General features: G+C 35.7%; 2 protein-coding genes and 1 pseudogene across 3 annotated transcripts; all 3 read right to left on the minus strand.

The window, feature by feature from the left end:
• Window positions 1-2,942: 2,942 nt before the first annotated feature.
• On the minus strand, window positions 2,943-4,909 carry LOC127097716 (purple acid phosphatase-like; annotated as a pseudogene).
• Window positions 4,910-5,346: 437 nt separating this feature from the next.
• On the minus strand, window positions 5,347-7,924 carry LOC127097717 (uncharacterized). Its single transcript, XM_051036212.1, has 6 exons — window positions 7,747-7,924; window positions 7,487-7,619; window positions 6,723-6,934; window positions 6,397-6,637; window positions 5,847-5,983; window positions 5,347-5,752 (listed from the first exon to the last, which is right to left on the minus strand). The coding sequence occupies exons 2-6, from the start codon at window positions 7,608-7,610 to the stop codon at window positions 5,525-5,527; spliced, it is 942 nt and encodes a 313-aa protein (XP_050892169.1). The 5' UTR covers window positions 7,611-7,619; window positions 7,747-7,924; the 3' UTR covers window positions 5,347-5,524.
• An 8,500-nt stretch (window positions 7,925-16,424) lies between these two features.
• LOC127097718 (uncharacterized) lies at window positions 16,425-19,312 on the minus strand. Of its 2 annotated transcripts, none has more exons than XM_051036214.1 (5): window positions 19,144-19,312; window positions 18,782-18,970; window positions 17,837-17,980; window positions 17,541-17,734; window positions 16,425-17,373 (listed from the first exon to the last, which is right to left on the minus strand). In XM_051036214.1, the coding sequence occupies exons 2-5, from the start codon at window positions 18,909-18,911 to the stop codon at window positions 16,573-16,575; spliced, it is 1,269 nt and encodes a 422-aa protein (XP_050892171.1). In that variant the 5' UTR covers window positions 18,912-18,970; window positions 19,144-19,312; the 3' UTR covers window positions 16,425-16,572. The 2 variants fall into 2 exon arrangements, with proteins under 2 accessions (XP_050892171.1, XP_050892170.1); XM_051036213.1 differs by lacking the exon at window positions 19,144-19,312 and adding an exon at window positions 19,071-19,130.
• Between the last annotated feature and the right edge of the window lie 52,777 nt (window positions 19,313-72,089).

A 72,089-nucleotide genomic window follows, 5' to 3' on the forward strand; every position in this document is an offset into this window, starting at 1 on the left:
CTTGTATGTGATCGTGATATTGCTTTTGACTTTTGATAACCGGACATATATATAGAATTTCAAAATCCAACATAATTCTTGGGATATGTTTGTGATTATGAAAACCCAAAAACACTTGAAAATCGTCCCATATTGTATCAGGATAACTTTATAGTGTGGTTAAGTAGTCGTATCAGAGAAGAATACTAATTTTAAAATTTGAATTTATTTTTAACATTTGTATTAGCGTATTTTAGAATTTATTGTGTATTTTATATGTATTCGAATTTTGTTAAGGTATGTGAATAACACATAGGATACATTCGAACAGGAAATCCCTTTAACATTAAGATGGTTTTTCCTAGGGTGGACATAAAGTTTTTTTTAGGCATAAAGCAAAATTTTATGTAAGGTCTTCTATTTTAAATGCCTATTTACTTATAAACTTTTGATCTCTCTTTTTTTTTTAAACCAAATTTTTAATATTCTAGTTTTAATAATTTTTTAGTTTTTTTTTCTTTCACATTAATTTCAAAGTTAATTTTAATGGTGTAAAATATATAGGAGAACAAATTTAAACGGACACATTGATAACACTAAAATACATAATCTATTTTGACTCAATTTATACATGTTTTAGTGTCATTGTACCATATTTTGTAATGTTATACCGGTAGTTTGTGTATATTTCATGTACTTTACATGTGGATGTGTAGCGGTGTTTAGTTTGACGTGTTTCCATGATTGTTAGGGACTTAGGATATTCTTAAGTATAAATATTAAGTGACTTTAAAGCATTTAGATGGCACTGTAAAAGTCGACCAGAGACTCATAACAAAGGTAGTTAAAGGGTAAAGGTGTAAAACACACAAGAAAATAGGGGTTTGAATTGTGTTTTACAAACAAAAGTTTTTTCCAAAACAAAAACATCACTAACAAGTTTAACAATGAAGAGATAAAAACACAAAGATTTTTATCCTGATTCGCTTGAAACTCAACGCTAATCCAGTCCACCCGCCAAGGTGATTTGCCTTATACACAAGAACTTAATCCACTATAATCAACAGATTACAATAAACACAGAATAACTTTCTTTGTCTTCTCAAGGATCCAACTAAACCTTAGTCTCCTCAAGGACTCACAAAGAACAACTTTCTTTATCTTCTCAAGGATAACCTCCTTAAGGAATCAAACAAATAGTTTGAATAATAGTTTGTGTGTTATAGGATACTTCTACACAAACATATTTTTACACAAATGAATAATACACTTAAAAAACTGAATACAAAGAATGATAACTTTTCACAAAGAAAAATAGCTTGTCAAAATACTTATGCAAACTCGGCGTTTTCTTCAAGTATCCAATGCATGCTTATATAGAGAAACATGTGATCGTTTGAGGGCAAAATGGGGAAAGCTTCTTGAGCGGATGTCCACTGATGGATGGAAAAAGAATGATATGTCATTTCACCCACAAATTCAATGGCAGGTGTGATGTATAGTACTGTCATTTCTCACGAAATCAGGTAGTGGAAAGATCGTTCGATCTATACCATGTATCATTTGATCACGTTACCATTTGATCTTATCTTCAGATTCATTGACTTTTGATAAAAGATGATTGAAGTATGAAGTGAAGAAGTAGAGAGTTAGATTCAGAAACTTCAGAACCTTGGGTCAGAACCTTGACAACGTCAGTAGTCTGTCTTGAGTTCTTCAGTATCTTTAGAATCTTCAGAGTCTTCAGAATCCTCAGTCAGAACCTTTATAACTTCAATCATCTGTCTTGATATCTTCACAATCTTCAGCTACATAACACAACTTCAGAAACTTGCCATTCTTTAGAAGTTTGGTGATCAGAGTCACGTCCAGAAGTAAGAACTGAGAGAACATTGCAGCAGCAATATAGAATCTCCTCATAAGCTTTTGACGGGTGAAATAACACAGAAGCAAAAAGAACATTGCAGCAGCAATATAACGTCTTTCAGAACTTCTAATTACAGTGCAGAAGCGAATTTGGAACACAAAGTTCAGAAACTGATGATGTTGCACATCATATGATCAGAATCAGAATTGGTTGTTAAAGCACACAATAACAAACCATTAGGATACCAAAATTATTCTCACACAAATACAATATTGTTATCTTCAAAACTAAAGGTATATATGCAGAACTAAATCTTGTTCTAACAAAGGGTTCAAAGGCAATTATCAGCATGGTGGATGGTTTGCAGCAATTTCAATATTGAAAACGCGTGAAAACAAATTAGAAGGTTGAAGCTCACGTAAGGGAATATGTATCAAATTATGTGGAAATAACAGTTATCAACGATTACCATTGTATTAGTATATATTGTTGTGATCAAAGGTCGCAAATTTTATTTATTCTACATAGAACTAAAGTATCCAAGTCATAGAGAGAAACAATTTGTGAGAAAATGTATGTTTGTGTCCTTTCTTTAAGTCATTTCAATTACCATACAAGTAAACACATATCCAACCTTCTCAAATTTGTTTGGATCAACACATTGGTGAATTATAAAGAGAGCTTTATAATCCTTCTTCTTCAATTCTCTGTACGCGTTCTTTTGATCATCTATTCTCTGTACGCGTTCTTTTGATCATCTTTGGCGCGATCGTCAATTGGCGTAACATCATTCTTCACAAGATCTCACACATCTTGATAGAAAACACCACTTTTATTTACTTACACCAATTATCATAATTCTCTCCATTTAGAATGAGAAGATTTGTCGTGAAATGACCATTTGGATGAGAAGTCATTGTTCAAGATCACCCAAAAACTGAACTAGAAATTCTGGAGACCAGATGTCAGAACAAAACTCAAGCACAAGCACATGGAAGAAGAAAGCACACGGGTTTTGATTCAAAGCTTTGTTCACACACATAGTTTTGCATTTGGAATGAGAATGAAGGGAAGAGATGATGATTCAGGAGAGAGAGAGAGTAATCACACATTCACTTGTTATTCAATTATCACAACACAATAGTTTATATATAGTTGTGACTTGCACTACAAAGCATCAACCACCTCTAACTAACTACATTTCACTATCTGTCATATAACTAACTTGTTAATAATAGAATTTTAAACAGAAACTAACTGTTACTTATATTCCAAGTAACTACAAGTAAGACACATAATTCCTCTCAACACAATGACTATGGTAGTGTCTTACTTCCTGGAATGACATTTTTTACACATAACACAAGATGCTAGCTCCTTTGTATTTATTATTTAACAGTGATACGAAGTACTACAAGGATCACTATTATTAGCAAAAATGAAAGGTAATGATAATGATGATTATTAGATAATCATGAATTTATTTATTAACATCACATTTAATACTTATATTTCTGAAAAAAGCAGCAAATCAATGGGAAACATGAGGTGTGGAATCATCAAGTGGGTGCCAAAATCTGTTAAAAAACCAAAGGGAATCAGCCTCAACAGAATAACCATCTTGATTTCTATGCCAGCTAAAATGAGCATGTGTTCTGTTCTTTATGTCGAAGATGGCATGTCCAAAGCTAGACTCTCTGAATGCCGAGTATTCCGGCTGTGGTTCTGTCATGTTGGTTGCTAACCCCCCAAGATTCCCGCCATCTCCGATGGTTATGTATACCGGAGCTGATAGATCTTTTCACAGGAGTGCATATACCATTTACAACATTATATGCAATATTTGACACACGTCCCGTTCTTTCGTATGCATGCACATGTCCAGCAAACACAACATCAACCTTGTACTCAACAAACCATGGCTCATACATTACTCTCATTGTTTCCCCTTCCATGTAATGATAATTGTAGCTGTTGTACCAAGGTGCATGCATTACAACAATCAACCAAGGAGTTTCTGTTCTGTTAACTTTCGGTAGCTCTTGTTCGAACCATTGGTTCTGCGGTGTGTATTTTCCGTATGCAGAATACGAGGCCAACACAATGATATGTGCTGAAGCTCTTTTGATAGAATACCAAAAAGGGGAAGTACTCTGTGATGCTTTATAAGGAGTGTAGTATCTGTTCGAATAAGGTTTGAATGGTTCAGTTTCGCCGATTTCTGGTGCAAAATCGATTTCATGGTTTCCTACTGTCCATATCCACGGTTGATAAGCCACGCTCCTTTCGACAAACCTTCCCCAAGTATCACGCCTAAGATTGACATCGTACGGGAAGTTTTCTGCATAAGAGAGATCTCCGACAAACAACACTGTTTGCCCGTTTTTCGGATTCATTTCATAGTGAGAAAGTGTCTTGTTTGAATCATAACTCTGACCAAGATCACCTATGAGACCAAATGTGTATGGCACATCGAGACCGATCTCAGGAGGAGTTATAAACCAAAATTGTCTTGTTGTGTTTCCAAGTCCAACTTCATAATAATATTTAGTGTTGTACTCCAAATTGTTTAAAGTGGTGTGATGAATAAAACCAGATGAGTAATTGAAGAATCTATAAGTAACAAGTTCACCTTTAGCAATCTTCTTTTTCTGCTTGCTGTTCTCACTCCAGTAACGCACTGCGTTTGACCCCGGTTCATCTTCGGTTATCCACGACACGATCACTGCTTTCCCAACAAGATCACCTTGTGTTATATGAACCTGTTGAGGAGCATTATAACCAGAAGGAACAGAAAACACATCACTATCAAGTGACATAGTAGTGCCCTTCTGAACATTCCTAACAAAAATACTAGTTGTGCCTCCATGACACAGAAACACACAACTAAAAAACAAAGCTAGTGGTAGTAAAAAACCAGGAAATGATAATCCTTGAAAAAGACTCATTTTGCTATTAAACTCAGAGAGCTTAATGAATGAGTATAGTAATAGTATGAATTAAACTAAAAATAAATGGAGTTGGCATATAATGTGGAATATTCAGATTTGGAGTCAACCAAAAACAGCATGTGCAGAGAAAAGATGGAAGCCATTACTTTCATGACATGACCCCCCTTTGTTTTTTGTGGTGTTAACCTGTCTACCAAGTCAATAGAAGGGATAAGTTGGAAATAATTTTCCACAGCATGTGGATGACTAGTATTTTTCAGTTTGCTTTGTTAGAAAATGGATAAGAATCATGTGAAAGTACAATAGAAGGTTATAGAAATAGAAAGAATCCCTAGATTGATAATTTTGCTTATACAGTCCAAGGAGAGTGCAAATGATATTTTCTTGAGATTAATACGAAATCATGTGATTGGTTCAACATTTACCATTTTATCTAGAAAGATTTTTCATTTGTATATATTTTCGCATGAAAAATGAAAAATGCCTGAAGTTCAATTGAAGACATACTATAATGAATGAAAAGAGTGCTTCGAATGAAGAACCCGTGTCTGAAGCAAGCATTTAGTATTTGAAGTTAAAAATACTACACAATGTTCCATTTGTGCACAGTACAATGTTAGTCTTTAACATTACATCTGATAATAAAAACTCCAGAAAATGCAATCCACCATTCAAAATTACCAGCATCAGAACGAATATATTACAGACCACTGCAAAAGCAAGTGCCTTAGTCGGGCAATGCAGTTCCTCGCTCGAGGTTATTTTTAATCTCCAATGTGTATTTACCAAAGGCACGTTCAATCTTCTTGTTGAAATGCTCATTACGGTCATTGATCGAGTCAACATCTTTCTCTTCGCGAAATGTTCTTCTCCTGCTAAATGCCCTGCGCTTCTCGTCCCTATCCTTTAGCTCTTGAACCATCCTATCAATCTTGTCCTCTGAGATTTTTGGCGCCTATAGTGGAGGAAAGATAACTCATAAAATATCCATTGATGTGCATAAGTTTAAAAAAAAAACAGAGAAGATAAATGATGTTTTGACAGTATACCTTTCCATACTGAAGACTTGATGCGTCGCGATAGAATTCTGGATCAGCTTCTTTCATTCTATTGTATTCTTCTACATCAACTTCAATGTTCTTGGTCCTCTTTTTGTATGCATTGTATAATGTCTTTTGATTAAAAACTGGTAAAAGTAAAACAAATAGTTACATTAGCTTCCTTTCCATCAGAAATTCTAAATGAATGCCCTTATCTCTCATATAAGATGAAACTTAGATTTCAAATAACAAAAAAATGTCCTGTGATCTAGACAAATATTTCAAGGTGTTATTCTGCCTATAAACACTTCTTTTCAATATTTTAGCAACATAACATTGGTGGGATTCTCCAAAATAGCAAATGTAGATGCAAACAAATCTAGGAACCTTCATTTAATAAAGTATAATATGACATTGTGATGTTGTTTAATCCACGTAGTCAAGCTTACAAACTCTACAGGGGTCTGAAAATTTTGATATATAACCAAACCAGCTAGAAAAGAAACATATTGGTTGATTGTGCAATAACATTTCTTTGTCGAATATAGAAAAAACATACCATCCCAACCAGATGGGGCAGGATCCTTCTCCCATTTTTTGTATTTCTCTTCTGCAGCCTCCTGTGTGTCAAGCATATATGCCTTTGTCATATCCAACCCATTTGCATCAAGAAGCTTTCCAATCTTTTTCTTTCTACCATCAAGCCACTTCTGCTTAGAAACACCCCTAGACTCCGTTGGAGCCTCCATCCTCTTTTTTTCATTAGCTATTTCAATTTGATTACGCTTCTTTGCATCTTGCTGCCAGAGAATCAAAGTAAAAATCTTAAGTTTATTCCACTAAATAAATAAAAGTTACAAACATGATATTTTCATTGTTTAATACCATTTTGGCTCTCAACTCCATCCACTTTTTCTGTCTGGCAGAGAGTTTAGGGAAGGAGCCATCCGTGTTTTCAATAGCAGGCTGATCAGGTTCACTGTCAGAATTTTCTTCAGCTTTCGGTCCATCATCGTCATCATGCATTCCCTCGTCAGGATATACTTCATTTGGAATGGCTTGCTCACGGCCACTTCCACCACTAGCTTGAGCGACTTCTGATATAACCCAGAATACACCGCGTAAATAACTTTCCACAGACAAACTCATAAGCATATATAACCAAAAATAATACTAAAATCCGCCGCCTAAATAATATAAATACAACCAATAACAAGATAAATTGTTACAAAAGAAAATTCATCACGTATATATTTGGTTTAGCTTTTGGAAGAGTCAAAAGCAATTCAGAGACGTAGAATTGATTTTGAAATAATTTTGAGATGTTTGGTTCTTCTATAGTATAATTGATTCTGCCTCGAGAATTGATTCTACTTGAAGCTAGAATTTGTAGCTTTTGAATTTAAACATGATTTTTACATTGAAATTTATTCTTCAACTCAAATTTGCATAAAGTTGTCCTAGCATAAACCATTTTCCATTCAACTCACTTTTAACCCGCATCAACTTTACATAATCAATTCACTCAAAATCAATTTTTTTCACCGCACAACCAAACAAGCCCTTCTCAAAATCAGTTATAATTCTAAACACAATGAAACCAATAGAGAAGTATCACCCAAATTATCTTGTGTAATTGAAAAACTAACCAGACTCATGTTGCTGCATCCTGAGTTTAGCTTCAGCGATGACTCTAAAGCAATAATCAGTACATTCATGAAAACGATTACTTGCATTCCGGCAATCGGGATGCACATCTCGTTCGTCAGACATGTTTGGTTGCTGCAAAAAAACAAACATGGCGCATGTTACAAAAACCCTAATTTAACAAAGTGTATATTACAAAAACCCAAATTTGAAAGGAGATAACGCAATACAGAAATTGGAATTGAAAGAAAAGAAAGATTACAGGTGAAATAAAAGTGATGAATGAGGTTGTGATTGATGTTGGGTTCTCTTTGCGTTGCGTTGAGAGAGAAGAGAGTGATTTAGGGTTGAAAGAGGGAATTGGGAATTGGATTCGGATTTGGGTATGCTTGTTCCAATTTCGACTTGGATGAAGATATTTTCTTAAAAATTACTACTATTATTTAAAGTTTCATTAAGATTAGATCAAATTTAAAATTAATCAATTAGATTAATTTTAAAATAACACAGATATTATTACAAATTTTAAGAAAATCACTGGACTTAAATCAAAGATTTTTTTAAAAAATTTAAATAAAGGTTATATATATTAAAAAGTTAAAGAGGATACAAAAAGGAGACTAAAAAATAAGTAAATTTAAAAATTAAAAAAAAAGCAAATTTGACCTATTTTTTATAAAATTATTTTTTATTCTTAAAGAAATGTAATAAAAAATGGTTGAAGGAAGCATGCGATTCAAATTGAGTGGAGGTTAAAATAAATGTAATAAATGATTAAGGGTATTATAGGTAAAAGAAAAATTATTGTTTGAAAAGTAAGAATAATGATTAATTTTCTTGATATATGTAAAAAAATTAAAAAAATGACAATTAAAAAGGAACAGAAGAAGTAGTTGTTTCTTTGGCATCCGAGTAACTTTTGTTAGAGTGATGGTTAAAATTATCATTCTAAACAATTATATGAAGTTGGTGCAATTTTTTCTCTATATTTTCATGAAGATAAATCATGTGATCTAGATCCAAGACTTGGTGAAGAGCCTTTTTAGAACACTCTTAAGAATGGAAACTCAGATTATAAAATAAATTGTCATTAACTTTTCATTCCTTACCTAGAATGGTTTTTATGTCATTTACTTTAACAATTTGAATACTTGTTGTCGTACCTCGAAAAATACGATCATTCGTGAAGCGCATTGCGCGCTCGCGGAAAAATGTGTTTGAACAGAGTCGTCATCAAACTTTACTTATTCCAATGAAGAAATAGGAAAATATCGATAAAACCTTTGAAAGAAGATGGTCGTCGCAACCAAATTTAGGTTTGGGAGTCGATTACGCAATGATGCAATAAATCTAAACCCACAATTTCCATCTGATTCAACATTAGCTATATCTTCAATATATGACCTAATATGATTAGGAGCTTGAAAAATGAATTGATTCTGAGATGGTTGCTTTTTTTTAAGATTGTCCCTTAGAAGATTAAGATTATTTCTTAGAAGTCTGAGATGCTTGATATAGTTGCGTACATGACCTCTTTGAAGATTGAGATGCTTGATCAACATACTCATCATATGAACGGTCCTTATAAACTTTATACCCTACTGGTTTCTTCCTTTTCTTCTTCACTCCTCCTTTGAATTTTAATTTTTCAAATGGTGGGCGCATTGAAGTCGTAGCAGGGTAAGAAATTTCACAAATCCTACTTTTTAATGCTTTTTTCCTAACAATATCAAGTGACATGTACCTTCTCCAGAATTCATCTATTACACTACTCATATCCACCTTTGATCTATCATTTATATCTACCTCCAAGTTAACTTCCCTGTTTAGTCTCATCCAATGGATATGAACATAATCTATTAATATCAAATTACCACCAAATGTGCATCTTCCTAACTCAAAAGCACAAGACAGACCATAAAATATTCTAACATTACACCCACAAATTTGAGTGTTGGTTCCCACATAATCAACCCTCAATAACTCTTCAACAATGTGTCTCAAAGCAGCTCAGGATACTGATCCACGTAGATTCCCATAAAATGGATTAGTGTGCGTGTGCTCAACTTCATAAAAACTTTTATGAAAATGAGTTCTAATGTTTCCCAATCTTAACTTCAAGTTGTTATTCATAGCCTCCCAACATTTGTACATGTCACTTATATTATTCTGCAAGATCTACTTTAATTTTCAATGAGCAGTAACCCTAAAATGAAAAAAAAACATCAACACCAGCACACTAAACATCAAAAGAATACAAACTATAACTATTAATGGTACATACCTATTAATCACGATGTTACCCAAATTAAACACTTGATTAATCCATGCTCTAACAAGTTTATGCCTATGAGGAGATAACCATGTGTTTTTCATATAATCAATAAATTCACTACAATCAACATATGCCTACTCAAGTTGTTGCAACAGTTGATGATACTCGAGCTCATCACTAGTCCATACAAATTTCATCCATAATGTGTTTATCGTCTTTGCATGTCATTATAACATATTGCTCACATTTTGAACCAACATTTTTGTTGATGTGAAATCGACAAAGCAAATTAATCGTCTTTGAAAACACAACTTCAATTGCTCTCATCAAAGCAAATTATTTGTCAATCAAAATCACTTAAGGAAACAACTATTCCTTAACAAACAATTGTTTCACCTTATCTAACACCCAACAAAAGTTCTCTATCTGCTCATATTCCATATAGGCAAATGCAACAACAAATGTCAACTTGGTTAATGTCATGCCAACTATTTCAAACATAGATTGTCTATATTTGTTTGTCTTGTACATGTTATCCATAATCAACATAATAGGATAATCATTCAACAACTTGATTGAATCTAGATGGGCTCAAAAAATATCTCTCACAATATCTGAGTCATCTCCCTTCTTCCATTCCACTAAACATAGCATGCATCATCTATCAACTTAAACAAATGTTGTAACTCAGCTCTAGGACCTCTTATCTCTTTTTGTAACTTACTCTTATATTTATATATTTGTGTAATCCAAGCGACATTCTCCGGATCTCACTCTTGCAAGGTCAACAAGATGTGTCTAGATGGAACATGGCACCTTGTCAAATCAGAAACATATTGTTGCTCATCTGCACTTAGTCGACAAACAAACGAATAACCTTCTAATCTATCAGGTAAACCATGGTTATGAAGTCCATATTTTACATCAATCTTCCATTCAGAATCACCTTTCGACGGTGTTAACCTTATTTTGAATGGACATTCACATTTCTTAGTGGCACTTTGTGTTTCACTATATGTATCTTTGTATTTTCTACCTTTATCACAACCAAATATTACTTTGTTGCTTCTCGCTCTCTTTCTTGTTTCAATATCTGAACGAGTGATGATAAGAGGTACTTCATTACTGATTCCAACCTCCTTAATCCACCTTATCACCTCTTCTCGTGTATCAAATCTTTGTGTAATTGAGAATTCATCAGTGATATCTACACATATTTGATTGTTATCACATATCTATAAAGGGATTTCCATATTTGTGCAACATAAAAAAAGTTTTAAGAAAATCCACGGATAAGTTACCAGATAACATTAGATAAATTATCCGAAGAAAATTACAAACCAAAGAACATACCACCAAGCTCTTTGAGTAGAAAAAATAGACATCAGAGAACATAACAAATTCTCGGTAAAGAAAAAAACGTATCAAATGACTTTTCTCAAAGTACTCCGATAAACATATGTTGGGGTGCAAAATTCTTTAAATTCAAATTTTTTGAGGAAAATAGTAAATATTAAATGGTAAATTAGTTGACATGTTAAAAAGACAAAATTGAAATATAAATGAGAATATTTTAAAAATTATAGGAGTAAGGAGATAAATGTAAGGGTATAGGTAAGGAGTCCATTATTTAGGAAGTAGTTACTTGAAATTTGATATATTGTATGTGATATTCTGAATAGAATAAAGCAAGTATTAATAGAAAATATCTTACATTCATAATAGATTTAAGTAAGTATTGACAAAAAAATTATGTGTTCCTCCCTTCTTTTAGGAGTTAAGTTTCTGATGACTTTTTGGCAAGTGTACTGATAGTGCTGCAATAATAATAAGATATCGAATCCACAGGGATTGCTATTTAACAAAATAATAGTTGTGAAAGTAGTAGAAAGTAACAATTAGAGGTGGGGGGTCGAGTTTGAATGCGAAAGCTAAAAGTTATTCTGAAATAATGTGAAAGCAGACAAATTTTGTATAAAATCCCTTAATTATCCCCTATTGATGTTTAATGCATTACACAAATGATAATGTGGTTATATTTAACAAAATCATTATACCCAATCCCTTGGTGTATAAATCACTAATTCCTACTTGGGTTCTCCTATCCCTATTCAACCAACATAAGTGAAATTAGGCAACACAACAATGCGTTAACTCAAAAACCATTACTCGGGATCTCCTATCACTATTCAACCAGCGTAAGCACAATAATTGCCCTAGTTCCAACGTATAGACTAATGGTCAGTATTCCCTATGCACCCATGATCAAATTAAAAGATTATTTCACAAAAAAAGTACTACACATAAGAAGTCATTAATAGAAATATAACTTCGATTATTCATGCAATGATAAATTAAACATATGTCTCAATGAGTTCAAAATAAGTTCATTAAACAAAACCTAACTTAGAGATGTTTAGCTACTCATAACGATACAATCAAATACCAAACAATAAGATGAAGATTACATCTGAAAATCCTTGAAGATCTGGCCTCCAATGACTTCTAATGCTCTCAAAATCGCTCTCTTGGTGCTCTTTACAATCACTTTCAATTAGAATTTGCAGAACCTCCAAAAAGATACCAAAAACTCCCTTTTATACCTGTCAAATCAATCTAGAACGCGTCAAAGTAGGCTCACAAAAGGAGCTATCGCGCGAGATCCTTTTCATTGGATGCGCAATGCTGACAAAAAAAAAATATCACGCGCGCGATGTTGTGCGTGATTATTCCAATAGTTGCACGTTTTTTTGCTCATTTTCCATCAGATTTTTACTAAGTCCTTATTTCTTCATACTTGGTCATTTTTGCATCTTTCTTTGATCTTTAATCTTCATTTTTTCTCCTCTTTAACTTGTTTTGATCTGTTTATTCGACCAAAAATATACAATGATAGAGTGTCATCACAACCCCAAACTTGAATTGTTGTTTGTCCTCAAATAACTTGTCTGCACTGCAAACTCCAAACAGAAAACAAGTTGTAATATAACAATTGAATATCACCATAAGAAATTTTCTTTACCTGACCATCATTCTAGCTTCCAACTAAAATCCAAAAAATTTAGAAAACCTCCTCAATCTTTGACAAGTACTCAACTTGTCTCTCATCTCACTATGACTCACTCAATTGATAGGGTAATCTCTCAATCAACATGCAAACTAGTTTATACTAAGTTTGATCATGTTCTAATAGAATTTATAAAAGAAATCAAAACACACACATTTGAGAACTTTCTCAATTGTATCTTGGCTTATGTTCGAGTATGACATTTTTGGGAAAGTAAGTTTAAATATTTGGAGTTAGGTTCGTAGTTCTTCTTTTGTTATCATACCATTTTTTTCCTTATTAATGGTACCAGAGATATTGTTATTGTGGTCCTCAATATTCATTTTGCATTCTTTTTTTCTTTTTTTTGAAGAAGTTATTTTTAACTCTTTATTTTTCCAAAATTTTGAATTTTTTACCACTTTTTTCTCTAGTACCCCAAACCCCAAACTTAAACTTTGTTCACTTCCAAGAGCAACCTCAAACTTATTCTTTTTCATACAACTTTAGAACTAAAAATTTATACCTAACTCCAAAGAGGGGGTGGAAAGATGAAATCTTTCAAGTCATATGGCTAATAAATAAGGCTAAGTCACCGAAAGAATGATTAAACTCAAAGTGGTTAGCAAATGATGTAACATATTACTACATGGTGGTTACAGAGGCTCAAAGTTCAAAATAAACAACTACCTCAGTGTGTGTAAATCAAACTAGACAAATTAAAATGGAAATAGTTCAAACTTGATAAAGCAATAATGCATGGATACACTCAATGAAAGAAATAGTAAACAATAAAATTTATTTGGCTCAAACCTTACTGGTTGAGGTATCTGAAGGTTGAGTACAAGTCTCTTGGTTCCTTTTTTATCCCCTGCTTTCAATTTGTAAGTCACTTTCCTGTTGATCAAGTTTCCTCGGATGCTGCTTTTGGCTCATTTGTTCAATGCTAAAGTTGCAATTTTTGTAAATATGAAAGAAACCATAGATGCAAACTCATTCATTAAAGACAAACATAGATAGTTTTTTGAGAAATGTGTGAGAGTGGCTAATTCCTCTTATTGATCTAACTATCAACATAAATTAAATTCTGCAAAAAAAAATCTTGTTAGAAAAGATGATTTGTCTCCCATGAAACGCTTTTTTAAGGTCTTAAGCTTGACCTTACAATTTTTTATTAGGGCGACATATATGACACGAAAAACACATCATCCTTATTCTTCCTCTTGCTTGATAGGAATTCCATTACTTTGAGGAATTGAAGGTTTTTCTTTCATATTCTCTTCATATTGATAATATCGAACAAAACATAAATCTAATCCAATACTTCATATATTTCTCCTCTTTCATCAGCCTTTTTGCTAGAAGTAGGAATATTCTTTTATGAAGATTTTATTGTTGGACATCCATGTCTAAACAAATTATTGAATTTTGAGCTTCATCCAAAACTATATAATCTTCATATTGCATTCTTGTTCTTTTCCCATATATATTTTTTACCCCGCTTTTGCTATTCTTTCTTTTATTTCTTTATCTGTTGTTCACTTTTCTTCTTCTTTCTCTGTTTCAATTCCTCTTTCATCGACTACCTCGCATTCCTGTTTGACTTAAATCTCAATTTCCGCATCTCTAGGACTATCTAATATATTTTCATAGAAATCTCCACTAGATCTTAGTTTTAATACTAATTGGCTAGATACTTGACCAAGTTGCATCTCTAAATTCTCAAAGGATGTTTCCATTTTGCTTCGCGCGATTTCTTGATGCTTGTTGGTTTTCTCGAAATTGAGTTGAGTCATCTTTATAAACCGAGTCAAGGTTTCTTCAAGTTGAGATGACGAATCTTCCTCCCATGAATACTCAATGTTGATGTAAGGTTCTGTCTCTGAATAATTTCTCGCATTTTTTTGAAGTAGAGTTTTTGCTGCAAGTTCCTTTGAATAAGCTTTAAATTTTGTCAAGCTAGCATAAATTTCATCTTACATGTTTGTCTTCACCTCGCCTACAACATAAAAAGAAGAATACCTTAGTAACAATGCATTAGATAAAAAAATTTAAACAAGAATGAAAATAAAAATAAAAAATAAAATAAATAAATAAATAAAACAAAAACAAAATAAACAGAACGTTGCACAAGCGTCGCCTTGTTGAAATTATCAACGGTCCATGACAACGGCGCCAAAAACTTGATGACTTCTCGGCAAGTGTACTAATAGTGTCGCAGTAATAATAAGATATCGAGTCCACATGAACTGCTATTTAACAAAACAATAGTTGTGTAAGTAGTTGGGGGTTTTGAGTTTGAATGCAAAGATAAAAGTTGTTCTGAAATAATGCAAAAGGAGTCAGGTTTTATATAGAATCCCTTAATTATTCCATGTTGATGTTTAATGCATTACATGAATGATAACGTCGTTATATTTTCACGACGAATTAACAAAACCATTATACCCAATCGCTTGGTGTATAGCTCACTAATTCATACTAGGGGTCTCATATCTCTATTCAATCAGCGTAAGTGAGATTAGGCAATGCAACCGGCGTAAGCACAATAATTGCCCTAATTCCAACGCATAGACCAATGATCAGTATTCCCTATGCACCCATGATCAGATTAAAATAGTATCTCACATAAAAAATATTACGCATAAGAAGCAATTGAATAGAAATATAACTTCGATTATTCATGTAATGACAAATTAAATATATGCCCCAACATGTTCAAAATAAGTTCATCAAACAAAACCTAACTTAGAGATGTTTAGCTACCCATAACAATACAATCAAATACCAAGCAATAAGATGAAGATTGCATATGGAAATCCTTGAAGAACTGACCTCCATTGGCTTTCAATGCTTTCAAAATCGCCCTCTTGATACTCTTTATCATCACTTTCAATCAAAATTCGCATAATCCCTGAAAAGATGCTAAAAATTCCCTTTTATAGCTATCAAATATATCCAGAACGCGTTAGAATAAACCCAGAAAAGGACCTATCACGCACATGATCCTTTTCATCGTGCGTGCAATGCTGACAAAATAAACTTTTCACGCGTGCGATGCTGCGCGTGATTATTCGAGAAGTTGCACGTTTTTTCCTCATTTCTCCATCCGATTTTCACTAAATCCTTATTTTTTCATACTTGATCATTATTACGTCTTTCTTTGATCTTTAATCTTCATTTTTACTCCTCTTTAACCTGTTTGATCCGTTTCTTCGACCGAAAATATACAATAACAAAGTGTCGTCAATTCCTCTTCTACTTAGAACAAATAATAACAAATATTCAGACATTTATCATAAGCATCATGGTGCTTAGTTTTGACAGGCTTAACATCTTTTGTTTTTCTTTTCATTAATGAGTAGATTGAACTTGAACAACTTCAACTACTACAATCTGTGCTTGCAGATTCTATTTTCTATGTTACTTGAATGTTTAATTTCTTTGTTTAACAGTAGTTGTCTTATTGAATTTCCAATGGATAAAAAAATGTATCAAACACCTTAAATATCATAATATAAACTAGCAGTACAGAAAAAAAAAAGTATCATTAAACTCAAAGTTGTTGTAATAACTAGCTCTAAATAAAAAAATCAAAGTAAAGCATTGAGAGTGCATGTGTTTAATGTGTATTACTATCATATAACCATAGCTTTACCTAGCTTGAAAATGTAGCATATAGTTCCCATGAGTTTATTATTCATTCACTTGCATTGCATATTCTACTTGTTATGCATATATTACCTATAAAGTTTACATTATTAAAATTAAAGTAGTTCATCTAGCAATGATCTGCTATCCAAATTATCAACCTTGGATTTGATACTTAACATGTTCTTCTCCATTTCAGATGACTCCACCTCAAGCTCGCCGAGACGTCCTCTGATTCCGTCGATCTTCGTTTTAATATCTGCCACCTCTTGCTCTTTCTGAACAAGAATTTCAATTTTTGATTCAAGCTCTTCCTGTAATGATTTCATTTCTTTATCAGAGTTGGCCTTCTCCGTTTCCACGGTCTGGTGCTCGTTGATGAGTTCGATGTTTTCAGCAACGTCGTTGACAATCGTACGCAGCCACTCCACGCGAAGTTGAGCAGACTCTACATCTTTAAGAACGGCCAACAGTTCCTTGACTTTGGACGATGTTAAGTGCATTATTGAGGATGATTGCAGCTCTTGGACCACAAAGCACACGCACTCGATGTAATAGGATCGCATCACAACCGATTCCAAATGGCAGCTTTCCCCGATATCACCGTACTTTTTAATGATGGACAGCAGGATGGAAGCAAAGCTTTCCTTCACATGGTATTTTCCAACCGGCACACGACGCTCGGAAACCACGGAATCACTCTCCTCTTCATCACTGTCCTCGTTGTCGCAGACAATATCAGAATAACTGAAGTGCTTGGATGCACCAGCTGATGAGGTAAAGCCTTCTCCAATGTCGTCGATGCAGGCAATTGGAACAACTTTTGTCGAAGAGTTTTTGTCTCCTGCCTGCTTTGTTGGTATTGTGCCGGCTAGATGATCGAAACCATCCTTTGGTTGGACTTTTCCGTTGCCAGGCTGCCAAAGAAACAACGGCAAGAGAAAAGTCAATTATATGCGACGACTAACCTGACTCTGATACCATATTACTAAAATATATCATCTATTGATTCGCGAGTCCGTGTGAAATGAAGACGATAACAAGGAAGATTAACAAATTCTGAGAAAAGAGAAGTCGTTGTTACCTTGCCATCGAAAGCTGGTACTATCTCATTGCTTATTGGCTCCAACTTTTTCGTTTCATAATATTTTGATATTGGTGAAGCAGCATCTCTGAGATAAATAGCTCCGACTTTCGAGTCCGGAATATTGTCAAGAACCGGGAGTTCAGGCTTAGAACCTATCGTAATTCTCCTATTAAACTTTGACGAAACGACACCTACAGTTCGAGAAGATTGTAGTCAGAAACATATTCATGATTAAACATTCACCGTCGTTGAATTTGATATCGTTAAATAGCAGATAGAAAATGAAAGAAGACCTGAATCAGCTCCCGACATTCTTTTCTGGCAATTTACATCGCACTCATGGTAAGGGTTAGATGCTTTAGGACAGCCTGAGAGCGTGCGTTTTTCTTCGTTCGTCTTTTTGGCTTTACCAACATCGGTAACACTTTTGCGATAAGCTTTGGCAACAAAACAGATTTGATAAGTATCAGTAATATCAATACAGAGAGAAAGTAAATTTGAGAAACAGAAAAGCAATATATAGTGATAAACAGTTATTACAGTTGATAGAACTATAGAAGTGATTTTGTTTACACATAACTAGAGGCCATAGAACAAATACTCATTAATAACTGAAATCCAGAATAAGCCACCAATAATGCAGAAATGGTGTTTTAGGCATAACTCGAGGTATTAGTCTCTGCAGTCGCGCGGAGAGTAAACCCGGTTTATAAAAAAACAGCTTAATAAAGTGCTTCTAGCATAAACGTTTATCAGGGTTGTCGAGGCAATTCAACTTTGGCAAAACTACAGGGTCCTTAAACCGTGGCAAATATGTTAAGAGGTCCTATTTAGCCACAATTTAATCGTTACAAATTTGAGATCTTATGCGGTAGCATGTCTTACACGCCTTTAAAGACGGCCCTGACTATGACAAATGTGTTATGACTCACGAGCCTCTATTTAACCACGGTTAATCGTGAAAATTTTGAGGCCTTCTGCGGTATCCCGCCTTGCACACCCTTAAAGACAACCCGTGACACATATGTAACCCGCCTTGTACACCCTTAAAGACGACACTAACGTTTTCAGTGCTTACATATAAGTGTTTTCTATAAGAAAATATAACAAAACAACAAACTCCTTTGAAGTCAGATATAAGTTATTTTCACAAGCAATCATCAAAATAAATTATTTTCATAATCTCTCCCAAAAGTGCTTCTGGGAGCAAATAGATTAAAATAAGAGATAGAACTAACCAAAAGTCTTTTTACTCTTAGGTGGTTTGGAATTGGATTCCTTGATCTTTTGCAAGCAATTTGAAGTGCATTCATGATAGGGATTAGAAGCATAAACACAGTTTGGCATAACTCTTGGATTCTGAGCCATCTCTATCCAACTCTCACCAACTTCCCCTTTGATACAAACCAACCTAAGGGTAGTAGTAACTGTGAAATCAAATCCAACAATCAAAAATTAAACACAGATTAACATATATCATAGGATGAAAAACAAATGAAACAAAAACCTAAGACATATTATGCATACAGCAAATAGAGACACCCATGAAACAACATAGAAAGAAGAAACAACAAGACTTAAGAATGAAAAATCAAAGTACCTAGGAAGTCAAAGACGATGTTACAAAATTCCAAATGAAACAGTAACAGGTTTGTTGAGATGTGATTAGGTATAAATTAACAACAATTTTCTACGAAACTAGTAATCAACGAAAATTGTGAAACAAGATTGAGAAAGAAGGGTGTGTTTTTTTGACCATGTGGTTGTGTTTGTGGCATTGTTTAGAATATATTAGATCTTTTTGACCAAATTGAATGTAGCATGGAAAAAGGACAAAAGCATATCATAAAACAGTTCACAACTTTTGAATGCATGTTTGAATATTTTTTGCAAAATAAAGAAAACTTTGTCAAACTTCTAGAAACTCACGTGCCAACTGTACGTGCCGATCTTGCTCACAACATCACTTTTATACTATTTTCTTATAAATTAAGAAATATTATAGAAAGTAAAGTTTATAAATTGTTTTATAAAATACCTCTTTTTAATAAATAATATGTGAAAATAAATTTAAAAAGTAGAAAAAGTTTAAATAATAAATAATATAATAAAAAAAGAAATATTAGTAATTTTTTTTACACCACCGACATCCTGTTTACTGGATCGACTAATCCGATTCGAATGTCAGTTCTATCATCAAGTGATTTCAACCTCTTTTGATCAGGATCGAATCGTGGTCTTCCTTATTAAATTTAACTTCAATCACCATTAACTCAACTAACACGATTTGTCCTAACTCTACCTGCTTTATCCTATGTTTTATCTTTTAAAACTATAACACATATTTCATTTGAAAACAAATTATCTTAAGTTATTTGTTATTTTATGTTATAAATAAAATATTATGTATTCTTTTAATAATATATTTATATTTAATGTATTTTATTTCACCTACCCATTTTATTATTTATAATTAAAACAAATATTTTAGTAAATATAATTCATTTTAAAATTGTAAGTTTAGAATTTTTTAAATAAATAATGCATTATTATTTTATTTTATTTCCAAAATAGATATTTATGTAAACAAATTTATTTTAAAATATTCTAACATTATTTATGAACTCCAAAAAATTCAAATATAGTAAATATGGGATGATTAAAAGAAAATAGAAGTGCATTGTATATTGTTTTAAACATTTTTTTATGAAGAAAAAAAACATAATTATTATTTTAGATTTTCAAGATGAAAGTGTATTAAATAATTTTAGTTTATCAGACATAATTTTTAGATTTATTGAAAAGTATGGAGAGTCGATTAAAAAGTTAATATTTTAAAAAATATATACAAAACGATTTGGCGAAATGATGAAATTGAGATAATAGATGATTTGTGAAACAAGAATGTTATAAACATGTTGCACAAATGACTTCAAACATAAGAGAGAGGTGAATTGTGTGGGTTTGAAAAACGGCGTTTGAATAAAAACCTTTGATAAAAATAGAGTTAAAAACAATTTTATAAAACAAACGAGAGATATGCAGCTGAATTGAGAAAATCAAACTGAAGGAGATGCAACAAAAGTAAATAACATAAATGTAAAGAAAAGAGAAGAGAAAGATGTATCAGAGATTTATAGAAGTTTAACCTAATGATTTGGCCTACTCGTCTATCCAAGAATTTCTTCTTGAGAGTTTCTACCATGATGTGAGCTTTTGGCAGCTTTTACCCACGAACCTCCTGACCTACAAAATGATTGGAGTTGTCTAATGGATTTCCTCCCAACTAAAAACGAGAGTTTTAACTACGAAGATCTCTTAACCAAGAGATTTACCACCAGGAAAATCTTGAATCAACTGAGAGCTTTTAACATCAGGATAACCTCACGAACCAAAGAAGAGTTTTAAATACGGAGGTCTCCCAACTAAATAGAGGTTTTAACAGGTTCAACTCAATAACCAAACAAGAGTTTTTTTTAATCGATTAAGCTTACAACCAAAACAAACTTCTCACATTTAAATATTACAATAATGCCCTTACATTAGACCCAAACACCTCACTGATATAATTTTCATGACATAATTAACTTTAAACTTGGTTTTCACTGGGTTTTTCTTGAAACTTAAAAGCATAAAGGTAGGGTTTTTTGGAGTGATTTTTGAAAAGGACCGAGAGTCAATTAAAAAGTTAATATCTCTAAAAAAATACTTAACGATTTGACGAAATGAAGAAATTGAGATAACAAATGACTTCAGAAACAAGAATGTGTGAAACATGTTGCACAAAGTGACTCAAAATACAAGAGGGGGATGAATTGTGTGAGTTTGAAAAATGGCGTATGAATAAAAATCTTTGATAAAAATAAAGTTAAAAACAATTTTATAAAATAAATGAGAGATATGCAGCGGAATTGAGAAAATCAGACAGGAGGAAATGCAGCGAAAGTAAATAACAAAAATGTAAAGAGATAAGGGAAGAAAAATATATACCATAGATTTATAGAGGTTTAGCCTAATGATTTAACCTACTCTTCTATCCAAGAATTTCTTCTTGAGAGTTTCCACTAAGATGTGAGCTTTTGATAGCTTTTACCCATGAACCTCCCTACAAAATGACTGGAATTTTCTAATGAATTTCCTCCTAACTGAACAAGAAAGTTTTAACTACAAAGACCTCATAACCAAGAGATTTTACCACCAGGACAATCTCGAACCAACTGAGAGCTTTTAACACCAGGATAACCTCACGAACCAAAGAAGAGTTTTAAATACGGAGGTCTCCCAACTAAATAGAGGTTTTAACAAGTTCAACTCAATAATCAAACAAGATTATTTCAATTGGTTAAGCTTACAACTAAAATAAACTTCTCACAATTAGATACTCCCTCTGTCTCACAATAGGTGTCCTCTTTCTCTTTTTTTATTTGTCTCAAATTATTTCTTATTATTTCTTTCCACTAACTTATCCTTATTTATTGTATTTTAATTCATGTAACTATTACACGATCTATTATTAATAAGGTTATTTTAGTAAATGACATTTGTTTTATCATTGAAACAACACAATTAATCACTATCTTAAAAAGTGTGAAAATCTCAAAGAGGACACCTATTGTGAGACATAGGGAGTATTACAATAATGCCATTACACTAGACCTAAACACCTCACATATAAAAGAATTCAATCTCAAAAATACTAATGCAAAGTGAGGAAAATAAAAAGAGAAAGAAGAAAGTGATAGATAGGTATTAGAATATATTTTTCTCGTGTGTAATGAACTGAGGGGAATCCCTCTATTTATATGACAAAACGTGGCTAAAAAAGAAAAGAATTCATAGGCCTTTTAAAGCTCATATCTATTTTGCCACAAGAATAATCGAGTACGTAGTACAAAAAAAAATATTTTTAAAAGCGATATCTCTAGTTGGTTAAGAGACCTATTAATTGATTATTAAGGTTTCCAGAAGAGATGACCGACTATCCTAATGGAATAATCGATTATGCCAAGTGAAAAATCCTTCTAATTGATTATAATGAGTCTCTAAACCATTATCTAGGCACAAAAATATTTTTCAGTTGACTAAATAAAATAAGAGAGACTTTTTGATCATTCAAAAGTGTGTGTGTTTTGCCTTAGTAAATTTGAGAATTAATCTTATACCTTTACTTAAATATATCACTCGACAACAAGCTTTCACACTTCCTCTCTTTCACAACTCTCAAGCTTCATGTTCCTTACTACAACCTTGAGTCTTATCCTTAGTGAAGCTTAAGATAATTCTTCATGATAGAAACCATTACCAAACATATAACTTATCAGAGATCTTCACTACGCCACTTAACATTAGGTGTTGTCATCCAAAGATAGGCTTTGATATCTTGATCTCCAAACACCAAAACTTGATTGCCACAACACTTGACGCCTTCATCATATAATGTAACCATCATCCAAATCAGATAGACTTAATTAACACTTCTAATGAAGACTTTACTTTAAAGTGTTATTGTAACACCTTTATTTTTGTTTAATTATTTAACTAAGAACTTTTAGTCTTGATTATTTGATCAACCATCGAACAACCTCTTTTAATTTGATATATCTTGTATGGCCATAATATGATAATTTTCTAATTGTTTATTGGTATATACTCAATTTACAAAGTGATTGAATTATTAAATTTTTAGATTATTTTATTTTATTTAAATAAATAATGTATAGGTTGATAGATAAAATAATTTACTGTTAATATTAAATATAAGAGTGAATTAATTATATAATAATAATAATAATAATAATAATAATGGTGAATTGGTGGTGTAGAATTTTTTTTAAATAAAAGTAATAAAATATCTTATATATAAAAGTTATTAAGTCTCTTAATAATTTTGTGTGCCAAAATTGAGGGTATTTTGATATCTTCTCTTTTATTTATTTATTATATTTAATATTTTTATTTTATTTTGTTGCTTTAATTAGATAATTTTGTACTTTTATTTATTTATATTTAAGTTTTTTGTTGTTGTTATATTTAATTATTTATTCTATATAAAAATTGAAATATTTAATTAATAAATATTAAAATAACTTCCACGACATTCATGAATATTAACTTTGATAACTTCTCTTTTATTTATTTATTATATTTGATATTTTTATTTTATTTTTTTACTTTAACTAGCTAATTTTCTACTTTCATTTATTTATATTTGAGGATAGTTTTTTTTGGTTATATTTAATTATTTTATTTATATGAAAATTGAAATAATATAATTAATAAATATTAAAATAATTCAATGTTACTTTAGAGATTCACAGTTATTGGCAACAACGAAGACGTTGAAATATTACAGGTTTATCAAATTTAAAGTTAGCTTTCATAATTTCATTACATGGATATTATGAGATTAGTGTTTTCATAATTATCATTACATGGATATTAATGAAGCATCTCATTAGGGCACGTTTATTTTCTTTAAGAAAGATGTTTACTATTTTATTATTGTCCAATTAAATGATAAATTTGAATATTACATAGAACAATACTTGGAAATTTTTAATTAATAAAATTTTATATGGCAATGTCGACATCTTTTTAAAGATATAAAAACCATATTTACTATGCAATGGATCTTATACATGATGACATATATATTGATGTTATTGTTGAAACACTACATTGGAGGCACATTTATCTTTTTAAGAAATATATTTACTATTTTATTATTGTCAAATCAAAAGACAAGTCTGAATTTTACTTGAAATAATACTTAAAAAATTTTAACTAATAAAATTTTAAGTGGATAATATCGACATCTTTTGAAAATATAAAAATCTTATACATGATGACAAATGGTATATTGATGCTATTGTTAAAACATCTCATTGGAGATGCATTTAAAAGAATATTTATTACTTTATTATTATCAAATTAAAAGACAAGTCTCAATTTTACTTAAAATGATATTTGGAAATTTTTAACAGATAAATTTCACTTGGGCAATGTCGACTATTACAATTTTTTTGGTAATCAAATATTCTTTTTATAAATTTTAAAATATTTAGTATTATTTTATTTTCATAAAATTTCATTTAGTTATTATTATATAAATCTTATGTTTTCATTACTTTTTAAAGATTTTGTTTTGTTAAAAGATGAATAAAAAAATTTAATTTTTGTAGAGATATAAACATTGTTGCAAAGCAACACCAAAAATACTTAAAGATTTCTCAGTTATGCCTCAAGTAAACATGTATTTGATTTCTAAATCTCATGACTGTCTTCTCCATGACGAACTTAATTATGATCCTCAAAATTTACGTTTAGATCACCAAACATTAACTTATCTTTCACAATGACCGAAGAACAAATGAGAATATATGATACAATAATGAGTAGAGTGAATGAGGCTTGTGGATGTCTTTTCTTCCTATATGGATATGGTGGAACCGATAAAATATTTATCTAGAGGGTAGTTTCTACATTAATTAGATTAAATGGAGATATTTTCTTAACTGAAATCTCAAGTGAATTATCATCATTACATGTTTCTGATAGAAGATCAACGCATTTAAGATTCGTCATACTAATAAGTATCATTGAGAATTATATATGTTGTATTAATCTAGATGATCGTTAAACTTAATTAGTTATTAAGTCAAAACTTATTAATTCGGGTAAGGGTTATATAGTTCATAAGCATTAGTATCTACACATATAGGAGACTATCAGGTTGAGTCAAAAGTCATATCACATAGTAATATTGGACAAAATGATTATATACTTAGATTATTTTTTATATCATTTGACCTTAAAATTCCATTCACATTTCAACATAAACAATTTCATATTGTTGTATCATTTGCGATGACTATTAACAAGAGTAAATGTCATTTATTCAAAATATTAGTATATAACTTCCAAAATATGTATTTTCACATTATCAATTATATATTATTGTTTAGCATTTAACATTGAGTGTTGGTATGAACGTGCTTATATACGATGACAAATATTATTTCTTTAACAAAATATTTTATGATGTTTTTTCATAGTTATAAAACAAAAAGGAAATTTATATTTGATTCTCTCATCACGCTATATACTATGAATATGATTCATGTAGATGTCAATTTTTTAAGAGATTAATTGAAATACACTGTCAGTGTAAAAGGGTTTTACACCATCACTTAATTATAGACGTTGGATATTAAAAGAAGTTTGACTTTTATTTTAAAAATCTATAAAGTAATACAAACGGGTGATGGTGATGAACCGACGGTGTAAAACTTTTTACACTGACCGTGTATAGTAATTAATCTCATTTTTTAAATTTTTTATTCTCTCTTTTGAAAACTATAACCATGTTCAATTGGTACTATATTTTGGGTTAATTATTATCTTATGTAAAAAATTATTTTAAAATATAATTACTTATTATTTATTACATTTCAATTTTATACTAATTTATTATTAAGATAACTTATTATGCACGGGTACAATTACTAGTTGATAGAAAGGGTGTGTACTCATAATTATCATAAAATTTTACTATGAAATAGGATGGAACAATAATGGTCAAAGTTATAACCGTCAAAATGGATTATTCGATTCTAAATGAATCGGTTTTAACGGGTCACAAACTTTTTATAGACTTTTTAGATTGGATCAAAAAACTCTATTATGATATGGTTTAAAAATTATTATCTGAGTTCGGTCTTGGGTTTAGGATTATTCCATCATAAAAATATCTTTTTTAAAATAAAAAATTAAAATTAAAATATGTAATATTTATTATAAATGAAATTAAAAATTAATTATTTAAATATAATACATTTTAAATACTATATTATATTCTATAAATATAATACATACGTCTAAATTGTATAAAATAAGTATATTTAATATAAGAAAAACTAATAAAATAAAATAAAACAGTAATTATTTTAATATATAAAATTTAAAAGTAAAAAATTGAATATAATAGAGATAAATTTAATGATATAAAAAGATTAATTTGTTATATTAGAGTAAGACAATAATATTAATATAATTTTTTTAAGTTTATAACTATAACCCATACGAGTTAACCTTAATAAATAATAGATTTTTTAAGATAGGATAACAAAAATTCTAAAAATATAAACTCTAATTTAAGATACAAGTCTTATAATTTTTCAAACTTAACCGTATATAAGTCAGACTATTTTAACAGCTCTTGTGAAAGCTAAGCTAAGGTAACTGAAATGGATGTAAAAAAGTGGTTGAGTAATTATGATAATTAACGTAGCTATGAAATAAATAGGAATGAGAGGAGAATAAAAGCAATAAACAATATCAACACAGCTCGTCAGGGATGACCATAAATAGGATTTGACAAGAGCTATATATATAAATAATGATGTATGGTTGATAATAATGTTAGATGTTTTTAAATCTATGTGTTTATGACTTCTAGTTGCTTTCAAATCATTAAATTATGTATAGTTTCTACCATTATTATGTAACGTGTGACGTCATGATATTATATATATAAAAAGTTGAGGTTAATTTATTTCAAGTTTTTTTATCTTACTCTTAATAATTAATTTTAATGATTAGTTAAGTAAAAATACTAATTTAACTATTATATTAGATTCAATTTAAAGACCATGATTTATGTAGGTGTTTAATTGGCTGCATTGTATGGTAAAACACAAATGTCTTGACTGATGTCATGACATGTATATGTAACTACATTGTAGTTACTGCAGGACTAGCTAACACAGGATTATTGAATGCTGTGACATTCATACCTGTCAACAGATACTGAGGAACAGAAGCTCTGTTAGAACTTAGTATTCACTTGCAGTCTGGTTATCAAGGAAGAACCAGACCTGGCATAAGGCCTACTGATTGAATGTCAAACTGGATGTTGTGACATTCATCATTGACAGCAGCTACTGAAGATTGGGCAGAGTGGTGTTCTGCTATACTTCAGCATATTAGTTAGTTTGTTCTTCAAGAGAATTACAGAACTAACCTAAGGCCAACTGTGTAAATGTTAAGTTGGACACTTTGACATTTACTAATGTAATCTGGTACTGTAGTATGGTCATATTGATCATGTACAGGTCAGCAGATTTGTACAGTCTGTTTTCTGGGAAAACAGACTCAGCATATGGACCTTGATGTCAAGCTGAATGTCGTGACATTCATGCCTGACAGCATATGCTAAATTGTAGGTTGTTCAGTTTTCTGTTACAGCTTTCTCAGGCTATTCTTTAGGAAGTCAACAGCTTAGAGAAAATTCAGGAAATCAACAACCAAGCTACATTCAATGAACCTAACAAATAGCCTATTTGTTAGCAACCTAAATATTGAATTTAAGGGAACGTATGTGACCTAAAATTCAGGAAAATACAGGTGCAAAAGCCCAGGTGCTGCAATATAAAAAGGAAGGCATTCCTCCATTCAGTTTCAGGGATTTTGAGGCGTGAAGATTTAGTGTGTCCATCTTACTTCACTGCTGTATTTTTGTGAGTCTAGAATTAGACGTATCTTGTAAGCCAAGTCATTATCAAATAGATGATTGCTTTGGCATAGGGTGTTCATTGAGTTGTAAGTGTTGTGTCACTCAAAGCTTTTAAGCGTGAGTGCTGTGTATCTTGGTTTAAGCTGTGAAGCATAACCAAGAGTTGTTTTTGAAGTGTGACTTCAAAGTGTTTTTAATATCACTGAGGTGATTGAGGGGGAGTGAGTAGGAACTCTGATCTTAGATTAAGATTGAAATTGCATTGGGTAGGGATTAAGTGATAAGTTGTAAACGGGTGAGTTTAGCTTTGAATTGATACTACTAATAGTGGATTTCCTCCCTGGCTTGGTAGCCCCCAGATGTAGGTCATGTTGGACTGAACTGGGTGAACAATTACTTGTGTTATTTACTGCACTTATAATTAAGTTCTGCATAATCCCTGTCTGTGCAGAATTGGATGTCATAACAACCTGTGTGACATCCAAAGTCTGATAACTAGAATTTCAATTGGCATCAGAGCAGGCACCCTGCCTGTGAAGTTCTGGGTGAGATCTAGGGAAGTTACTTTCTAGTACCATGGACAAGGACTTAGGACACTCAAATAGACCACCCATGTTGGATGGCTCTAATTATGATGACTGGAAGCCTCGTATGATAGCCTTCTTAAGGTCTCTAGACAGCAAAGTCTGGAGAGCTGTCAACAAAGGATGGGAACATCCAATGAGGACAGGTGAAGATGGAGTCAGTGTGCAGATTCCTGAAGAAGAGTGGGACAAGGAGCAAGAGGCACTAGCTCTTGGAAATTCCAAGGCCTTGAATGCATTGTTCAATGGAATCAGCAAGAACATCTTCAGACTAGTGCACCATTGTGAACTAGCTAAGGAAGTTTGGGATACCCTCAAGGTAACTCATGAAGGTACTTCCAAGGTGAAGATGTCAAAACTTCAGATGCTGACAACCAAGTTTGAAAATCTGAGGATGAAAGAGGATGAGACTATTCATGACTTCCACATGAATATTCTTGAAATTGCAAACACCTCTGGTGGACTAGGTGAGAAAATGACCGAAGAGAAACTTGTAAGAAAGATTCTCAGGTCCTTGCCTAAGAGGTTTGCTATGAAGGTCACTGCCATAGAGGAGGCTCAGGACATCAGCAATATGAAGGTAGATGAGCTCATTGGTTCTCTCCAAACCTTTGAAATGGGCTTAGGTGAGTATGCTGAGAAGAAGAAAAGCATAACCTTTGTATCTAATGCTGAAGAGGAGGCAGAAGAAGGATATACTGGAGGTGATGAAAGTATATCAGAAGCCTTAGCCATGCTTGGAAGGCAATTCAACAAGTTCATGAAGAAGATTGATCAAAGAGGTAGACCCAATGTCAAGAACATCCCGTCTGACATTAAGAAAAGATCAACTTCTGAAGAAAAGTTCAACCATGGGAAGGGAATCCAGTGTCATGGTTGTGAAGGGTATGGACACGTCAGAGCTGAATGTCCTACTTACCTCAAATTGCAAAATAAGGGGCTAGCTATCACATGGTCTGAAGGAGATTCTGAAAGTGAATCTGAAGGAGAATCTGCCAAACATGTCACTGCACTAACTAGTGTGTGTGTCTCTGAAGATGACACAAGTGCAGATGAGCTGACCTTTGATGAACTTGCTGCAGCATATAAGAAGCTGTGTACCACCAGTGCAGAAGTACGTGCACAAGGTGAAAAGCACAAGAAACTCATCAAGGAACTGGAAGATGAGAGACAGAAACAACTGTCTGCCATAGAAGGGCTGAATGATGAGATAGCCCTGCTGACCTCCAAGCTGAACCAGATGACCAAATCCATCAGAATGATGAACAAGGGAACTGACACCTTGGAAGAAATCCTAAAGGTGGGACAGCAGTCTGGAACCAAATCTGGGCTAGGATTTAGAAAAAGAGCTGAACACAAACGCCCAAAGGCTAAAGTTCAGAAGTTCAAGCAGATGTCACAACCGATGTCTCAACATCGAGGAGCTAGGATGAATGATCATCAGAAGAGAATATTCCAGAATTTGCGGTGTCACCACTGTGGCAGGCTTGGACATATAAAAGCCTTCTGCTACTGGATTCATGGCTTCCCTAACAGAGCCTCACCTGTCAGACCTAAGCATAACACACGCAAGCGATGTGTTCCCATTAAGAAGCAACAATGGTATGCTAGGATAGCACACACTGCCCTAAGGGCTTCTTCCAGAGAAGACTGGTACTTTGACAGTGGATGCTCAAGACATATGACTGGTATGGAAAATCTACTGGCAGACATTCAACCTCACACCACCAGCTATGTGACTTTTGGTGATGGTGCCAAAGGAAAAATCAGAGGTGTGGGCAAGCTGGACTGTTCTGGAGTGCCAAAACTGAACAATGTGCTGTTAGTAAGAGGACTCACTGCAAACCTCATCAGTATAAGTCAGCTGTGTGATCAAGGTTTTCATGTTCAGTTTACGAAGGAGCAGTGCATTGTGACAAATGGTGACAATCAGGAAGTTATGAGAGGAACCAGGTCCAAAGACAACTGCTATCTGTGGGAACCTGACCTCTCTAACTTTTCCACAACGTACTCCTCAGCCAAGGAAGAACAGGAGGTGAAGCTGTGGCATAGAAGACTTGGCCATCTCCACTTACGTGGAATGAAGAAGATCATATTCAAGGAAGCAGTCAGAGGAATGCCAAAGCTTCTGATTGATGAAGGTAGAGTCTGTGGAGAATGCCAAGTGGGCAAGCAAACCAAGATGTCACACCCAAAGCTGGGACATTCCACAACCTCCAGAGTTCTGGAACTGCTGCACATGGACCTAATGGGACCTATGCAGGTGGAAAGTCTTGGAGGGAAGAAGTATGCCTACGTGGTGGTTGATGACCATTCCAGATACACGTGGATAAACTTCATCAGAGAGAAGTCAGATACATTTGATGTCTTCAAGGATCTGTGCATAAGACTTCAAAGAGAAAAGGACAGCTGTGTGGTCCGGATTAGAAGTGATCATGGCACTGAGTTCAAGAATTCCAAGTTTGATGAGTTCTGCTCATCTGAAGGAATAAGCCATGAGTTCTCCTCCCCTATAACTCCTCAGCAGAATGGAATAGTTGAAAGAAAAAATAGAACTATTCAAGAATCTGCCAGAGCAATGATTCATGCAAAGAAGCTCCCTATGCACTTTTGGGCTGAAGCAATGAATACGGCGTGCTATGTTCACAACAGAGTCACCTTGAGAAAAGGAACCTCCTCCACTCTGTATGAAATATGGAAGGGTAGAAAACCCACTGTGAAGTACTTTCATATTTTTGGAAGTAAATGCTACATTCTCACAGATCGTGAACAGAGAAGGAAGCTAGATCCCAAAAGTGATGAAGGCGTATTTCTGGGATACTCCACGAACAGCAGAGCCTATAGAGTGTTCAACTACAGGACCAATGTCCTGATGGAATCCATAAATGTCATTGTGGATGATAAAGAGGAAGGAACCGATGTCATGGAGGATGTTGAAACATTCCTTGATAGTCCAACTGACAGTCCAGTCAAGCCTGAAGAAGTACAGGAACCTCCTCCTGAATGTGAAGTAGAAGCACCTGCCAAAGTGCCATCTATCAGAATTCAGAAAGACCACCCTAAGGATCTTATCATAGGGGATCCCACCAGTGGTGTAACTACCAGGTCAAGGGGAATAAACTCAAATTCCTGCTTTGTTTCCAAGGTTGAACCAAAGAATGTGAAAGAAGCCCTGACTGATGAATACTGGATCATTGCCATGCAAGAGGAACTCGAGCAGTTCACAAGGCATGAAGTATGGGAGCTGGTTCCAAGACCTGAAGGGTCCAACATCATTGGTACCAAGTGGATCTACAAAAACAAATCTGATGAGAAAGGAGTAATTACTAGAAATAAAGCAAGACTAGTAGCTTAAGGATACACTCAAGTTGAAGGAGTAGACTTTGATGAGACATTTGCTCCTGTGGCTAGACTTGAGTCCATCAGATTGCTGTTGGGGGTAGCATGCATCCTGAAGTTTAAGCTATTTCAAATGGATGTGAAGAGTGCATTCTTGAATGGCTACCTGAATGAAGAAGTCTATGTGGAACAACCCAAAGGGTTTAGTGATCCTAACCAACCTGAGCATGTATACAAGCTGAAGAAAGCCTTGTATGGGTTGAAGCAAGCACCCAGAGCTTGGTATGAAAGGTTAACCGAATTTCTGACCACAAATGGATACAGAAAGGGTGGCATAGATAAAACCTTGTTTGTGAAGGATGAGGAAGGCAAAATCATGATAGCTCAAATCTATGTGGATGATATAGTCTTTGGTGGAATGTCAGAACAAATGGTTAAAAAATTTGTTCACCAGATGCAATCTGAGTTTGAAATGAGTCTAGTGGGAGAACTGACCTATTTCCTTGGAATGCAAGTAAACCAAATGGAGGACTCCATGTTTCTCTCCCAAAGCAAGTATGCCAAGAACATAGTTAAGAAGTTTGGTATGGATCATGCCAGGCACAAAAGGACTCCAGCTCCTACTCATCTGAAGTTAACCAGGGATGATGGAGGACCCAGTGTTGATCAATGCCTGTACAGAAGCATGATAGGTAGTCTGCTGTATCTAACTGCAAGTAGACCTGACATTTCCTATGCAGTTGGAGTGTGTGCCAGATATCAAGCAGAGCCCAAGGTGAGTCACTTGAATCAAGTCAAAAGGATCCTCAAGTACATCAATGGGACATGTGACTATGGGATACTGTACTCACATGGGTCTGAGCCTGTCCTATCTGGGTACTGTGATGCTGATTGGGCTGGAAGTGCTGATGACAGAAAAAGCACATCAGGTGGATGTTTCTTCTTAGGAGAAAACCTCATATCGTGGTTCAGCAAGAAGCAGAACTGTGTCTCTTTGTCCACTGCAGAGGCTGAATACATAGCGGCTGGAAGCAGTTGCTCCCAACTGGTTTGGATGAAACAAATGCTCACTGAGTACAATGTCACTCAAAATGTCATGACATTGTTCTGTGATAATCTCAGTGCCATCAACATCTCCAAGAATCCCATCCAACACAGCAGGACCAAACATATTGACATTAGGCACCACTTCATCAGAGATCTGGTGGAAGACAAGGTGATCACTTTGGAACATGTAGCCACGGATCTTCAACTGGCTGACATATTTACAAAGGCTCTGGATGCTACTCAGTTTGAAAACTTAAGGAGCAAACTGGGAATATGTCTTTCTGAGACATTATAGCAACCACTGATGTTTGGGATAAATTGTTTAATAGCTCTGCCTATTAAACTATTTGTACAAGACTATGATTGGTCAACATATCATAGCTATGCTGCGCGCAACAAGGGTGAATACAAGAGGGTAAGGGGACACCCTACAGAGAGAAGGCCTCTGTACCTGCAAGAGTTCAAGGATGCTGTTCATGCAGGAGTGGTTCTGGATGTCAGAAACAACATCATGGCATCTGATATGGTGGTACCTACTGTAAAGCAAAAGTGGGTGATCACTTGATCGAAGCTGTGAAGCAAGATCAAGTGGTTGTGAACTTGGTTGAAACTGTGAAGTAAAACCAAGTCTGGAACTCTGTCATTGTGCTCTGACTATGTTGTTGGCTTTGGCAACATTTGTGACAAAAAGGGGGAGTAATAACCACCAATACCCCTGACAAACAGAGTGGGTCTCTACAACAGACTCTCATGACAGATCTGAAGATTCCCCCCCCTTGCAGCTGATGTTGAAGTTTAGGTGCAACTTCGAATATATGTGTGCTGCTATGTGAAGTTTTTATTTAACTTCCATGTGTGTGAGTGTGCTGCCACTCTGAGTGTATTAGCTAGTTGTATTCCGCTGCCATGAACTCTGTTATGGGGATCAAAGTGTTTTAGCCAAAAATTTGCCAAATGGGGAGTTTGTAGGTGTTTAATTGGCTGCATTGTATGGTAAAACACAAATGTCTTGACTGATGTCATGACATGTATATGTAACTACATTGTAGTTACTGCAGGACTAGCTAACACAGGATTATTGAATGCTGTGACATTCATACCTGTCAACAGATACTGAGGAACAGAAGCTCTGTTAGAACTTAGTATTCACTTGCAGTCTGGTTATCAAGGAAGAACCAGACCTGGCATAAGGCCTACTGATTGAATGTCAAACTGGATGTTGTGACATTCATCATTGACAGCAGCTACTGAAGATTGGGCAGAGTGGTGTTCTGCTATACTTCAGCATATTAGTTAGTTTGTTCTTCAAGAGAATTACAGAACTAACCTAAGGCCAACTGTGTAAATGTTAAGTTGGACACTTTGACATTTACTAATGTAATCTGGTACTGTAGTATGGTCATATTGATCATGTACAGGTCAGCAGATTTGTACAGTCTGTTTTCTGGGAAAACAGACTCAGCATATGGACCTTGATGTCAAGCTGAATGTCGTGACATTCATGCCTGACAGCATATGCTAAATTGTAGGTTGTTCAGTTTTCTGTTACAGCTTTCTCAGGCTATTCTTTAGGAAGTCAACAGCTTAGAGAAAATTCAGGAAATCAACAACCAAGCTACATTCAATGAACCTAACAAATAGCCTATTTGTTAGCAACCTAAATATTGAATTTAAGGGAACGTATGTGACCTAAAATTCAGGAAAATACAGGTGCAAAAGCCCAGGTGCTGCAATATAAAAAGGAAGGCATTCCTCCATTCAGTTTCAGGGATTTTGAGGCGTGAAGATTTAGTGTGTCCATCTTACTTCACTGCTGTATTTTTGTGAGTCTAGAATTAGACGTATCTTGTAAGCCAAGTCATTATCAAATAGATGATTGCTTTGGCATAGGGTGTTCATTGAGTTGTAAGTGTTGTGTCACTCAAAGCTTTTAAGCGTGAGTGCTGTGTATCTTGGTTTAAGCTGTGAAGCATAACCAAGAGTTGTTTTTGAAGTGTGACTTCAAAGTGTTTTTAATATCACTGAGGTGATTGAGGGGGAGTGAGTAGGAACTCTGATCTTAGATTAAGATTGAAATTGCATTGGGTAGGGATTAAGTGATAAGTTGTAAACGGGTGAGTTTAGCTTTGAATTGATACTACTAATAGTGGATTTCCTCCCTGGCTTGGTAGCCCCCAGATGTAGGTCATGTTGGACTGAACTGGGTGAACAATTACTTGTGTTATTTACTGCACTTATAATTAAGTTCTGCATAATCCCTGTCTGTGCAGAATTGGATGTCATAACAACCTGTGTGACATCCAAAGTCTGATAACTAGAATTTCAATTTATAGTAAATTAAAAAACTTACTCTTGAAGTAAGTTGAACTCCAAATCATTGAAGGTTAGAGAAGTTGACTAATGGTATTTTTGGAGAAATCCGAGAAGGTCAGAAATCGGATTTGGGATTGATTCACCGGCTGGAGTTAATCAATCAAGGTAAAGGAGGTGATTTTAGAATAGATGAGAATGATGTTACGCATTTATGTGACAGATTTTGTGTTACATGATGTGCCAAAACTTAAGAAGAGTATTCTTAAACAAAGGTCATAGAAGTAGTCTGAGTATTCATCTCGGTGCTACTAAAATGTATCAAGACTTGAAGAAAATGTTTTGGTGGCCAAGAATGAAGAATGATATAGTCGATTTCATTTATGTATGTGTTTGACTTTCCAGAAGTTGAAGATTGAACATCAGAAACCATTGGGTTTAATGCAACCATTGGATATTCCTAAACAGAAGTGAGAAGGTATTTCCATGGATTTTGTGACAAGTTTGCCTAAGACTTCTAAAAGGAATGATTCAGTTTGGGTTATAGTGGATAGATTGACTAAATCAGCATATAGTACAATGAATTAGGGTTTTATCCAGGTCAATATCAAAGTGTTAAGCAACAACCAAGAACCTCAAACTAAGAAGTGAGTAGTCTGTCAACGGCATGAACCAAAACTAGGGTTTCAACACCTTGATGCAAGTCCCAAGATTCACAAGCCTCAAAGACCAAGAACTAGGGTTTGAGCATGAATTAACACCAAGATGCAATCTCCAAGGCCTCAAGCACCTACAACTAGGGTTTTGCACCTTAACCACCATGATGGGATCTCCATTTTGACTGTAGCATAAAAATTCCCAGGGCTTGATCCTCAAGCAAATCCTAGCTCTTTGGTAGGTATAAACAGTCTCAAAGTTTTGAATCTATGATGATGTTAGTACACTAGATGGTATGAATGCACATGGATGCAAATGAATCTCAAACCAAAAGGTTAGATGAAAATGAAAAGGGGAGGACAAATTTTGGGGTATGACAACTACCCTTATTTAATCTTCTTGGACCTGAAGGTGTGAATAGAAACGAATTTCAAACGTTCGAGGTAAGAGAGGATTAAATACCAAAATAACGAAGAATTTTCCCCGCAGGAAAAGAATGTAACGTGAGGTACGAATATTAATGGGAAATGGTTAATTGGAAAGCAAGTAGGGTTTTTTGTATATGGTCTTCTGTTGGGGATGAGCTGAAATATCTGTGGGAAGAATGGATCAGTTGTAAAAGAAATGTTGGACATGCATGATGTATGCAAAATGCCATGCATGCAGTGTATGCATGATTTTTTTCTTTCTCTCTTTATTTTCTTTTTGCTTTGCCTCTACTAACAAGTTTTGGCATGTAATGGTAATTGAGATATTCCCGCAGGATTCCACAAAGGTAAGAAGATCATGTTTTTGTGAAAGGCAAGTAATAGAGGATATAGAGGTAAATGAAATCTTCTGCAAAAGGTAGAGAGACATCTTGCAAAGGTGAGTACGACTTGATTGAGAAATGATTTAATTTTTTGCCATAAAAGGTATAGGAGACTTGCAAAAGGAAAGTAAAGGGATATGATGTTTCCTCATGTAAAAGGCATAGGAAGAATCTTTATAAAAAGGCAAAGAAAATACGCAAAGGTGAATGCAATTTCTTATGCAAAAGGCAATGAGAACTTCTTAACAAAAGGTTAAGAGGAAGGATGGAGGTGAAATATGACTTTTCTCGGGACATGATTCCTCATACAAAAGGTAACAGAGGTTTTTTAGCAAAAGGCTAAGAAGGAAGACGTTGACAAAGAGATTGAGGATTTCCTAATAAAAGGTTAAGAAGGAAGATGGACAAGTTTTATTTCTCCTGCAAAAGGAAAAGATAACTCCTTAACAAAAGGCTAAGAAGAAATGGAAGCGAATTTCTCATACAAAAGGTAATGAGAAGTACTCAGCAAAAGGTTAAGAAGAAAGATGAAGGGTGATTCTCGTACAAAAGGTATTAAGAACTCCTTAGCAAAAGGCTGAGGAGACGCATGTAGGTGGATATAATTTCCCATGCGAAAGACAATGAGAAACTCCTTTATAAAAGGATAGGAAGAAAAATGGATTGATCAACTTCTCATACAAAAGGTAATGAGAACTCCTTAACAAAAGGTTAAGAAGAAAAGTGGAATGAAATTCTCATACAAAAGGTAATGAGAACTCCTTAACAAAAGGTTAAGAAGAAATTAGGACGTGCATATGATTTCTCACGCAAAAGGAAATGAGAATTTCTCAACAAAAGCTTAAGAAGAAAGTTGGAATGAATTGGTGTTTTCCTGCAAAAAGCAAGGATACACTCTTAGTAAAAGGCTAAGAACATTAGTGAAGGGTAAGTGAGTAGCAAATGCAGTCCCTCATGGAAAAGCCAATGAAGGACGTTACTCGTGCAAAAGGCTGAGGGGACTGTAGCGGTAAATTCATGACCATTAAGCTATGGATAAACTTAATATCAATTAAACCAGAGTCGCCACCGCGCTTTTATTGTTTCCAAGGGAAAAGAGAAAAGTACGGACAAAACCCAAAGATAAGAAGTTTTCAAATCAAAACTAATAAAATGCCAGAGATTACAGGTAAGGGGGTTGGTTACACAGGGGGAAGGTGTTAGCACCCAAAGTATCCTAGGTACTCCTATGGAGCCCTTTCTTGTGTGCGTATGTGTTTTTGTATAAAATGATGTTTGCAATAAATAAAGTGGAAGGATGAGAAAAGAATTCATTAATTATATTTTTTGCGTTTGACAAGACCTTCGGACTTGTGCCTTGGTACCATAAAATGAGGGATCAAAATCTCGTAGTTCATGGTAACAATTTCAAAGTGAATGCATTGCTTTTAACAAAAATTTAAGTTTTAACAAAGGCATAAAAGGCCTAAGAAGTTTTGAATGAGTGTTAGTTCTTTTTGTCTTTTGAAATTTTAAGTCAAGTATAGTTAGGTTCATTTAAAAGTTTGATTAAGAAAAGAGTTTAAAAAATGCAATGGCATAAGGCCAAAGTTTCTAATTTGTAATACGGTCTAAGTTTAAAAATCACAAACAAAGAAGATTTTAAAAGGAGGGAGAGATTTGAAATTAAAGAAATGGGGAGGAGATGAAGAGACTAATCCTAAGCAAAAATTTAAAAGTTAAGAGTTGAAAAGATCTGACCAATGGGCTGCAATCCAATAGACAAGAATGTCACATAGAAACCCAAATTTCCATTGGACTTTAGAATCACGCAATATCAATATACAAATAGCAAGACGAAGAGCAATGCATCAAATAAGATAGCCACATCCAAGCTTAGCAACTCCATGATCTTCTTCATAATCTCCCATGTATCAGACGACATACTCCTTGAATGGCTCAGAGATAGGCATTAGATACAAGTTTAAAGTAACAGCTTCAATAAGACCATATATCATATGAACTCAAATGGTATCACAATACTTGCATCAGATGAAGTTTCAATTTACAAGCACTTGGTTTCATGAAAGTTGGCATTGGTCAAGTCCTTTTGCATAGGGAGTGTTGCCTAATTCTAAGTCCAATGTCTCAGATCAAATCCAACAGTCCACACAAATGTCTTTTAGGGTTTTTGTTGTTATTATATACATTAAGGTCAAAAGACCACAAACACAAACAAGTATATACAATCATAATATAATCACAAGATAAGGCTCAAATGAGCAAAGTGAAAATGGCATTAAGGTAAACAAGTTAAATGATATGAATAAAGAATTTAAAATTAAAATGGATAAAAGTAAATGACTTGAAATTAAATGTTAATTGTTAGTTGATTAGAAGTTAGTATTGCTTTTACTTTGTTTTGTTTAAGTCATTCTTTGGAGAACACTCAACCCACTATTCACAAGCATGGATCCTTAAACCAATACATCTTCCAAAGAAAGGAAAAAAGACCAAGTTTCCATACAATACCATGAAAGAGGGGAGACTTACAATCTCACTTACTAGAATGCTATGCCTTTTGTGTCAACTATTTAGTGCTATGTTAAGCAATCGTAATTGGACTTATGTAGAAGTCACAACTATTTGAGGCTGGGCAATAGAAATTTTAGTGTTAATGCATGTTAGAGATATGGTATTGTGAACCATACTCCTAAAATATACCACACTTAAAAGAATGCAAAAGGGGTGAATCTAATCTTATCCATACTTTGATTTTGCAATCAACTAGCCTTAGGATATAGAGATATCATAGGTCCATGAAATGACTGAGAAGAGAATGAGATTGAGATGAAGAGGGAAGGGGAATGGAATCAACACAAATTGGTCAAAGGAGGACTTTTATCAAATTAAAATCATTCATTCATTAAATCCAATGATTTTAACTCAACAAAGTCAAATCAACCTTGACCAAGGCCCAACAATACAAGACAAACTCAACAAGTCAATATCAAAAGCTCAACACAATTTATTTTGCAATTAAACAATTAAAATCAATTAAATAATACATTAAATTAAATTATGGTTGGTCCAAATCCTAAAACCTCATCAAAACACCAAATAAATGGCCATGAGATTTATCATAGGTCAAACAAGGTCAAAGGACCTTGGAGAAAAAATTTCATTAATTTTGGAAACATAAAACTATTTTTAAACAATTAAAAATAATCACAAAAACAATTAAATCATGAAAAATATTAATAATGATCCAAAAAATAATTTTAATTCAGAAAATGAAAGAGGAATTTATCTAAATTTTTTTGTGAAACTCTCATATTTTTTGGATTAATATTAAAATTAATATGAATTAATGAAAATAAACCAAATAAAATGAAAATCAGAAAATGGCAAAAAAACATGGATCACCTGATCTCCCTCATTAATTAAGGTGGCAGATCAAGTGGTCCTCAATGCGCGTTTCATCATGGACACGAGGCAAAGCGCCGCAGGGATGGTATTCAAAACCAACGCGCGAGATTAAAACGTTTTGCAAGGATAATGTGGTTTAGATGAGCGCCAACACACTACCGGAGCCAAAGCTCCGGTCTCCTTCTCCGGTGAGCCTCACCGGAATGGTTCACTCACAACCATCACCAAAATAAAAAAGGAGGGCATGAATTTAAAGTAGAAATGCTCAGGAGCTCAAATCTGACCTCAATTTCTCCTAACTCCAAGTATATTGAAAGATACAGGGAGTTGAGATTTGAGGATCATGATCTGAGTTGCTTCGATTTGACCTCAATTCAGGGTGCAAGGGTATCTATTTATAGCCATATGATTGCTAATTCAGGGTGCAAGGATCATGATCCAAGTATATTGAATGAGAGGGTTTTGGAGATTGGGATTCAAAGTTGGCGTGCAAGGTCCTCAATTCAGGGTGCAAGGGTCTCTATTTATAGCCATATGATTGCTAATTGCACACTTGAATTAAAGTTCCAAAAAATAGCAATGTACATTGTATGGATGCATGGGCGTGTGGTAGGCCCACATAATCATCTCTTCAGGTCCACAAATGAGTACAAACATTGCTGAAGTCACATTGGCAAGCCATGCAATTGTGTATGAGAAATGCAAGTTCAGTTATGCCAAATGGTCATCCATGTTCAAGCCATGTGAAAGTCATTAATACCTTGTCCAAATGGGATGAAATTGAACTTTTTGGAAAGGTTAGATCAATAGGAACAACTTTCATGTTGAACACTTTTTCATTTGAAGCTTGGATCATGATGAATTTTGATGTGGAAGTTGGGAAAATCAAACATATCAAAAAGATTTCTAAGTGTCAAGCCATATGTTCATTTATTCCACCTTGGCTAACTTTTTATGTGAGCTTCAAATGAGAAAATTTCCTTCATGAAAGTTGTAGCTATCTCAAAGTAATTCAAAATGGTCATATATTTGACCTTATTTGGATTTATCATGAAGGAGTTATGCTTTTTTGAAGTTGAGGAAAATCACTTGTTCAATGGCATTGGTCCAAAATGACCTATAATGTATCCTCATATCACATGCATTTAAAAGTTGAATTTGCTCTTCATCTAAACATAAAAGTTGAAGTAGACATCTTTAATTTGATTGTGTAACTTGAAAATCTTTCATCTCATAAAATTTTGCAAGTTATGGTCTTGGGAAGTTGACCTCCAAATTAGGGTTTAGACTAAATGACCTATAATCTTTCACCATAGAAAATGACTTTCCAAGAAAAACTAGCTCTAGACCTCAACATGAAAGTTTTTTGGAATTTCATATAAAGTAACTTTTCTCTTGGAATCATTTTCATATTACAAAAATTGTAGGAGATAGGGTCTAGGGAACCCCAGTTTTAATCAGATGAATTCCTCTAGTCAACCACCATGAACCAACTTGCTAGCTTGATATTATTTTAACTTTTGGGACTCATGGAGGATCATATATGCATAATATGATGAAATTTGAAGTATCCCTTGAAATATTTGATCAATTGTTGAAGAATCTTGTTAAAGAAGTTACATAAGATACCCAGATGAATTAGGGTTTCCAAGGAATACAACCTCCAAACTCTTGATGATTTCTTGATCAAAATAACATGTAAAGACAATGGGGATTCATATATGATGCTTAGAGCCATAGTAAACCAATTCTTGATTGAGCTCCTTGCAATGAGGGTATTAAACCCTAGATGTGAGCTTGACAGATCAAAGGTGAGCATGTGCTCTACCTACAAAAGAGTTAGTTTATACAAAGACATATTTTTGGTATTTTGGTTAGTAAAAATGATAAAAACAAAGTATGATACAATAAAATGGTGCTTGGTGATCTCTCCCAATGCAAACCCAATGAATGAGAGGTAAGAAGGATGCCAAGATGTGATGTCAATGCAAATGCATATAATGAGATAACATGAGGGATCTTAGGGTCAAAATTGGGGTCTTACAGCTGCCCCTATTTAAGGACGTTCTAACTGAGGAGATAAAGGTTAAAATCTTCGCATTGACTCAGTAGAATGGGCTTAAATAATAACATATAGAAACAAATTTTGGTCCCTAAGAGACCTCATGATGCATATGATATGAATGTTGAAATAAATCCCTGTGGGGAAATGTTGCCACAAAGGAAAAGAGTCCGGAGAGACTGAAAGTCCACAGCAGTATAATGCATTCTATAAGGAAAACTTACTGGGGAGACAGAGACTCTGGGGAAAAAGGTTTGTGCATAGGCTAGGCTACGACTTACAACAATTAGGGGACTCGAGGGATTCCATGAAAATAAATCAATAGAAAGACTCAGCCAGGGAATAAGGGGAATATCTGTAGTGGAAACAGGTAGATCAGAACAAAGCTGAAATACTCGAACCAAACAGGAAACATCGATTTCACTAAGGAAATGCACACTCAAACTCAACTAGGGAAGAAAAGATCTTCAACACTGGAGGAGCAGAAATATATTATTCGTTACCGATTACTGGGTAAGGGGATAACAAAATCTGACAGGGAGGACATTCGTTACCGGGTAGGGTAAACATATCAAGGATGACTCGCTAAAGGCAACCAGGAGGTGTATTCATTACTGGTTACTAGGTAATAATAAACACCTGGGAAAAGCCAAAATAGGATTTACAACTACCAATTACTGGTCAGAAGACCAAATAGAGAGAATATCTGTCACTGGTTAAAGTGAACATATCAAGGATAGACTCAAAGAAAAGAAAAACCTGTCATCAGTTAGGATGAATATATCAAGGATAGACTTGCCTGGGGATTCTAGGGAGGATATCCGTCATCGGTTAAGATGAACATATCAAGGATAAACTGCCTGAAAAAAGTAGGAATTACATCTATCGAAATACTAGATAAAATACCAACAAGATAATATCCGTCACTGGTCAGGATGAACATATCAAGGATAAACTCATAGGGGAAAATAGGAATTACATCTATTAATTACTGGATAGAATACCAAAAGGAGAATACCTGTCATCGGTTAGGATGAACATATCAAGGATAAACTCTGCGAGGGGAAGAAAAGCAGGATTTACAACTACCGGTTGCTGGGCAGAAGACCGCAAAGAGGAGGAAATCCGTCATCGGTTAGGATGAACATATCAAGGATTAACTCTCTGGGGAATAAAATAGGGATTACAACTACCGGTTACTTGGTAGAATACCAAAAAGAGAATATCCGTCATCGGTTAGGATGAACATATCAAGGATAAACTCAAAGCAAGGGAAGAAAATATCCATCATCGGTTAGGATGAACATATCAAGGATATACTTCCTGGGGAAACATGAAAATGAATCTGCTGGGGAGAAAAAGTTACCCTTGCCGGGTATTGGGCAAAAGTGAAAACATGAGAAGAATATTACCAGTTACTGGGTAATATACTTCCAGGGGACCAAAAAGCATCTATCTAGGTAAGATCTAGAAAGAAACGGTCAATCAAAGACTCAACCCAATGAGGGCATAACTCAAGGGGAGTGGTTCCGTCTAGATACTCAACTGGGGAGGAAACTGAAATAACAATCATCCACGAGGAAATAACTCAGTGGGGAAAGAGAAAGGTTAAAGTATTTATGCTTAATGAGCTGACACTCTACAATTGAAAGAGGATAGAAAACCTGAATATGTATGGGGAAAAATATACCACCATAGTAGAGGATCAACATGAACAATGAATCACAAAGTGCAATAATGCAATAATGAAATTACATGAATGTATATGTATATGTATATGTATATGTATATGTATATATATATGTATATGTATATGTATATATGATGATTATGCTGACAAAACGGTCACAAAGGATACAAATGTCACTGATTTGAATCATCAATACAACCCCTAGCCAATCCTCACAGGAAGGAAAAAACTGCTGGAGAGAAAACAAACGAACGCCTCGAAGGCTCAATCCTGGCTGGGTAAAGCACAAGGAGAGGATTTGCTGAGGAAACTGCTACAACATCTGCGGGGAATTTTAGGTCAATGTCATATCAAATGGGAGACAATCCTACAGGGGACAGACACAATAGTTGCTCAAAATCAGGAGTAACTCTGACGACTTGTGGGGAATCAAAATCTGCCGAAACCATGCAAACTGCCGAAACAACACGCCTACAACTCAAGGGAGGCCAACAAACTCGGATGGGGAAACCAACAGAACTCGGCTACTGAAACGCTGCCGGGGGTGGAATAGGGATTACGCCCACTGCTTGGGGAGAACCAACAATGCTCCAAATTTAGGGCTGACCACTTTTCAAACTGCTATTGATATTCTTTTAAATGATATCGATTGCTTAAAAATAACTACTTTTATATATTTAAGAAAACATGATTTTGATTTTAAAAATTTAATTTCAAAAATGATCATAATAAGATTTAAATCTAATTGGCTGAATTAAACAAGAGTAGAAACAATTGGATAAAAAACTCAACTTTATCTAATGGAATGGTAGTCTGTAAATGACAAGACTCCATAGATCTTTACAAAAGTTGAAAAATGGTAATTTATATGGAAAAGGGCTACGTTGAATACAATGATTACTAATCCTTCTATCAACTTTTGATGTCCACTCTGCTCTTGGTGTCTGCCTGAGATGATGAATCAGAATTGATCGATTTGCTCAAGAAAGTCTTCAAAATTGAAGATCAGCAGCCTGCAGTTACTTTCCATAATCCCCAATTTTTGCATAAATTGCCCCAAGGTGGGGTACTCAATTTATCGGGATAATTTTTCTGTTTTTATGTCTCTAATTTTTGCCTGGATCGCCCTTTCAGGTTTCAATCCACCGAGACGCTTATTTTTTCCTAAGCCACCCTTTCAGGTTTTCAACTTAGCGAGCTGTTCTTTTCTTTTTAGGCGAAGTATTTCTTGACTGCATCGACATTCACGGGACGAGTGAACTCTTTACCATCCATAGTTGTAAGAATCAAAGCACCGCCTGAAAAGGCTCTCTTAATAACGTATGGGCCTTCATAATTAGGAGTTCATTTGCCCCTAGAATCTGGATTGAAAGATAGAATCTTCTTGAGCACAAGGTCACCTTCTTTGAACACACGAGATATGACCTTCTTATCAAAAGCTTTCTTCATTCTCTGCTGATACAACTAACCATGGCACATGTCAATCAATCTCTTCTCTTCTATCAAATTCAGCTGTGTGAAGATATGACTTCTCATATATTTTGATGACAACAAACCTTGCTACATAGCTAAAGTCGGATTAACAAAAAGATTGATCCAGGTTCAAGCTCGTGTATGAAGTTTTCAACATATGATCAAGTCTTGATGAATCACATGATGAATCGGCTTTCAAATGGATAAGGTAACACTTGAACTCTAGATAGATATACAAGTGTTCATAACATGTTGCATTCATATCATAATCATTGAAAATAGTTTTATGCATCAAACAAACCACCACACTTCACTCTTTAAGTTATTTTTCAAAATTGTGAAAGAGTAACCGGTTATCAGCTTTAGAGTAACCGATTACTCTGTGTGATTTTCAAATATTTTTGTAACGTTGGAACCATGTAACCGGTTATCCAATTTAAGGTAACCGGTTACCTCAAGCAAATTTCAAATTATTTTTTAACGTTGAATGCATGTAACCGGTTACCCAATTTATGGTAACCAATTACCACTGATCCAGAATGAAAAATATTTGCATCTTTTCATGAAAACTCTTATGTTTTCTTCATCATGAAACATGGCAACCTTTGGATTATTGCATTCATCTGAGAAGGTGTTTTAGACATTATATAAACATCATTTTTCATATTTCAAGATTACCTCCTTGCAAAATTTTAAATCATTTACACACACACTCTCAAACTTTCTAAGTGTTTCAAACTTTCTTAAGAGTGAAACGTTGCATAAACCTTCATTTTCAGCATCATAGTTTCGTTTCATTTAAAGAACACTTGTATAATTACTGTGAGATTTGAGTGTTACAAAGGAGAAGATCAATTATTTAATTGATATACTTCAATTTTCATCTATCTCATCTTATAAAAATTATTCAGAATTATATTCTTTGATTACAACTTATTCTTAGGATTGTTAAGGATAGGTTTGTAAGGTGTTATCCTTGTTATCCGGTGTGTGGATACAAGAGGTCCATTTGTGAGAAATTGAGTCTCGATTGGACTTTAAACATTGTAAATCCAAGAGGATTGTTCTTGGTGTGTTAGAATAGATAGAAAGACCTTAAGGTGTCTTGTCTAGGAATCTAACATTATAGTGAAATTCTCTTTCGTGTTGAAAGGGGAGTGGATTACTCTCAATCTGTGAGGGGAACCACTATACATCGTTGTGTCCTTTACTTTTCGTACTTTACCGCTTTTATTCACTTAATAAATTCAAAAAGTAAAAGTCATAAACTGTCACAAATCCAGAAAATACTCTAAGTTCCTCATTCACCCCCTCTAAGGCACTCCTTAAACTTACAATTGGCATCAGAGCAGGTTATAGGTAACCTGTTCCTAAAAGATCCGCATGGCTTCCGCAAGCACGAATCCGATTTTTAAAAACGGTGGAAGTAGTAACAAACCACCACTATTCTCTGGAGAATATTTTGATTTTTGGAAGATCCGTATGAAGGCACATCTAGAAGCCCAAGGAGAAGGCATATGGGAAGCCGTTGAAGATGGTCCACATAATCCTACGAGTGTGATCAATGGCGTTGGCACTCCAAAGATAAAGAGCGTACGATGAAGATGATAAGAAAAAAATCTTAAATGAAAAGAAAGCAATAAACATTCTTCAAAGTGCTTTAAGCATGGATGAGTTCTTCCGCATATCTCAATGCAAGTCGGCAAAAGAAATATGGGACACTTTAGTGGAGACACATGAAGGCACCGTCGAAGTAAAGATATCAAGGTTGAATACATTAAGTCAAGAATATGAGATGTTTAGAATGCTTCCCGGAGAATCCATCGTGGCGCTACAAAAGAGATTTGTTCACTTGACAAACCACTTGATTGCTCTCGGAATAACATTTACAAATAACGATCTCAATCTTAAAGTACTAAGATCATTAACTCGAGAATGGCAACCGAAGGTGACAGCTATCTCCGAAAAGAAAAGTCTTTCAACAATGACGTCCGCATCTCTCTTTCGCAAACTTCAAGAACATGAGTTAGAACTTGGTAGGCTTGAGAAACATGAAAGTCAAGAAAAGAAATCTAAAGGGATTACCTTGAAGGTAGACTCAAAAGAAGATAAATATGATGACGCATTGGAGGAAGATGAGAATTTCATGCTCCTTGTTAAAAGGCTCGGTAAGTTCTTTAATAAAAATGATAAATCCTTTAATGCTAAAAAAAATAGACATTTCAGGAAGAAGGAGGCCACCACATCTACGCAAGATGTAACATGCTACGAATGTGGAAAACAAGGCCACATAAAGCCGGAATGTCCTAAACTTTCAAAGAAAGGAGGATTCAAGAGCAAGAAGGACTTCAAGAATAAAAAGGCATATCTTGAATGGGAGGATAATGAAATTAGTTCTTCATTTGGATCGGATAGCAAGGAATGTGCAAACTTGGCGCTAATGGCTTCACATCATTCCGATGATGAAGAAGAGGTTAGTAATGATTTTTCTCTTTTTGATGATGATGCACAAGATGCAATTAATGAATTGTTAAATGAATGCAAAATTCTTTATAAAACTATATCATCTCAAAAGAAACAAATTTCTTCCTTAGAAGAAAAGATTGAAAGTTTTGAAAATGAGAAACAAAAGATGATTAGTGAAAAGAAGAATTTTGTATGTCTAGAGTGTGAGTCTCTCTCGTTCCAAATTGTCCAACTTAAAAGAGTCCTTGAAAGGTATGAAAAAGGAAAAATTGGTTTGGAAGGGGTTCTTAGCCAACAAAGGTACTCAAATGGCAAAAGTGGACTTCGTTACTCCAAATTTTCTAAACCAAGTACAAGTAAAACTACCTTTGTAAGGCCTAAGGATCAACCTCCAAAAGAAAGAGTCAACACACCAAAAGTTGTGCATCAACATCCTGAAAAGAAAAAGTTTACCAAGAAAAAGCCTTTCGTTCCTAGATATAAAAGCAATTTTGAACCAACCTATTTTTATTGTGGTATTATTGGCCATACACCTAATGCTTGCTACATTAGAAATTTTAGTGTAGAAAAAGGGCATTATGTATGGGTTAAAAAAGGTACTAATTATAAAGGACCCAAAGCAATTTGGGTACCTAACAAAACTTAACTTTGTTTTGTAGGTTTGCTTGAAGGCCACAATAAATCTTTGGTATTTGGATAGTGGGTGCTCCAAGCATATGACCGGTGATATGCACAAATTTTCAGATCTAAAGCTTAAGGCCAAGGATTATGTTACTTATGGAGATAACAACAAAGGAAGGATTCTTGGCATAGGCAAAGTAGGTGCACTAAATTTCATATCCATCGAAGATGTGCTATATGTCGAAGGACTAAAGCACAATCTCTTAAGCATAAGCCAACTTTGTGACAAGGGATTCAAAATAAGATTCACAAAAGATGAATGTTTAATTGAAGACGAAGTCACACAAGAGGTAATGCTTATAGGTAAGCGAATTAATAATACTTTCATGATTTCCCTTGACGATGTCTCTTTGAAGGTTAAGTGTCTTGTGGCAAATAACAACGACTCCTGGTTATGGCATAAGAGATTTGCTCACATTCACATGGAGCACTTGAATAAGTTAGTAAAACATGACCTGGTCATTGGATTTCCAAAGATAAAATTCATCAAAGATAGGCTTTGCGATGCATGTCAAAAGGGGAAGCAAACCAAGTCAACTTTCACATCCAAAAATGTGGTGTCCACTTCTAGGCCACTACAACTGTTACACATGGACTTATTTGGCCCATCAAGAACAAGAAGCTTCGGAGGTAACTTATATGTTTTAGTTATTGTTGATGATTATTCTAGATACACTTGGTCTTTCTTTTTAGTGCAGAAAAGTGATGCATTCAAAACATTCAAGAAGTATGCAAAACAGATTCGAAATGAAAAATCATTAACAATTGCCTCCATAAGAAGCGATCATGGTGGAGAATTCCAGAATACCTCCTTTGAAGATTTTTGCGAAGATCAAGGAATATTTCACAACTTCTCGGCTCCAAGGACTCCACAACAAAATGGAGTAGTTGAAAGAAAGAATAGGTCATTGGTGGAACTTGCAAGAATAATGCTTAGTGACTCAAATCTTCCTAAGTATTTTTGGGCGGATGCGGTTAGCACGACATGTTTTATAAGCAATAGAGTTAACATAAGACCTATACTAAAGAAGACTCCATATGAACTCTTCAAAGGAAGGAAACCCAACATCTCGTTCTTTCACATCTTTGGATGCAAGTGCTTTGTCCTAAACAATGACAAAGACAACCTTGGTAAGTTCGACAAAAAATCAGATGAAGGTATTTTTCTTGGTTATTCTCTTACAAGTAAGGCATACATAATTTATAATAAAAGAATTTTAAATATAGAAGAATCCATGCATGTTAAGTTTGACGAATCTAACCCCTCTAAAGAGGAAATTGTTGTTTGTGATGATGATGATGATTTTGTAGAAATTCCTAAAGAAGATACTTCAAACAAGGATCAAGAAACACCGATTCAACAAGAGTCAAATGAAAATGATCTACCTAAGGAATGGAGGACTCGTAGAGATCATCCCATTGACAAAGTAATTGGTGACATCAGTCAAGGTGTCGCTACAAGATTGAATCTCAAGGATGCATGCTTAAACATGGCGTTCGTTTCGCAAATAGAACCTTCCAAAATTGATGAAGCTCTAGAAGATGATCAATGGATTGTTGCTATGCAAGAAGAATTAAACCAATTCGAGAGAAATCAAGTTTGGGAACTTGTTCCCAGACCAAGTGGTAAGCACATCATTGGAACAAGATGGATGTTTAAGAACAAGCTTGATGAGAATGGAATAATTGTTCGAAACAAAGCAAGATTGGTCACTCAAGGGTACAATCAAGAAGAAGGAATCGACTTTGAAGAAACTTTCGCTCCGGTTGCAAGGTTAGAAGCTATTCGTTTATTACTTGCTTACGCATGTTCAATGAACTTTCAGCTTTTTCAAATGGACATCAAAAGCGCCTTCTTAAACGGCTACATCAAATAAGAAGTCTATGTCAAACAACCCCCGGGATTTGAAGAATTCAAGAATCCTTCACATGTATACAAATTGAAGAAAGCGCTCTATGGATTAAAACAAGCACCAAGGGCGTGGTATGATCGTCTAAGCAACTTTCTATGTGAAAAAGGTTTTGAAAAAGGCAAAGTAGATAAGACTTTATTTATCAAGAAGATAAAAGGGAATACCTTACTTGTGCAAGTCTACGTAGACGACATAATCTTCGGTTCATCCAACAAAGAACTATGTGAAGAATTTGCGTTGATAATGCAAGGTGAATTTGAAATGTCTATGATGGGGAAGATGAACTACTTCCTTGGATTGCAAATCAAGCATCTAAAAGATGGAATTTTTATCAACCAATCAAAGTATTGCAAAGAACTGTTAAAGAGATTTGAAATGGATGGGTGTAAAGCAATGTCAACACCAATGGGCTCTGGAACTTATGTTGATCAAGACGAATCAGGTGTGTCAATTGATATCACGAAGTATCGAGGTATGATTGGTTCTTTAATATATTTGACGGCAAGCCGTCCTGACATAATGTTTAGCGTGTGTTTATGTGCTCGCTTCCAAGCAAACCCAAAGGAGTCACATCTCACGGCGGTCAAGAGAATCATGAAGTACCTCAAGGGAACAACCAACGTCGGATTATGGTATCCTAAAGGTAGTGTTTGTAAGTTAATTGGTTATTCTGACGTGGATTATGCAGGTTGTAAAACAGATAGAAAAAGCACTAGTGGAACGTGTCACATCCTTGGTAACGCTCTAGTCTCATGGTCTTGTAAGAAACAAGCGTGTGTTGCTCTTAGTACGGCTGAAGCAAAATACATAGCAGCGGGCAGTTGTTGTGCACATAATCTTTGGCTAAAGCAACAATTAAGTGACTATGGAATCGATCTTGGATGCATACCACTTCGGTGCGACAACACAAGTGCGATTAATATCACAAAGAATCCGGTCATACACTCAAGGACCAAACACATATACATTCGACACCATTTCCTTCGTGATCATGTGCTTAAAGGTGATGTCGAAGTTACCTTTGTCGATACTCATAATCAACTGGCGGATATCTTCACAAAGCCGCTCGCAAAAGAACCATTCTATAAGATTCGAAGAGAACTTGGCATTCTGGATGAAGGTGACATATAACTATCTCACAATTATTCACTATACATGAGGCCAAGGTACAAAAGTTCTCAATCCTTCTTAATTTTGTGAAATTTTTCTTCTAAATTTTTTCTGTATATATGCTTTTTGCCTCTGTGTAACCGGTTACTTCATTTTGGATAACCGGTTATCCTATACATTTTTTGCCTAAATACACGAATTTTCACTCTGTGTAACCGGTTACTCAACTATGGATAATCGGTTACCCTGAAGTTTTGTTGTCTAAAATCACATTTTTCCTTACTGTGTAACCGGTTACTCCCTTATGGATAACCGATTACCTTGCACTTTTTCAGTTTCCCCACGCGTTTGCACACTGTGTAACCGGTTACTCCCCATTGAGTAATCGATTAACACTGTTCATTCCAGAAATTTATTTTATTTATTACACGTAAGTCTTTTCTTTATATGTGATAAGTGCTTATTGTTTATTTCTTCAAATTTTGCTTTAATCACTCCTGCATTAAACTCTCTCTCTCTCTCTCTCTCTCCAACCTTCATTCATCTTCCTTTCCAAAACCCTCATTCTCCCTTCCAAAAACCCTAACTATCTCCATCATCACCATTAATCATTCCAAGCTATTACAACACTATCACTATCAGCTCACCATATTCCCTATCCAACTAAAAACCATAAAACCCCTCCAAACCCTAACTCTCTCAAAATTCCATGGATCCTCCTAAACAAGATAAGGGAAAGAAGAAAGTGGGTGAAGAGAATTCTCAACAAGAGCAACAAGCTGGCAGTGTAAAGTCCAGGCGGTTAAGCTATGTTGTCCAGACTCAGACTCTAATGTTGGTAAAGTACGTTAATTTTCGAGCTTTTCCGTCTAACAGTTTTAATTTTGAAACCTTGTTGCGAAACTCTGGGGTAGACAAACTTGTTTCGGATATGGGAGATTATTACCCGGATATGATAAGAGAGTTTTATTCCTCTATTAAGTTCGGAACAAATGAATTTGGAGATTTAGCTTTTATTGCAAAGGTCAAGAATGTGGAAATTTCTATGGAACTCACTCAACTAGGACAGTGTCTTCAAATCCCTTCGGAAGGAGAGGTATTCCGTCATGGTACCGACCTGATAATGCTGCTTGGAATAACTATAATAGTCTGGAATATTTTTTTTCCATCTCTAGAGGAACTCAAGCCAACCTTATGAACCGGCAACACACAGAATCTTCAAGAGTTGTAAAGTATGCTAACATGCTGTCTGTGAGCGATAGGATGCTCCACTACGTCCTTGCATATGTGTTGGTACCAAAGCACTCTAATCATTCTCAAGTCAGTGAACTTGAATTGCAGTTGATTAGAGCCATGAAATTGAATTTGAAGATTAACTGGGCATATGTTATTTACCAACACATGATGCATCAACTTTCTCTGAGTGGTGGACTGCCCTATGGTCGTATTGTCTCAAGGATTCTTGAATTTTCTGGTGTTCCGCTTCAAAGGGAACCAAAGACCTCCATGTCTGTCAGGAACGGTGAAATCAACGAGGTGACTATAACAAAGAATACCGGGATTGGTATCGGACCTGATGAAGTATATCGCTACAAAGATTCGGTCGCCCCTTCTGCTCCTCCAACCATTCCAGAAGGTGAAATTTCAAATGCAATGCTATATAATAAGATGTGCTCAATTGAGACAACAATGCACCACAATCATCAGGTTACTCAGCGTGGCATCAAGTCCCTTCGAAAACTTTTCCTCTCCTTAAACTACCAACCTACCCCTAGTGAAGAAGGTGCCGAGGAAAATGCTGATGAAGATGAAGAGGATGAAGGATATGACATGTCTGAAAGTGATTAAACTTGGTCATGTTGTTTTTGTTTTTTCACTGGCTTATGTTTGTTTTTATGTTCGTATCATTCTAGTTTCATGTTCAGACCTTGTTACAAATATTGAGTTATCTTATGTTTAAATTTTCTTGTGTGTGATATATGATGCTTAGTCCATTCTGTTTGTGTGCTTGATATTTATCTCTTTTTCACCCTTTTTGTTAATGACAAAGGGGGAGAAGAAAAGAAATTATTACTATGTTATATTTCCGTATTGGTTGTGTTTCTCTAACAAATATGCAGAATTCAAAGACTCCTTAATTCATAAATTAAGGGGGAGCATCAGTTAAGGGGGAGCTTTTGAAAGAGAAACACCACGGGATCAAATTTTAATGTTTTTGGGTTATCATCATCAAAAAGGGGGAGATTTTGAAGACATAACTTCTCAGATATTTTGATGACGACAAACCTTGCTACATAGCTAAATTCGAATTAACAAAAAGATTGATCAAGGTTCAAGCTCGTGTATGAAGTTTTCAACATATGATCAAGTCTTGATGAATCACATCAAGAATCGGCTTTCAAATGGATAAGGTAACACTTGAACTCTAGATAGTTATACAAGTGTTCATAACATGTTGCATTCATATCATAATCATTGAAAATAGTTTTATGCATCAAACAAACCACCACACTTCACTCTTTAAGTTATTTTTCAAAATTGTGAAAGAGTAACCGGTTATCAGCTTTAGAGTAACCGATTACTCTGTGTGATTTTCAAATATTTTTGTAACGTTGGAACCATGTAACCGGTTATCCAATTTAAGGTAACCGGTTACCTCAAGCAAATTTCAAATTATTTTTTAACGTTGAATGCATGTAACCGGTTACCCAATTTATGGTAACCGATTACCACTGATCCAGAATGAAAAATATTTGCATCTTTTCATGAAAACTCTTATGTTTTCTTCATCATGAAACATGGCAACCTTTGGATTATTGCATTCATCTGAGAAGGTGTTTTAGACATTATATAAACATCATTTTTCATATTTCAAGATTACCTCCTTGCAAAATTTTAAATCATTTACACACACACTCTCAAACTTTCTAAGTGTTCATTCAAACTTCCTTAAGAGTGAAACGTTGCATAAACCTTCATTTTCAGCATCATAATTTCGTTTCATTTAAAGAACACTTGTATAATTACTGTGAGATTTGAGTGTTACAAAGGAGAAGATCAATTATTTAATTGATATACTTCAATTTTCATCTATCTCATCTTATAAAAATTATTCAGAATTATATTCTTTGATTACAACTTATTCTTAGGATTGTTAAGGATAGGTTTGTAAGGTGTTATCCTTGTTATCCGGTGTATGGATACAAGAGGTCCATTTGTGAGAAATTGAGTCTCGATTGGACTTTAAACATTGTAAATCCAAGAGGATTGTTCTTGGTGTGTTAGAATAGATAGAAAGACCTTAAGGTGTCTTGTCTAGGAATCTAACATTATAGTGAAATTCTCTTTCGTGTTGAAAGGGGAGTGGAGTACTCTCAATCTGTGAGGGGAACCACTATACATCATCGTGTCCTTTACTTTCTGCACTTTACCGCTTTTCTTCACTTAAGAAATTCAAAAAGTAAAAGTCACAAACCGTCACAAATCCGGAAAACACTCTAAGTGCCTCATTCACCCCCCCTCTAAGGCACTCCTTAAACTTACAAGCTGGTCATACTTGGTTTGACACTATTCAACCTCAGTTAACTTGGCTTCCATCAAGACACACAATGATGGGATCTCCACCTCTACTGGGAGCACAACTTCCATGCCATAAACAAGTGAGAAAGGAGTCACCCCTGTTGAAGTGTGGATGGATGTACGGTACCCATGCAAGACAAATGAGAGCATCTCATGCCAATCCTTGTATGTTACAACCATCTTCTGGATAATCTTCTTGATGTTCTTGTTTGCAACTTCAATAACCCCATTCATCTTAGGTCTGTAGAGAGAAGAATTATGATGTGCAATCTTGAAGTCTTTGCAAAGAGCTTCCACCATATTATTATTCAAGTTAGATCCATTATTAGTAATGATCTTACTTGGCACACCATATCGACATATAATCTGATTCTTGATAAACCTCATAACAACTTGCTTGGTTACATTCACATACGATGCCGCTTCAACCCACTTTGTGAAGTAGTCAATTGCCACTAGAATGAAACGATGTCCATTCGAAGATTTAGGCTCAATCATGCCAATCATGTCAATTCCCCACATGGAGAAAGGCCATGTAGAGGAAATGACATTCAACAGTGTCAGAGGAACATGAATAAGTTTCATGGACTTCAGTCATGTCCATTGGAATGAGTACCAAAGGGACCTTCATGGACTTCAGTCATCAATAAGTTTGCTTCGTGTCTATCAACGCATATGAGCAGAACCATATCGAAATTTCTCTTGTACAGTACGTCACCATTCAGGTAGAAATTGTCGGCTAATCTTCTCAAAGTCTTCTTATCTTTCAAAGATGCCCCAGGTGGGTAAATCTGACTTTGGAGGAAACACTTGATATTAAAATACCACGACTTTTCATCTTTGGCTTCTTCAACAACAAATACTTGAGCTGGCCTATCAAGACGCATTACAGTCAGATTGGGAACCTTATTCCAATACTTCACCATAATCATCGAATCCAATGTTGCAAGAGCATCTACCATCCGGTTTTCATCTCGAGGGATATGATGAAACTTAACCTTTGTAAAGAAAGTTGAAATCCTCCTCGCATAATCTCTATATGGTATCAAACCGGGTTGATTCGTCTCCCATTCACCTTTGATTTGATTCACAACCAAAGCTGAATCTCCATAGACGTCAAGATACTTAATTCTGAGATCAATGGCCTCTTCTAGCCCCATAATGCAAGCTTCATACTCAGCCATATTATTTGTACACTTGAAAGTCAATCTAGCTGTAAACGGAAAATGAGTGCCTTGAGGAGTAATGATTTCTGCCTCAATGCCATTACCATATTGATTAACAGCTTCATCAAATACCATGCCCCAACGGGAACCAGGTTCTGGCCCTTCTTCAAGCAATGGTTCATCACAATCTTTCATTTTCAAGTACAAAATCTCTTCATCAAGAAAATCATACTGCACTGACTGATAATCTTCAATTGGTTGGTGAGCCAAATGGTCAGCCAAGACACTACCTTTGATTGCCTTCTGAGATCGGTATTCAATATCATACTCTAATAACAACATCTTCCAATGAGCAATCCTTCCCGTTAAAGCAGGCTTCTCAAAAATATACTTGATTGGATCCATTTTGGATATCAACCAATACGTTTGACAGAGCATCCTCCTTGCAATTCATTGAAATGTGCAACGCTAAATTGTGCTTTCTACCCTCCTTAGGAAGTTCCTCATCACAGAAGCTCAAATTGTTACAAGAGATGATGTTAGCCACAATATGATCAAACTGATCCACCATAACATCATGCTCAACATAAGCTTTCTCCAATACTTTTTGCAATGCTTCTCTGTGTGCTTCAGAGTTCATAAGCAGAGACAACACTGAAATCTTGGAAGGAGTTTGGAGCAACTGCTCCACCATATTGAACTCACTCTTCTTAATCAATCGGAGTACCTCATCATCATCATTAGGCTTTAGGCCGCTGGATTCACAAGACTGACATTTTGGAGTGCTAATTGGATCAAGTGCAGGTACTTCAACTCTCTTACTGACAGATACATCTTCTACACTCTTTGGGTACACCAGCCCAAAAACTCAACCGCTACTGGTCACCTTCATAACATCGGCAATGCTCATAACAGAACTGGTCGTAGGCAAATGAACCTCTTGACCATTCTCCAACATAGTTGCATTATACTGGTATGGAACAACCTTATCAGATGCATACGAGACTGGACCCGCTAACCGTATTACCAACGACGATACCGATTTATTGCTGACACTATTACTACTGTTGCTGCTGTCAAATTAAATCACCATTCTCTCTGGTGTCTTGAACACAGGAACTATAACATTCACATCGTCACCCAAGTGACGGGACTGAAGAATCTGGATCATACCCTCATCCATCAATCTCTGGATATCTCTCTTCACAACCACACAACCTCAGGGATTAACACTGCAGATTACACAACCATCATGGTCATGCTCACAATCACTTACCATACAGATATCTTTTTGCATCGTCACTAAGGATCTTCTAATGAAACAGACATCATATACTTTTAACTCCCCAGGATAGCCATCTACCATATTAACAGAAGGGTTACCATGAGCAGGTAGTGGGTTAGCTTCGACATTAGGTGCACGGTCTTTAAAGGACACCATCCCACTTTTAACCAACTTTTGGACTTCGTACTTCAGGGGGTAACAGTTCTAGATATCATGGCCAAGAGCCCCTTGGTGAAAGGTGTTGGTGTAAGCCCCAGAGGCCAATACTTTTGGTACTTGTATTGAATTATTTATTATTAATAATAGACTTTTTCTTTATTATGTTTGTTTAATAAAGTCCCTAGAATAGCTAGTTCGTTTAATGTATCAAGTGTGACTTAATCATGAGATCACATTAAACATAAGGATATTATTCTTAAAGTATTCGTAGTCGAGCTTTATTGTGAAGTGGGATAACATTAAAGCATTAAGACTATTATGTATATAGACTAATGATCACATCTCATGGATCATGGATAAGGAGTTATCAAGTCTTAAACATAAGTATGAATATTAAGAGTAATATTTATACTGGATTGACCCGCTATGAGAATACTATATAGAATGTTATGCAAAGTGTCATAAGTTATTCTCATGGTGATAATGGTGTATACCACCCTTCGACCTGAAACCACTATGGACCCTAGATGTAAAGTCGAGTGTCTTATTGTTGATCAAACATTGTCCGTAATTGGATGACCATAAAGACAATTGATGGGTACTCCGCGAAGCATGTTGAGGGACATGAGTGACCTAGATGGAATTTTCCCATCCCGCATAACAAGATAAATGTCTATGGGCCCAATATTGAACTGGATAAGGATGACAGGGTCTATGCCTTGTGTTCAATATAGACATAAGGGCAAAAGGGTAATTGTACACATAAGTATTATAACAAAAGGATTTGTCAGATCACATGACATTTTCGTGTCTTGGGTAGCAGTGATGTGTTGCTAGATACCGCTCACTGTTTATTATGTTAAATACGTGATTTAATATAATTGCCAATACCGCGAAAACCTACAGGGTCACGCACAAAAAGGAAGGATTGATGAGAGATAAAGTAACTAAGGAACACCGTAAGGTAAAATGCACTTAAGTGAATTGTAGAACATCATAAGGTACGGTGTACTTAAGTAGAATACGAAATATGGTAAGGTACCACACACTTAAGTGATTTTGGCATATTATAAGATATGGGCCACATACACTTAAGTGGGCTTTTTAGCTTGCATCCCACACAAGTGGTTCTATAAATAGAACCCTTGTGCAGAAGCATTTGTGCAGTTGCAATTTTGTTTTTCTCTCTCTCTCTCTCTCTCTCTCTCTCTCACTCAAAGCCTTCATTCGTAGCAGCTAGCACTGAGATTGAAGGAATCTGTTCGTGTGGACTGAGTAGAGGTGTTGTCATCATTCAACGTTCGTGACCGCTCCGTAGATCTGTATCAAAGGTTACAATCGCCACAAGAGGTAACGATTCTATCACTGATCATGCCCATTTGTAAGGATCACTAAAGGAGAAATATTTTAAATTCCATTGTATTTTGGATCGCTCTTCTCCTTCAAAAGGCATAATGAAGCTTTGGTTTGTACCACCTGTTGGTGTAAGCCCTAGAGGCTAATACTTTTGGTACTTGTATCGAATTATTTATTAATAATAAAAGGCTTTTTCTTTATTATGTTTGTCTAATAAAGTCCCTAGAATAGATAGTCCGTTTAATGTATCAAGTGTGACTTAATCATGAGATCACATTAAACATAAGGACACTATTCTTAAAGTATCCATAGTCGAGCTTTATTGTGAAGTGGGATAACATTAAAGCATTAAGACTATTATGTATATAGACTGATGATCACATCTCATGGATCATGGATAAGGAGTTATCAAGTCTTAAACATAGTTATGAATATTAAGAGTAATATTTATACTGGATTGACCTGCTATGAGAATACTATATAGAATGTTATGCAAAGTATCATAAGTTATTCTCATGGTGATAATGGTGTATACCACCCTTCGACCTGAAACCACTATGGACCCTAGATGTAGAGTCGAGTGCCTTATTGCTGATCAAACATTGTCCGTAACTAGATAACCATAAAGACAGTTGATGGGTACTCCGCGAGGCGTGCTAAGGGACATGAGTGACCTAGATGGAAATTGCCCATCCTGCGTAATAGGATAAATGCCTATGGGCCCAATATTGAACTGGACAAGGATGACACGGTCTATGCCTTGTGTTCAATATAGACATAAGGGCAAAAGGGTAATTGTACACATAACTATTATCACAAAAGGATTTGTCAGATCACATGACATTTTCGTGTCTTGGGCAGCAGTGATGTGTTGCTAGATACCGCTCACTGTTTATTATGTTAAGTACGTGACTTAATATAATTGCCAATGCCGCGAAAACCTACAGGGTCACATGTAACACCCTTCTAAAATACCCCAAAATATTTAATTAAAATAGCAAAATATCAATCAGAGTAATTATGCAATTAAGGGTGTCACACAATCATTTCACACCTATTTTCCAAAATATCCTGTCATGCTCATTTATTTAATCAAAATAAAACATTTGCATAATACGCAGCGGATACAACTAACAACATTCAAACCATATAATACATTACATGTAAAGTTGTTCAATAACCAAATGAAAACATAATAAAACATCCCATCCCGATGTTACATCTACCAGAGCATGACCCACTAAGGAGACTACACTAGACTCCAAGCACTAGCTTCTACTCAATCACTGCTCGTTACCTGAAAAATAGTTGTAAGAGTGAGTTCCTCAATCGATATAATAAGCATTATAAAATATCATGTAATGCTAAGTAAATAACACATTAATCACCCTAATCATATCACACATTCAGTAACGGCACATCAACTCAATTATCATACTCAATCCCAACAATATTCATACTCATACTCAATGCCAACACAAACACACGTATAATATTGGAATACTTCCATTCATATTATACGCCATACATACATTATGCAATGAGACTCCATGCATGCGGTACCGACTATTCGTGAACATTTAGTTCAACCTCACCGATCAAATCCAGATACGGCTACCAAGCTCACTAGTCTCACTCATTTGAGACCTAGTGACTCACTCACTAATTCCTCACCATGGGAATTAGCTACCACCCCAAGGGCTATGCTATGCACGCTAATCACCTAGCATGCAAACATCAACAACAATCTACAATGATTTACTCACTAATTCCTCACCATGGGAATTAGCTACCACCATAAAGGCCACAATATGCATGCTAATTCACCTAGCAATGCAACATCATTAACAACAATCCACAATGGACATATGCTCACACTCTAAGCCATAAAACAGTCCATTCACCAACACATGCATAATATATACATTCACAACATTATGCATATTTTCACACATCATCAGCATATTTATCACATAATCATATCATGTCATGCCAAATAATTCAATCACAGCATTAGCACACTCTACTAATACCTATCCTACTCAAAACAACGGGAAATAATCCCTACTATATCACACACCGATATAGGCCAATCCCCAATTATGTTCACAACATTAAAATATCAAGTTTTCCCAATTTCCAACAGTGTTAACCGGTTAACGCCCTGGGTTAACCGGTTAACGCATCACATAACACGTTTTCTGGCAAAACTCAACAGTGTTAACCGGTTAACGCCCTGGGTTAACCGGTTAACGCAGACAAAACAACACATTTTCACAATTCATAACAGTGTTAACCGGTTAACACCCTGGGTTAACCGGTTAACGCAAGACAGAAAGTTGTTCCTGCGCTAACACGAAGCAGAATGCAGAATTCTCCGCATTTTCTGCAGTTGGAGGACTTCCGGACCTCCGATTCCGATTCCGTAAAAAGCTATACGTTCGGGAATTCACAACTCACACCAATACAGATTCAATTACAGCTTTAATACAACTTATCCAACACAATTTCTCAGCATTCAACATCCCAATTAGGGTCAATTCAACGGTTTATCACTATCCATTACATGTTAACCCATAATACCCCTTAAACGACGATAAACCCCCCTTACCTGAGTTAGTCCGGCGATCCTTTAGCCTCAAGCTCTTCTCTTCTCCAACCTTCTTCCTCTTGCTCTGCCTCTTTGCCCTTTTTCCTCTTTTTGAGTCGCTTCTCTGTTTTCACGTGAAAACCTTTTATTTACCAAATGGACTCTTTTTCTTATTTCCAACTTATATATATTTTCCAATAATTATTATTCCAATAATAATAATAATAATAATAATAATCCAATAATTCCAACTATTTAATTAAATTAATAAATATAATATTAACTTAAATTAAATAATTATCTTATTTTATCGGGGTGTTACAACTCTCCCCCACTAAAAGAGTTTTCGTCCTCGAAAACATACCTCAAGCGAACAACTCAGGATAAGACTCCTTCATCTGACTCTCAAGTTCCCAAGTCACATTGCCACCTGTTGGTCCTCCCCAAGCTACCTTTACCAAAACAATCTCTTTACCCCGCAACTGCTTCAACTCTCGATCCTCAATCCTCATAGGTGATGTTTCAACAGTCAGGTTATCTCTCACCTGTACATCATCAACTTGGACCACATGCGACGGATCATGAATGTACCTCCTCAACTGAGACACATGAAAAACCTCATGCAAATTCGCAAGTGACGGCGGTAAAGCGATACGATAGGCTACCTCTCCTATCCTTTCCAAAATCTGATAAGGACCAATAAATCGAGGTGTCAACTTCTTCGACTTCAACGCTTGACCAACTCCAGTTATCGGAGTAACACGGAGAAACACATGATCTCCCTCTTGAAACTCAAGTGACTTCCTCCTCTTGTCGTGATAACTCTTCTGACGACTCTGAGCAATCCTCATCTTCTCCTGAATCATCTTAATCTTTTCCGTAGTTTGTTGAACAATCTCCGATCCAACCACAACACTCTCACCGGACTCATACCAACATAAAGGTGTCCGACATCTCCTACCATACAAAGCTTCAAACGGCGCCATACCAATGCTCGAATGAAAACTATTGTTGTAGGTAAACTCAATCAAAGGTAAATAACAATCCCAAGTACCTCCCTTTTCCAAAACACAAGCCCTCAAAAGATCCTCTAGTGACTGAATCGTCCTCTCAGTCTGACCATCAGTCTGCGGATGATATGCAGAACTCAATCTCAGCTTAGTTCCCAAAGCCTTCTGCAAACCTTCCCAAAACTTCGATGTAAATCTAGGATCTCTGTCCGAAACAATACTCGACGGAATACCATGCAAACTTACAATCTTCTCAATATACAACTCGGCTAATCTCTCTAACGGATAATCCATTCTGATCGGAATGAAATGAGCCGATTTCGTCAATCTATCTACAATCACCCAAATAGCTTCAAAATTCTTACTTGTCCTCGGTAAACCAGAAACAAAATCCATACTGATACTATCCCACTTCCACTCTGGAATAGCCAACGGTTGCATTAGCCCGGACGACTTCTGATGCTCAATCTTTGACTTCTGACAAGTCAAACAAGAATAAACAAAACTCGCAATTTCTCTTTTCATTCCCGGCCACCAAAATAACTTTTTCAAATCATGATACATCTTCGTAGCTCCAGGATGAATACTCAGGCCACTACGATGTCCTTCCTCAAGAATACTCTTCTTAAGTTCGGTAACATCCAGAATACACACCCGATTACCAAAATTCAAAACACCATTCTCATCAACTCTGAATTCACCACCTCGACCTTGATTCACTAGAGTCAACTTATCAACCAAAAGCATATCGGATTTCTGACCCTCTCTAATCTCATCCAGAATACCACTCGTTAACTTCAACATTCCCAATTTAACACTATTGTGAGTACTCTCACACACCAAACTCAAGTCTCTAAACTGCTCAATTAAATCCAATTCCTTAACCATTAACATAGACATATGCAATGATTTCCGACTCAATGCATCAGCCACTACGTTTGCTTTACCCGGATGGTAATTCAAACCAAAGTCATAATCCTTCAGAAACTCTAACCATCTCCTCTGTCTCATATTCAGCTCTTTCTGATCAAACAAATACCTTAAACTTTTATGGTCACTGAAAACCTCAAATCTTGACCCGTACAAGTAATGCCTCCATAACTTCAGAACAAATACCACAGCTGCCAACTCTAAATCGTGTGTCGGATAGTTCCTCTCATGAACCCTCAGTTGTCTCGAAGCATAAGCTATAACCTGCTTGTTCTGCATCAACACACTGTAGCACCTCGAATTTGCACCTATCATCATGCATACATTTTTACATTAGGTCATGGCACATCATGATCCATTGCATATCATTTGCATTGTCCCCAGTTGCCTCAAGAGCAAGCAATCAAGAATTAGGTCAAACTAATCTCCTGATCAGTCAACCAAGCAAGCAAAGGAATTTCTCATTGAACCAAGGCCTTGGGGTTTGTCCAACAAGTTCACATGACTTGGAGGTCTATTTAAAGTATTTTGGTCAAGGGTTAAGGGCTCAGAGGTCAGCAGTTCATGCCCAGACAGTCAAAAACCCTAAAAAAGTCAACTGTCAGTCAAAGCAGTGGATGGTGGTCATTCTTGTGGAATTTGGGCACCATGGTCAATAATCAAGAGTTCATACAACTTGGGACATCATTTGAAGTCAAGTTCTCAAGGAATTAGGGTTTTGAAGTCATCAGTCAATGCATAATCAGGCAGAAACCCTAAAAGTCAACTGTTGGTCAACTGTCCATTTAATCAGTGATTGGATGATGGGAATTGGTTTGTGGGAGTTCATTCATGTCCAAATAGTCATCATATATCATGCCAAACACCATCATGGAAGAATTTGAAGCCAGATCAAAAATTTCCAAAAGAAGAAACTGGGCCTGTAACTGAAACTTACCAAAAATGGAAAGTCTTGATCCTCAAACTTACATCATGATATAAGCCTCAAATGAATTTTTGCCCAACATGAAAGTTGAAGATCTTGTTCTCCCATTTCCAAAAAGTCCTAGAACTCTCAATTCCCATGTGTGGCTGGCAAGTTATGATCGAATCGATTTCAGAAAATCTTGAACTTCAAAGGGCCATATCTCCCAAACCGTTTGGCCAATTTTGGTGGGGTTTTTTCCTACAAGTCACATTTGATCCCCTCTTTCCAAAAATATAAATTTCATGAGCCAAAACTTCACCAATCAAAATGGCATATTTTGACCTTTTTCATTTAAATGAAAGTTTGACCAAGAGTTGACTTTTTGATTTAAACATTTTTTCAGCATTTGGCCAATTGGAAAAGCTCATAAATGTCATTTAGAATGTGTTTGCAAAGTCAAAATATGCAGTACTTGCACCCATCATGAATCCATACTTGGTTGCTTGAATTGTAAGGAAAGTACAAATTCAACCATGCTTGTCCATACATTCCACCATACCATGATTTGTACTATGAAAACAGAAATTTAAACCACCATTTGCTGTCATTTTGAAGCTCCATTTAGCAGCATAAAACCACAAAAAGAAAGCCTTGCTAGCTTACTTAAACATTGGCCAAAGTACATGTTTACAACAACCATATCCCACATGGCCATGCTTTGTACCATGACAGCAAAATCATCACCATTTTCTGTCATGGCCATCCCCTAGTGACAGACTAAGACCATGGACAGTAGAAGAAGCATGGTTGAAACTCCAAAAGGGAGGGCATAACAAAAAAAGCAACATCAAAGGGCAGGTTTTGATCATTTTTCTTCTGTCATGAAAAAATCAATTGCAGCCACAAACCACTTGGCCCTTGCTCTCCCACACAAACACATAAAACAGAACTTTCAACCCCCCATTTTTTCTGTCCTAAGAAACCACAACAGCAACTGCTAACAGCATATTTCAAAACTTCATTTTTTTCCTGTCATGAACAAATAACAGCCAAACCAGCAAAAAACCTTTGGTCCTCTCATTTTCTCTCAAGCCTCACTTTGGCTATTGTTCTAAAACCCACAAAAAGCCTCACTCACCTGTTGGCATTTTTTCAAAACCCTGGCCTAAGTTAAAATGCAACAGTCAGCAGTAATCACACACATACCTCAATGGACAGTGTTACTAAATTGAAGCTTCATTAGGTTACAGGTTCTTGCCAACTGGACTACATCACCATATCCAAACACTTGAGATTTCCAGCTTAACAGGAAGACAAGTCATAGTTAGAACTAGCTGTGCAACATGACTATCAACAGTTAACCAATCACTCGATCTTGCAGCAAGACCAACTCACTACCATGGTTTAACCTTGCCAACAAGAAGACAATGCAATGCATAACATGGACCAAGCCACACTGCAGCAGAGAAACCTTACTCATTTTCAAGAATTTGATCATTGTTCAAAACCTGGCCAGACTAAAAAGGAGATAGGACAGTAAAATTAAAAGGCCTCACTTTTCTGTCATGAGTAAGTAGCAGCCATACAACCACCTTGCCTTCACCTTGACATTTTCTAAAAGACTACCTTACAAAACAGCACAAAAGAGAACAGCCAACTGGACTTGTTTTTTTTCTGTCAACAAGAGCAGCAGCAGACCAAGGAGAAACCTCTCTCACTTGCATTTCCAACTCTCAGTCCAAAAGCAACCAAGCCAGGCCTTGCTTGTGACAGGGATCAAGCCCCATTTTCTGTCAAAAACATAACAGCAAACCAAACTTCATTTTCTTGATCACCAACAAATTCTGCAGCCAACTTAATCAACAAGCACAAACCAATTTCATCCTACTTGCATTTTTCTAAAAACAAACCTTCACTTTTTTTTTTTCCAACCAAAGCCCTTGCTACCTTGGCCATTGTTCTGTCAAAAACCTCCAATGATTCAACCTTGCATTTTTAAAACTGCATCTTTCCTGTCATAAGACCAACAACAGCTCTTCATTTTTCTGATGGTGATTCTCAAACTTGCACACACCCTTGGCCTTGCCTCAAAACCAGCATAACAGAACCAACAGTCCTGCCAATCTCTCATTTTTTTTGTCAAACCAAATCTTGCCAACTTCTAACAGCAACAACCTAGCAGCAACATGACCTAACTTGCCTTGGCCATTTTGCACTCTTCTGTCCAAACACAATAACTTGAGCTGGGCCTGACAAGCATTTCCTCACCATTTCCTATCAAAAACCACAAACACTTGGCACTTGCATTTTCTTAAAACCTGCTAACCAACAAAACCTTGCTTTGACCATCTATTTATCAAACCAAGCCTGGCAGCCAATATCCAAACCAGCAAAAAAACTTTGATCATTTTTTCTGTAAAAACACAAGCCAACACACTGCAGAAGATTTCACCTATGGACTTTGCTTTTGGCATTTTTCAAGAAAAGCTGTCAAAATTCAATGACCACAAAGCAGCAACATACAACAGCAGAGTGATTGTCATTATGTTCCTGTCTTGACAAAACCAGCAAAGCCAAGAAGTCCAACTCACCTTGCTTGTTCACTTTCTACCCAAACCTTGTCCACCACTCAAACCTCACCCTGGCTATGCATTTCATTTTGCTGTCTAAAACAACCCTGCCATAGGAAACCAGTAACAGACCATACCAAAACCTTTGCCTTGCATCCTACAAAACTTGTCAAGCCCTAAACCTTACAAACGCAACAAGACCACAAACACCCTTGGCCATTCCTCTAAAAAGGGGTTTGTCACAATACTGCAGCAGGAAAGAGAAGACTTTGGCAATCGCTCAAAACACTACAAACCCTGCTACAGCGAACCAACACCTTCTCTCAAAAACCAACCTAGCTATTGGCTTTGCATATCAAAAACCTGTCACAACATAACACTGCAGCAAAATTGGTTTCACCTTGTTCTCACTTGGCCTTGCATTTTTCCTGTCAAAACCTTGTCCACAATACCAAAATAGATCAACCTTGCCTTGCTTGATAATTGCCTTGCATTCTCATTTTTCTGTCCAAACATTCCAAAGTGAAAAGCATAATCTAACCAACAAACCCAAAGCCATGGCTCACTCATCCTAGAGAAAAACTGCATTGACCTTTGCTCCACACTTGTCATTTTCTGTCAAAAACTCCCAAGCCACCAAACCCTGCCTTGCCTAAAGCACAGTCCAAACATTATTTTGAGCTGATTACAAGTGCATTCTCATACCTGCAAACAGCTTTGGAGCAACTTTCTTTTTTCCTCAAAGCAATTCCCATAACAGCACTTGTATCCCTCCATTTCAAGCATCAATAAGCCAAGCACTTCAAACACTCATCACTTGAAGACCTAAAGAGCATCTGTTCCAGGCTAGAAGGACCAAACAACCATTGTTTCTCATTCTGCTTCAAAATTGGTAAATTTTCAACCTCCCTATTTTGCCAAATTGATGCATGCTTAATGTAGATCTTTTGATGCTGATTTCATAGATGGTTGTAGTTTTAAGTTTGGTCAAGCAATGATTGAGATATTTTGAAATGAACATCGATGATCCAAACTTGTCTCACTCATTGCTCTTTGCCTAGCTCGAATTATTGAAATTAGGGTTTGGATTGTTATTGTATGTTGATTAATGATTACAATGGTATGCTCAATTGACATTTTTGGGGAGAAATTAAGAAATTCGAATTTGGAGATGATGCTGCTACAGTAAACCCCAAAGCCATTTTCCAGTTTTTCTTCTTTCCTCACGTGTACTGTACCATTCCCCACTGGCCAATGAAAACATTTCCTTTAAAGCCCAAAACGACTGTGTTTAGTTAAGTGAATCAGGGAATTACAAAAATGCCATTCTTTCAATATTATTTCTATTTATTTCTTCATTTTAATTACCAACCTTCCAAAATTCACAACTTGCTCATTTTTGATCCAAATTGAATGGGATTTTTTGTGTTGTGTTCATCATGATCTCTACTTTTTTATCATATTTTTTCCAGAATTTTTGGATGAGTGGTTTTTAAATGGCCTTAGGGTTTGTGACATGTGACCAAATTTTGTACACTTTGCCAAATCAATTGTGAAATGATGAGAATGTATCCAATGGCTCTCAAATTTTTTGTGCTTAAACTAGACACATTCATGGTGATTTTGGTATGTATTTTGTGAATTTATCATTTGTGGTTTGTGAGGTATGATTTTTTGAATTAGGGTGTGACAATTTATGTCACACCATTGATGTCCAACTTCATGATTTTCATGGCCATGCTTCTTGACCTCCAAATGACTTGATTTTTTGCATGAGCCTACTCTTGTATGTCTAGTTTACATGTGAATTTTCTTGGATTTAATTGAACTATTTTCCATTTGTTTGGGATTTTTCTTCCCTGCCTAGTCAAATGTTGACTTTGTGTGACACATGTTCCCATTTCATTTGTGAAATTCTCATACTTTATTGGATGGACATGAAATTTTGCATGAGATAACTAGACATCCTCATCTTTGCCATGGCTTTAGTCCCATTCATTTATCATACACCATTCTTGACTTATGATTTTTCTAAGTTGATGCATGTTTGGTTGACTTCTTTGAGCATGTTCAAATTGGCTTTGACTTTCTGATTTTCATTGACTGCCTTCCACTTGTCCAAATGGGATGAAATTTTACATGCTTACCATGCCATGAGTTAGGAATGATCATGATTTATTTGGTGATTTTTGGAAAATGTTTAGATTGCTTTTGAGATAAGTCTTGCTGTTGACTTCTATGGGCTTCTGTTTGCCATGTTTTGACCTAAATGGTTCATGAAATGATGATGATGATTGATATGAATGTGAACCCAATTGGTTTTGTTTCCTAATTGTTTGAACATGATTTTGGATACTTACCCCTTGCTGTTTGGACTTTCTCATTCACTATTGACCCTAGGCTTGCCCTAGTGGTCCTGTTACTCACCTTTGAGTTTGTGATTTCAGGTTGACCATCAAATGGCCATTGAGACCAATTAATTTGTTTGAGCTTAGTATCATTGCCTAACCTATTTGTTTTGTAGGTGGCTTGGCTCACATGCCATAAGCCTTGTGCCTTGCACATCCATGTGCCTCCAATTAACTATTGGTGTCTGTTTCTGTTTTGTTTTGTTTGAAGTTACATACTAACATCTGTTTGACTGTTTCAGGTGCTTTAGTTGCTTAGTTCCTTGTGAACTTTTTGCTTTGCTTTGCTTGTATAAGCAATTTGCATTGAGGTATGCCTCTTTTACTCCATGTAGTCTGGAAGACCTGGCCTGCTACTTGGCCAGGCAACTGTCTGAAGTCCTCCTTAAGAGGCAATGTTTGTGGATGTTTAACTTTGTCCTTGCATAGAGTCAAAGACCTCCTAAGTGAAGAGGCAATTGGTGGAAGGTAGGGATATGCAATCTATCCCCCACTATTCAGTGTGTCATCTGTTTTGCTCACACCACTGTGTTGATGCATTGCAGATACAAACCCAAGATCTTGTACAACTGTACAGTTGAGTCAGTCTTAAATGTGTAGAAGGGTTCCCACTTTCTGAACCCACACATTCTTGTCTTGAGCTCTCCCAGGCCAGGGATAAGAGCTGTGAGGTCTCATCCTCACTTCATCCTTTCATCTGCTTCACCTTAGCCCTCAATGGCAAGGTTAAGAGCAACATTCACCCAGTTCCAGAGGTTTGTTTGTTGAGGTTGATATGACCCCTTGACTAAAACCTAACCCTTGTTTGAGCCACTTGTTTGTGTATAGCGTGTGCTATCTGTGCTTGTAGGATTGTTTGACTTGCTTCCTGTGCAAGTTAGGATTGTTTGACTTGCTTCCTGTGCAAGTTAGGATAGTTTGACTTGCTTCCTGTGCAAGTTAGGATAGTTTGACTTGCTTCCCGTGCAAGTTAGGATTAGTTTAGACTTGCTTCCTGTGCAAGTAGGTTTTACTTGGCTTGCTCCCTGTGCAAGTTAAGTGTGTGCGTGGCTTGCTTCCTGTGTGAGCCATACTTAGGATAGGTTGGCCCTTGTGCCATTTAGCTAGAAACCTTAACTTAGGGTTGACTTTTGCATGACAACATCTAGGCTCGAGTCGTAGTCTCCCTAGAGTTGTGTCTCCCTCTGTTATCTGGTTAGGCTAGATCCTTGTCCCTGCGTAGGGGAACTACATCGCCCTGATCTTCATACCAGATGAAGTATGTAGGCAGGAGATTGAGCTGATCTCTCCGGGCGCCTTTCCTTTCTTTTTGTGTGTGTTGTCTGACCTTTGCTAGGCTCGAGTCCCTGACTCCTTAGCATTTGCTGTCTGTCTTGTTTGTGTGTGTTTGACAGTTATAGGCTGAGTCCCCGACTCCCTATCTATCTGTTGTGTTGTTTAGGTTCGGATGTCAATGTAAGTCCAGTGATTGGCATTTGGGCTCCACGTTTGCCTATTTGTGTGAGTTTAGGTTCGGATGCTGACATAAGTCCAGTGATTGGCAGTCGGGCTCCACGTTTGCCTGTGTTTGTGTTTGTTTGTGTGCGTGTCAGCCGAGCTACGAATGCTCTGATTCTTCTCTCGTCCGAGAAGATACGTATGCATAGGATGCGATATCCTAGCGAGCATGTGTCGTTTCCCCAGTCCGAACTACTTCGACTCTGATGTCTATGCCTGATAGACTAAGTAGGCCCAGGATGCGACATCCTGCCGAGTCAGCTTCAGTCAGTCTCTTTCCTTTCTTTCAGCCAGTGTGTGTGAATATTTGAGCAGTGTTTGGCAACCAATTTCCTTTCTAGTGTGCGTGGATCCCGTAGAGTACTACGGATGCGTAGGGGTGCTAATACCTTCCCTTCGCATAACCGACTCCCGAACCCATTCTCTTTGGTCGCGAGACCATGTTCTTTTCCAGGTTTACTTCGAGCGTTTCCTTTCCCTCTTTTGGGATAAATAACGCACGGTGGCGGCTCTGTTGTTCTTCTTTTCCCGCCGGGTTTTTCGCGCGATGCGACAGCTGGCGACTCTGCTGGGGATACACAGAAGTTGACCTATGCTGGTCCATCTTCCCTGAGCGAGTCTCTCCTAGCGCTCTCTAGGTTAGGATTTTGGTTGCTGTTTGTTGTTGTATTTATTGCATTCATTGTATATATGTGCACTTACTGTTTGCATTTATTACTTGCATTGATGTTTGCATTCATATTCATTATTCATTACTGGCTGGCTGTCTGTTTTTCTCTGTGTGGGGGGGAGTCAGTTGAGGTAAAAGGTCCAATACCCAGACCATGAGTGAAAATCTAGGATGATTAGGAATAGAGTGATTCATGGGAAGCGGGTGGTATGGCGCCACTTAGCGGAACATTGATATCACGAGCAGTTCAGACCCTGGTGGGATGTTATCGTTACATACTTCGGGTGTGTATATGATGATGTTCTGCGAAAGGTTATTTATGCTGCGTTTCTCTCGACCTTACCCTGGCCTAGAT

This window comes from Lathyrus oleraceus, chromosome 6, assembly GCF_024323335.1.
Source record: "Lathyrus oleraceus cultivar Zhongwan6 chromosome 6, CAAS_Psat_ZW6_1.0, whole genome shotgun sequence".
NCBI classification, from domain to species: Eukaryota; Viridiplantae; Streptophyta; class Magnoliopsida; order Fabales; family Fabaceae; genus Lathyrus; species Lathyrus oleraceus.

Bases quoted from the DNA above. Each gene is read 5' to 3' on its own strand.
- LOC127097717 (XM_051036212.1), bottom strand. From the start codon at position 7,610: ATGTCTGACGAACGAGATGTGCATCCCGATTGCCGGAATGCAAGTAAT. The intron at 6,935-7,486 runs GTTAGTTTTTCA...GGGTTATATCAG, and splicing joins GATGCAGCAACATGAGTCTG to AAGTCGCTCAAGCTAGTGGT. The intron at 5,753-5,846 runs GTATACTGTCAA...CCTCCACTATAG, and splicing joins CAAGTCTTCAGTATGGAAAG to GCGCCAAAAATCTCAGAGGA.
- LOC127097718 (XM_051036213.1), bottom strand. The intron at 17,735-17,836 runs GTCTTCTTTCAT...CTCGAACTGTAG, and splicing joins AATGTCGGGAGCTGATTCAG to GTGTCGTTTCGTCAAAGTTT. The intron at 17,374-17,540 runs GTAACAACGACT...TTTCTTTGGCAG, and splicing joins TACCAGCTTTCGATGGCAAG to CCTGGCAACGGAAAAGTCCA.